The sequence below is a fragment of the Bactrocera latifrons genome, unplaced genomic scaffold (assembly GCF_001853355.1).
Source record: "Bactrocera latifrons isolate USDA-ARS-PBARC rearing strain unplaced genomic scaffold, ASM185335v1 scaffold_59, whole genome shotgun sequence".
Classification (NCBI taxonomy): Eukaryota; Metazoa; Arthropoda; class Insecta; order Diptera; family Tephritidae; genus Bactrocera; species Bactrocera latifrons.
Window position 1 is genome coordinate 568,069 of NW_017537256.1, and position 59,128 is coordinate 627,196.

The window sequence follows — 59,128 nt, forward strand, 5'->3', positions numbered from 1 at the left end:
ATTTATTATATACTTCTTTCACTCGCTAAATAGTTAAAGAAAAACACGCCCGGTTTTATGTGTCACCTTTAAACGTTTGTGCGTCATTAAAGCTGATAACTCAGCGACGACACTCATAAGCTTTTGATATTTATTTTTTTTTTTTACCTTAATATTTATGTTTGTCTGCTCTTTTTTCCTTTTGCTCACTTTTTTATTTTGTATATTTTGCAATGCAATTGGCACTGAAACATTGAAATCGAAAAGGCTTACAAGCAATCAATTATGGTTTAACATAAAGCGGCAATTGCACTCAATTGTTGTTGTAGTATTGTATTGCATTGACGAGCCCAGCTCATAAAAAATTAGCCACCGATTGTCGTAGAGCACTTGGCTTAAAAACAATTAAATATGCAAACAATGAAAGCATTATTGAACACCAACCAAATGTGGCCGATATGTGCCCAGCCTAATACGGCGGTGAAGTATTTGGGCAACATAAATAAAAAAAGTCATTAAAGCCGAAATAATTTTTTTGTTTTTTACTTTATAGTAGCAGAAGTGATTATTTTAAGTACTTTGAAGAAGGTTTGAAAATTTGAATAGTTTAGTGAGGTATTTTTTCCATTCTCTGAGAAACCCTTTCATAGCGAAGTTTTTTACATTAAAAAAGCGATTTCGAAAAAGAAAAGATCTACCGACTTTTTTATAAAATATTTTGGCTTGAGAATTTTTGCTAGAAAATTACGGTTTAGGAAAAAAATAAGCTATCAAAAAGAAGGTTATATTCATTTTTACATAAATTTTGAGGTTATGTGAAGAAGGTTTGTATAAGAAAGTTGTACATGCCTTCCGTACTCACAACTCTGCAATAGAATTTTCTCCATAGAACTTCTAGTTTTGTCCAAAATCGTGATAAACCATTTTTAACCTAAAACTTCAAACGCGTCTCTCTCCTGCTTATTCCCGAACTCAGATTAACCGTAAGTTTGGAAAGAGTTGCCTCCTGCTAAGTGTTTTTTCTTTTTTTCAAATTTCTTACTATTTTCAAAAGCTTATGCACTGGTCCGAAGGCATTCTTTATGAAATTTAAAGTAAAAAGCTTCAAGATAATTTTTTCTTCCTCTTTTTCTTTAAAGTTAAAATATTAAAGACAACTTTTGTCTTCTTCCTCTTTAAAATACAATACATAAATTAAAGATAACTTTTTTCTTCTTCTTCTTCTTTAAATTCCAAATATTAAAGCTTAATTATTTCGTCTTTTTTTTACTACTATTTTCTTGAAAAAATACCACAATTTTATAATTTTAACAAAATTGCCTTTAAATCTATTAGTACCAACGGCTCGTCTAAAAAAAATGTATACTTCATTAATGTTTTATCACTATTCTTTACCACCGTTTACTTTTAAGCGAGCGATAAAAGAACACCCGCTAAAGTAAGAAAATATGTACACTCAAGGCTAAAAATAAGCGCCTTCAAAAACAGTGAACACACAAACAAGTAAATACCACAGAGTTATCAAACGAAATTCTCGAAAATAACAACAAAGCGTACATGGTACAAAATTCTTACAAACATACAAGTGTACCCCCCCTCCCCTAAACTTACCGCTATCAATTACGAAATAATTTTCAAGGGAAACTTGACGCCCGATTTCAGATGAGTCACGAAGTGTCTGAGTAAAATCACAATTGAAAACGAAAGTAGTATGTAGGTGAATACAGACACAAACCATTTGTACTATATATAAACAATATTTATCGCTACCGGCTTCTCTTATCACAACGGAAGTGATAAAAAATACAGTTAGAATATGCAATCTATTTTTTATTTTTTTTATTTTTTTTTTTTGTAGATATGCATCAGCCACACAGTGAGTTAGAGTAATGAAAAATTATTATAAAATGTTATAAATAATAATAAAGTTTGACTGTTAGCAAAAAATAGTAAGGCTTTTTATTTTGAATTTAGCGCGATATTAATTCTATGTTGGCATGACTCTCCGAGATATCTGAGACAGAAATTTCATTAGTATTTAGTACATGCTTCTCTTTCTGAAGTAAATAAAGTGCATTAGGCATTCGATGAGTAAAATTATTCAACAAAGATGTTTCATTAAATTTTGTGGGCGGAATGAAATTTCTGGTGCCGAAACGTTCAGAATGTTGGAAAAGGTTTTCAGTGATAATTGTTTGTCGCGAGCAATGTTTTTGATCGGTACATATTACTCAAAGAGGGTCGAGAACACGTTGACGAAAAACCACATCCATGACAACATCAACATCAACACGCCAATGAAATAAAAGATTTGGTTCTTGAGGATCGACGATTAACAGTTAGAGATCTTACTGGCATCGTTGAAATACCAGAAGGATCAGTGAAAACCATTTTGAAAGATCATTTGCGCCTAAAAAGCGTGATAGTTCGATTGGTTCCGTAATCACTTCGAAAAACAGACAAATATATGTTGATAGTTTTCTTCGATTATCGAGATGTTGTACTCTGTAAGTATCTGGGGTCCCCAAGGTATGATACACTGGATGTGGTCTCGATAGTGAGGCCGAAGACTTTGTGAAAATTGGCGTCAATCGCAGACATCCGAAAGGATGACTGATTTATGCGTAGCTTATTGGCCTACCAAATTAACTTAACCTTTCACATATCAAACAGACATATGGAGGATTTTTTCACCTTCTGAGTGGCGAAATCGTTTATTATTCCCTAATAACTGCTTAAAAAAACGAATACCTCGCAATAGCATTCACAAAGGTTTGCGAAACTTAATCATATTTATGCATATTATTTATCATAAACGATATCACTTACGATCCAAAAAAGTATAAAAGCAATTAAATAAGACTTCAAAAACTTCTCGACGCGAGCATGTCACCCTTCGTTTCTGATTGCCGGCGGTGTCATTAACCAACTCGAGCGTGATTTCTTTGCTCGCAACTGTCTACAATCTACAATTCGCACACACATTAGTTTTGATTGTCATATATAGTAGATATATATATATATGCATACGTATATTGCAGACATTAATAAAACCAGCAGTTAGCACGTAATGCTTGTATGTATTTGCGTATTCACATTTGTAAACGAACATTACATTTTAAATTGCGTGTGTAGGAACAAAGAAGCAACCCTGCAGTGAAATACTGTAAGTGCCTTGGCACTAGTATAATCCAGAAACACAACTGGGGAACCAACAAAATTTTTTTCATGCGACTAAAAATCAAAATTAATAACAGGCATACTAAAATTCCGCTAGGTGACACTAGTGTCGAATATCATTAGCTTCATTCATATTTATTGAATGTCATCCATTTTATGTCAAAGCTATATTGCGTTTAAAAATATTAAACTTTTATACACATGTCCCTGAAGTACGATTAAAATTTCAACCGTATTCATTAGAGGATGGCGCGATGTGTAGAACATTACGCAAGCGAGGAAAGTTCTCTGAGTTCTGATCTTTTGAGAGTGACCAGAAACGATTATTTTACATATGGCTCAAGTAGCTCACGACTTCCGGTCTTAGACCAAATATCCTCTGGGTAGCTCACAAAACTGATTGGACCCTATCAGTGTGCCTTCAGGGCTGGAAAATCAACTTCTGTCCAGATATTCACCGACCGCCTAATCTTGGAAAAGTCCAGTGAAAAGAGTATCGACACACACCACTTCTTCGTCGATTTGAAAGCTGCTTTTACGCCGCTATATCTGAATTTGGTATCCCTGCAAAACTAATACGGTTCCGTCAGGATCGGAAAGTACCTCTCCAAGCCCTACGATACCAAACGAGATTTCAGACAAAAGCTGTAAATTTGAATAGAGAAGGTACAATCTTGGCTCCGACGTCAGTGTTAGGCGTCATAACTTCGAGACCGTAGATGATTTCGTCCATCTTGAAAGTGTTAGCAACAATAATAACGTCAGCCTCGAAATCCAACGCAGAATAACTCTTGCCAACATGTGCAACTTCGGACTGAATAGCAATTGAGAAGTAAATTCCTCTCTCGATGTACAAAGAGCAAATTCTATAAGTCACTCGTCATCTCCGTTTTGCTGTATGGTGCAGAGGCATGGGCAATGATAACATCTGGTGACTCGGCGTTGCGAGTTTTCAAGAGAAGTTGCCAAGTGGTATTTTTGTGACCAGTTCGATTGTGAGCAGGAATCTCTACATAGAAGCTGGTGTTTTCCTTTGCTAGCTCAATACATGGCTGCGAAAAAGTTACAGCTACATACAAAAATAAGTATGTAGTTATCACGTGATAATGTAAATGAAATTCCATAGCAATTACAAATATTGACGCCAAGGATATTGCCATCTCCCCGGTTTTACAAAAAAATCTCCATATTTTACCATTTCATAAAGCCGTACGGGCTTTGTGCTTTTGCCTATAAGAAAGACAATAAAGTCAGCGATTCCCTTTGTAGTATTTCTTAATTTTTAATATAGTGAGCAGTATATGTATGAGAAAATGGTGTCAAGGGTCTTCAAAGGCAATATAAAAAACATGAATTACAGGCACGTAGATCGAAACTGATACATAAATATACAATTATATCGTAAATGATGTAGACTTATTGTCTTATATATAAATCTTACTTGGTAATCCCAGTTTAAACCTTGAAGTATTAAGATAGCTTACAGATGGTAAAATTTCTATAAAAATTTCGTTAGGCACCATATAACGAATCATACCAGATTTCCACCTCAAAACTCTCAAGTCATCTACTGTGAAAGACATACGAGTATGCTTACTTTGCCGCGAATCCGAAATTTCTTGAAGCAACTGTGAAATGCTCAACTTCTGGTAGCGAATAACGGTATCATCTTTGTTGCTGCTGATATTGCTATTTTCATCGTTGCCGCTGATTTCCATTGCTCTCGGCGATGTTGCTGTAAATTGTGTTGTAAGCAGACAACTCGACAGACAGTAACGCCGACAAGTAGACGCACACACACACGTACTTATACGAATACTTGCTCAACGTGTGCTTTGCATACGAATTCCCGTGCACCGCAGCATAATCACGTGCGCGAAATTGTCGGAAACTTGAAGAAAAGCAATGCGAAACGCGTTGAAAAGTCAGCGCCTCATCAAATTACATTTACACACACATATGCAAATATTTTGTGTATACAACGCACACATACATGCATACATACGTCTTCATGTAGGTTGAATAAAATTAAGTAAAAATGGCAAAATATGGCGAATTTGCCGTAACCGCATGCGGTGTAATTTAAGGTGTAAAAAAGAGAAAAGTTGTGTTAAGCTAGCTCAACTAACTGAGAAGACATGAACATTTAAATTATTGCATTTAAAAATTTAAGAAACAGAAAGGGGCCTGTGCAGCCTTCCGTAGTAAAATTGTGTCCTCTAGCAATGTAAAAAAATTAGTTGAATGTGGCCTACATTTTGGCTCATTTAAAATTGTAAATAATACTTCGCTTTGGTATTTGTAATTTCTTTAGAAAAGTAAAGTATTTGGAAACTAAATTCTTCCTTTTATTTTTTGTATAATGAAAAAGCATATTACAAGGTAATCGAAACTTAAAAAACTCAGGACTGCCAATATTTAAAACTATTTCTCCTTCAAGGGAGCTTACCAACCTGTCCTGTACGCCAATCGTTACTAAATTTTGTTAGTTTTTAGAGAATAAAGAATTTCACACCTTTTTATATTACTGATTAAAATTCGCCTAATTGTAGGCAAAGAATATGTATGAGTTGAATATGCTCTACACTTAGGCTGATTTGAAATTTTAAATAACATTTATATTTGATAATTGTTAATTTGAAAAATATTCTTATGTTATTGATTACAAGTGCACTTTATTCAAGGCAATATAGAAAAATCAATGAAATGTGGCCTACATTTGGGCTGATTTTTTATTTTATACTATACTTTCCTACGATATTTGTAAATTCTATATAGAAGTAAAGTATACCAAAACTAAATTCTTCGCTTTAGTTTTTTACAATGAAAAAAGATAATAATAGTTATATATTTTGAGAAAATATTGATTTCTGTTTCAAGAAGGATTAGTGCAGATGACAAATGCAAAGATGACAAAAAATGGGCAGGGACGGAAGTATACTTCCAGGATATTGTTATCTTCGTCTCCATCTGTTTATCAAACTCAGCTAGCATCTTAAAAGCGGAAGTATACGTACTAGGCATATAGAATACTTGTTGAGTTCAACTGGATAACTGCGGGAGGATACAGATAGCTACCATATACACAGATTTCCAGATAGTAATGTTAGCCTTGTCGTCGCTAAATATAAACTCCAGCATGGTCAAAAAATGTAGAAAGGTTTCACCTCACTAAAGCTCCACTTATCTATAAATCGGGTTCCCGGTCCAGGAGCCTGTTTAGACTAGAGTCTAAGACGGAGATAACATCGTGCGCGCTAGGAATGATAAAGAGGCATATAATTGCGCAAATTGAACAAATAGCTCGAAGCAGATGAAAATGCAAGATAGCGCAACAGATATGGCGAAAATATGACAAGACAAGAACAAACGACTTATTAAATAGGTCCATGCAAAGCATATACCGCTACTATAACGGGGCATAGGCGATTGGAAAATATGCATGAAAATGGGAATGTCTAATAACAATATTTGGCGCAGCTTCAAACTCGAAAGGAGAAAGGAAACGGTTCTGCACTTCCTCTGGTAGTGCGCAGTTTTATCACAACCGGATGTAGAACTCAAGCAATCTATCAGGCTCCAAATCATGCATGTTTTTCAATATTTTTCAATTGCCAATAAGACAAAGGCCGCTTAAAGTAATGACAATATTGCTGCCGTTCAGTCAAGTACTGCTGGAAGCCGCAATTTGTCGTTTCCAAGACGTTCTCAAGAATTGGGACTGTCTAAAACCACAACCTAGTGAATTTTGAGAAAGTATTTGTATTGCATCCATATAACAATTTCATCCTCTGCAGAACTGTAGCCATTGGACCAATATAAACGTTATGAATTTGCTGAGTTTGGTTTGGAACAATTTTAAAAAGATAACGATTTTGTTTTAAGATAATTCTTCTTCTCTGATGAGGTAATCTGTCATCTGAGTGGTGCGATAAATAAACAAAACTGTCGACTTTGGAGCGAAGAAAATCCACAAATTATTCAAGAACCATTACCCCCACCTAAATTGGCAGTTTGGTGTAGTTTTTGGTCTGGTGGAATCATCAGTCTGAAGTCGAATTGCAGCGTCGGTCTTGAAATAAGCGAGTCTCAATGTAAATGTGTATAAAGCTTTATACTACTCGACTAGCAAGGTTATGCATTGGGTTTGGAAACCGCTACAAAGAAACCAGTACCAATGAAAAAGATCCCAGCAAAGCTAATACCGATATATATTCTGACGTTGAAGAACACCAGAAGCTCCACCTGGATCGGGAAAACCTCTCCGAGCCGTTCGAAACCAAACGAGGTCTCAGACAATGTGACTTCTTCAAAATATTGCTGGAGCAAATAATACGAGCTGCAGAGCTAAATATAGAAATACAACCTCCTTCTAACCTCCACTCCGTTGGAGAGATCAGATGGAGAAGGACCTGGCTTCACTTGGTGTCCCGAATTGGCGCCAAATAGTAAACAGGAGCTCGTCTGAAATCGCGTAAACGATGCCTTAGCCAGTAATGATGACAAATACTTACCGGTCCGTAGCTCTTTCGAAATACTAGTGTCACCGTTACTAACAATGAAGAGCAGTATAGGTCGATGGTAAGCAACTTTTTTTGACCGCATTTGAAAGTTGTTGTTCTTGACAACATCTTATTATAAAAAGACGAGGCTACGTGCCACACAACACATGTAGCAATCGATTTATTGCGAGAAAAGTTTGGACATTCGATTATTTCAAGATATTGTGACATTGAATGGCCTCCAAGAATTTGGTTAAGTTACTTCTTGTGGTGTTATTTGAAGGCATTGGTCTTTAACAATAAACTAGGTTCTCTTTAAGCTTAAGAAGTAAATTTTTGAGATGATATTCATGAATACGGCTTGCTTTAGTGGAAAAAGTATACGAAAAATGGGTTCATGGAAATCGTTCCTGCAAAAGCAGACGGGGAGGCCGTTCGAATGATGTTATGTGCAGAGCTAAATTGTATCAATTTGACTTCTTCTTATTCTTCTTCGATTGTACTTCACATACAATAAAAAACATTTAAATTTTCTTAACAATTCGTGTGTGTTTTTTTTCTTTTTGAAAGGAAGATATATAATTCTTTTTGGAAAACCCGTAAGAAACGAACCTACTGTGGTCCACTTGCTGACCGTCAATATGGTTTTTATATATTTCTGGTCTAAATACAGGCAAATATTAACGGCGAATCACATTCCTTACTTGTTGTTATTATTGTTTGGCATTATGCATAAAAATATTTACCTAAAAACCTATAAAACTAACGACGAAACAATTTTAATCTCATTTAAAGTGGCACAAAGTGAAAATTGCAAAAATTATATAGAAATACACACACAGCCACATATGTGCATGTGTATGTGTGCGGAATAACGGAATAGTAGGTTGCGGCAGAAATATCAAAAATAATTAGCTGGTACAAAAGTGCAAATGCCAACAATTAACAGTGGCAACACCATTGTCGACACACTGCCACCAAACGAAAAGAACAAAAAAAACAACAACAACAAAAACTAATTGACCGCAATTACAAACAAGCGTTGGTCAGCGGCACACAGCAGTCATGCGGCATTATTAATGTCACCCAAGAACAACAATAACACCAGCAACCGCAACAAAGGGTATTTCGGTTGGAAAAACAATGCGAAAAGCATACAGAAGAAAACACGAAAAAATTAGACGCCAATGGGGGGATGATAAAAAATTTAAAGAAATCGCAATGAAATGAGTAAAAAACCGAAAATTTGCAGTGGTTGCATGATTGTGTGTGTGTATGTGTGCATTTCGGTTTACTCTGGCAAAGATACGCTTGTGCCACATTAAATTTGCCTGCGGCCACACATTTGTTGCTCGTCTCTCTTACAACGCTTGCCAACGCCTCTGGTTTTTTTCATTTTGTTGCTGTTGTCGTTGTGCCTCATACTTGTTAACACTTGTTACTTGTTGTTTTTGCAGCATGGCATTAAGTCGCCGCACGCGGGCAACACCAAGTTGCAACACCCACGAATGCACTCGCCGCGCTGCTTGAGTTTAGCGCTCTGTCAACCATTACTTTCGCCTATTTTCGGCGCTTTCCTTATGCCTGCTGCTCTTAATAGTGCAATAACGTACAACAACAACTTAACGGGCTTGTTAAACGTTTTAAGCAGCATTTCGACACATTTCAAAACAATTCAGTCGCTTTCCGCTCCCCTCAGCCACAGCTGCGCTGCGTTGCCGCACCGAAGCCAGCAAAGCTCATTATGTTCTAGCTAAAAGATAAGCAAAAAAAGAACTTGGTACAATAAATAATAATGGCTAAGAAAGCATGAAATAAGTGTCTGTGCGAATAGAAAGCGCAAGCGAAAGACAAGAAACTGACAGCAAAAACACACGAAGCGTTATGGCATGAAAACCTCATTAGAAAGTGACCGATCGATGGAGCTGCGAAATGCGGTGTGAGTATTTTTCGTTGTTTTTGTTGTAATGTAGAGTGAAATTTATTTCAGAAGTGTTACTAAAATTAGGTACACCGACATTACAAAGTATTAAAAAGCATACAATAAGACTGCAGGCTCGAAGATCGTCTGATAAACCCCTTATGATCGTGATATTTTTCGGTTATACATATATTATATAAGTTAACTTCGGGTATTACCGAACACTAGAGACTAAAAGCTATCACATTCTCACAACAAAATTTGCCAGGTCAAAAGCTGACAACTTTCCTCAAAACTATTTTTCTAATATTCTCTGCCACAACAACAGACACCCGCTATACCCTAAGCAGACGTTTTTAACCCCCTCAAGGAAAAGTCATAGTTCTTGTACTATATATATACATAAATGAGCAGTGTAAAGAGCTGAGTCATTTTGGGCAAATCCGTCTGTCTTTTTGCCAGCCTGTTTTATATTCGCGAAATTTCCGTCAGGTTTTGAGATACTGCGCTGAAATTTTGCACACATCCTTTTCTCCCAAGAAGCGGCTCGCTTTTGTTGAACCACCCATGTCGGACTACTATAGGTTATAACGGGTAATCCAAGTAGAAACACTTTTTTCAATAGGCCTTTTTTTAATAGATCAAGCGTGAGTCGAGTCAAGCTGTCATGTTATTTTTGGTCAGTATTGTTTGGCATTTCATCATCGGAAGACTTACGCCTGAACAACGTTTACAAATCGTTAAACTTTATTACGGAAATTCACGTTCTGTTAAAAATGCGTTTCACGCGATTCGCACAACTTATGATCAATATAATCAGCGTACTGAGCCGAATAGACCCATAATGAACCCCAGAATTCATTACTGGGTAATATTCGACCGAATAAACTACGTCCAGCGCGCAGTGTAAAAAAAATAGTAGCCATTGCTGAGAGTGTACACGAAGGCCATGAAGAGTCGATGCAGCGACAGTGTGGTTTGTGGGCCGGTGGAATCTTCAGTCGATATTTTTTCAAAAATGATGCAGGTGAGAACGTAACCGTCAATGGTAACCGACTATTTGATGCCTGAAATTGAAGCTCGTGATCATTTATTGATCGGATTTATTGAAGAAACACTACAGTGATCAGATACTTTCACGTATTGGGCCGATCGATTGACCACTAAGATCGTGCGTGTCATACCGTTAGACTTTTTCCTCTGGGGATATATGTATAAAGTCTAAAGTCTATTCGAACAATCCCGCTTCGATTCAGGCCTAGGAGCAAAACATCATGCATGTCATTCGCCAGTTACCTGTCGAAATGCTTGAACGGGTTATCGAAATTGGATGGAGCATCTGAGACGTAGCCGCGGTGATAAGTCAACGGCTTCAATGACAACAACAAAAGCTATATAATATTGCCAACAAACTGAATGATCGAAATCAATTCTTGCAAAGAACCTTTTGTATTTGTGTATCGTGGTACCGCCTCGGAGGGGGTGAAATTGATGTTTTTCCTTCTTTTTTTCAATTTTATGATTTACCATTTACCATTACCATTTTATACTTCAAACTTAGAAAAAAATATAAAAGTATGTACATATGTATATACTAAAATTAAGATATGCCCATTTAAATTGACTAATAAATGTGCTCATAAATGTTTTTTATTTAAATGCTACGAATATAAGCAAATATTTCAGACATATTTGTGGTTTTCCAAGAAATTTAATAATGGTCATTGTCAAAACCAAACTGGAAAATTAGAATCACACACACACAGGCAGATTTAATTGCATTCACAAAATAGTTTTCTAAACAATTTAGTAAACACAGTTCTAAATTAATTTGTATATGTACAGAATAAATAGAAATATATATATATACATATACATATGTATGTATGTAGGTTTAGAAACAGTAATCTATATGCAAGTGAGAAAGACAGAGGCATGTTCACAAGTTTTTATTGGTCCTAAGTGCAATGGGTATACTAATGAATATGGTGAGATAAAGAAAATTGGCAATATTACCATTTTCATCCAAATTTTGTATATAATATTATATAGCAAAGGACTTTATAAGTGCCCTTAAATTATTGACAAAATCCACCTTCCGCTATACATAAATGTTCAAAAACATGATTCTTCGTTTCGGTTGACCTGTCAAATTTATATACGAGTCTTTTGGAGGTTAGGACGAACTAAAAATCATAAGAATTTGAGAATAAAAATTATAAAACTTCAATTCTGGTAACGCCATCTATGTGACGGGCCAAGGTCTTTTCAATTGACCTGCTACTCAATGAAAAAGTTAGCTTAATAGTGTTCGCTAGTGTTAATGAATTTTGATTTATTTCATAATTCGTAACAATATATATAAAATTCGATTGTATTATCAAATACTTCCCCCCCCAACTCTACATGCCTCTGAATTGTGCAAAATCAGAACAAATCGAAGATAATTTTATCTGTAGCCAGAATGCGGAATTTAAAGAGAATTTAACATTCGTTCAAGTATGTATTTGATTAACTGAAATTCTTGCAATTCCACAAATTAAACTCTCCGAAATGCAAACTTCAGTATTAAGTATTTTAATATATTGGTAATTCAAAGGGAAACTATCCGGCAATAATTGGTAATTGTAAAATATTAGCAAATTTCTTATATTACATGCGACTATATGCAAATATGTTTCATGGTGAAAAGGATATAAAAGCTCGTACATACCTGAGATTTCACTGCTGAGCGATCTGTAATGAAAGAAAGCAAACGTATGAATATATCTGTATATATATACATATGTATTAGTAAATAGTATTTTTAATAAGTACGGAAGGGCTAAATTCGCGGTAACCGAACATTTCATATTCTTGCAACTTGCCAGTATCAAAGCTAGAAGATTACCTACAGATGTGTAAAGTTTCTTAGTTATATGAGGTCTAGTGCAAGTTTTCATCTGATCTTATCCATTTCAAGTACAAAGATACACTATTATAAGGAATATTTTCTTCTTAACCGCTTACACGGTTATAATCGAGTTAACAACAGCGCACAAATCGTTCACCCCCTTCGCTGTTTAGCACCAATTGGAGATTCCAGGCCAAGCCAGGTCCTTCTCTACCTGGTCTTTCCAACGAATTAGAGGTCTTCCTCATTGTCTTCTTTTCCCTATAAGAAATATATCCTCTTCAATTTCAATATAAAAAAAACTCCCATATTGGCCAATATATGCAGTATAAAGTCAACTGGAAAATATAAGCCATATAGGGGTGCCCGTAACAGCACCGCTTCATATCATTTTTGACACAACGGTATATTATTATCAAAGAAATATTTTACCACAATTTCGTAACATATCTCACAGATATACCGATATTTTCGGCTTAAAGTCAATCGCAAGCACTATTATGCACACAGCTTGTTATGTTTGAATTGAACAGTTATGGTCCGATTTTGGCACTTTTAAGACTCGCGATGCCAAAGCGCAAAGCCACTATTTGCGAAAAGTTTCAACGGAATATATTTATTGGTACTTGATTTGTGTAGTGGAAATTGAAGGAATCATACCGGAAGTAGGCGTGGTTGTAGACCGATTGCTCATTTTCAGAATTTAATATGGGATCGTAAGGATTTAGTTGAAATGGATCGAGTGGGTCCGGAGATATGTTATTTCACCTAAATGTGGACGTTGCCATGTTCATCGTCCTATTTTGATCTCAGCTCTTGGAAAACACTCTTTTATTATAACGATTGTAAAATTTAAAGTCTTTGGCGCGTTTAATTATTGATTCATCGCGCTTTAGTATTACAGTAAACCTTTTCGAGGGCGGAACGACGCATAAAAACTACTCAGAAACTACTGGGATCTTGTCTGCTAAATTTCAACTATACGAACTTGTCATTCTATATATTTCCCAAGGAATTTTACACAAGTTTTCGCTTGCACGTCTGTGACTAACTTTTTTAAAAAACACAAGCCTATGAATGGTTCAAAATCTTCAAAGACGGTCGAGAGATCTATGAAGACATGCCTCGTTATGGACGACCTTCACCCTTTTCAACTCATAAAAATATTAAACAAGTGAGTGATATAGGGCTTGAAAATCGCCTGCCAACTGTTATAGAGATGGCAAGAAAACCCGACATCTCTTGTGAGACCGTTCGTGTTCTTGCTCAACGCTGAATTTTTTTCAAAAAGCGTGCCGTAAACAGGTCACTTTGGACATACTAGATCTAGCGAATTCCGATCGCGCATTCTTGGAGAACATTATAACTGCCCATGAGACATGTGTTTATGAGTTTGACATGCAAACAAGTCAACAATCATCGGAATGGAGGGGAAAACACGCCGAATCCGCTTAAAAATCAAGGTGGTTCTCATAGTTTTTTCGATAATCGTGATTTGGTGCATCATGAATTTGTTCCGGAGAGACAGACGGTCAATAAGGAGTCCTATTTGGCCGTTTTGCGGCGTTTGCGTGAAAATATGCGTTGAAAAAGGCTGAAGTTTTGGAAGAACAATTCATGGAATTTGCACGATGATAATGCACCATCGCATCGAACCACGATTATGATCAAATTTTAAGCCAAAAACGCAATGAATACGATCGGTCAACCACCGTATTCACCAGATTTAGCTGCTTGTGCTTTTTTCTTGTTCCTCAAATTGAATTTGTCGCTCCATGGAATCCGTTTTCAGTCGATCGACGAGATAAAACGGAATTAGCTGAAGTCTATTCCAAAAACGGCTTATGAAAAGTGTTTTGAGGACTTGAAAAATCGTTAAAATATGTGTATAGCTTCTTGTGTAGATCACTTTGAATATAATAATAATAATAATTAAATATTTTGCCCTTTATTTACAATTTCCTTTCACTTTTTGGTTACAATGTAAACATAAACCGATGTTTTTACTGTGCAACATGTTGCAACTGTTCTGGAAATTGCATTTCTTCAATTTTGCAAATTACCATACAGAGTTATGTGTTTACTAAGCGAATGGATATATGTTTACATAACAATTGTACCATCTATGGCTAAGCACACAGTTATCTACATACTTATCTACTCCTGTCAGGGTAAGCATGCAAAATTGCATTTAATTTATTACAGCAATCAGACAGTTTGTTAACGTAATTCAGTTGCAAATCATAATTATAAATTTCGCTTCAGTTGCTGGCACGTAAAGGTCTACCTACATATTTACCTGAAGCATAATAATATGACTTTGTACCGTTAGAATGACTACTTGTAGGGGAGTCACATGTGTATGTCAGTATATGAATGTTGTTGTTACTGACATCTGATTATCGCTGCTGCACTTTAATAGATAACCTTCCAGCTGTGAGCTCTCCCTAGTCATTTCTATACAAACACATATGGAAGCAGTCAATTTACAGTAATGGAGATTAAAAATAACTGGTAATGTGTTTATTATTGTGAGGAAGTTTGGCTAGTATTGCTAGTAGCATGCAGGAATGAAGGAATACAAGATTTTCCGGATGACTTCTAGTATGCTATAGAAGATACCCAAAAACATTGGGCTGTAGAAAATATTACTATAACATACGTCCAAAGTTCTACAGCCCTCTGTTTTTGGGTATCTTCTAAATCTTGATTTCAAATTATTTCTAAAAGCGAGAGCTATATTTTGTTTTATATCGGCATTAAGCAGATCAAACGTGTACTTTCGAGAGTGTGTGTTGTTTTTTAAGATTTCTACAATATTAAAGTTAGAGCCTAAAGCAAAAGCGGTCATATTAGTCATGATATCGCCTTCAGTTTCAATGCTTTCTCCACCACTGTAAATCTAATTTCAATTAGCCACGCTGTGTTACAAAAATACATATACTATATATGTACATATGTAAGCATTTACCTTACACTCAGACTACGGCGCAAATTGCCTTTATATCGTAAATTGATTGTTCCGCTTCTGTAACCGTACTTTCGTTATACATGCACACATACAAATATACGAGTACACACAAGGTAATGCAAATAAAATGGTAATCTAACCTGTTGAGATCATATCTTTAAGGCAGAGCAGCCGATATATCGCGCAGAGATATAAGTCATTTTAGAAGAGATTGTGTCGAGTCTAATGAAAAAAAATGTGAATTTTATAGTAAAAACTTTTCTTAGCTATGATAATGAAATGAATGAATTTAATTTAAATGGATATGATGGTCGATATATCGTCTTCGTGTACACTCTCAGCTGCGGATGCTATATTTTCTTCACTGCGAATTTGTCTTGTGATGCTCCTGACTTGGCCTTAGCTTATTTGTTGCCGAAATTGGTCTCGAGGACCTAACTTATATGCTAGTTGACCTCATAGTTGACCTTAAAGCATTCCTTAATCTCTTTAATTATTATGGCAAAAATGTTCGTAATTTTCGCATTAAAATTTCTATGAGCAGTTGTTGCATGAAAGAGGTGAGACTTATAGGTGTAAAACCTATAGCATAGTATATCCTTCTGCCTGCTTTTGACAGAAACACCGCCTTGACTCTTTTACATCTTCTTGTAAAGTAAGATATCATATCTAATTTCAACCTAGTACTACATTCAACCTCAGATAATTCGAAAGCGCTCAAAAAGATCAATAAAAAGTATAGACATAAGAGATTCCCACTAAGCTTCCAGTGGAATAACAGTAAGTGCAGCAAATTTTAAAAGCATAGCTAAATATTCTCCATACACACAGTTTGATGCTCGATGTGTAAGCAATTCCCAGACTTTCAAGCGACTAACGCACAATTTTCCAGGAGTCAAACTTATTAAATGCAAACGCTGAGGTGTCAAAGTGAGGATGATCCACGCCGAACCAATGCCAAAGGAATTGAGGACGACGCATGTTAGAAGAAAAAGCGAAAAGAAAACATAAGTATTAAAATGAAGTGAAGTATAAAGGTGGGGAACGCAATGAATTGAAATGGAGAACAGTGCCGGCAAGCACGCTGTAAAAGTGCAACGTTGTAAAGTTAGTGAGCATGAAAATGCAAATTCAATAATGGATGCTGAGCGTCAAACTTAGTTTGCTGCCGAATCGCCAGCAAACAGGTAGTGCAGTGCGGCTACCACAACAACAATTGAGGGTTAGGCACATCGTTATCGTTGTGGCAAGGAAATCGTAAAACTAACCACTGGAAGTCGTGTATTTATACAAATTCAGTATATGGTGTTACTAACGAGCTTTATGTACAGTTATTACATACTAAAGCTGATCAAGTCTACATCCAAGGACATCATTTTGAACAATCAGCTTGTTGTTCAGCTATATCCTATAGTATTCCGATATCGACGCGTCCGATATATAAGCAGCTTCATGGGGAGAAAAGAATGTGGACAAGACTTCTTATCAATAGCTCAAAAATTAAGGAACTAGTGCTCGTATATACCGACAGACGGACTCCAGAACAGTTGGATATGGCTAAATCGAGTCGGCTCGTCACGCCGATCTTTAACACGTCGCTCACGTTTCCTTTTGTGGCAAAGTAATATACCGTGTGTGTGGTATGTTAAATATACTCGAAAGTAATACCTCACCTACACGCTGCAAGAGGGAGCAAAGGTTTCATCCACTCAGTTTACATAGAGCAATTTCTTTTATGACAAACGAGATATGTACTCATATCTCCGGTACATACATTGTCATATATCCCGTACACACATACATCTACGTCATACGTAGACCATTATGGATATATCGACAACAGCGGCTTCCACTGACTACCAGGGTCATCTAAGCAACTGTCTACAACAACCCCGTTATCATTCACTTTTGTATCGTTGACCGGAAAAGTCAATCATCATTCAACGCTGTTACTGGTGTTGTTGCTGCTTCCACTTCCATGCTGCTGTTGACATAACGAATTTGCATGACACGTAGCCGCCGGTGTTGTTGACAAATGAAATCGCACAGCGATAACTCAAGCAGCCAATCAGTATTTTGCAGGTCAATGCTTATCTGTTTGCTTAGCAAAAGGGGATATTTCATTTCATTCCTCTTTCCGCTATCCTCTTTCCGCTTTATTTTTGCTAAGTCAGCAATTTTGATACGGAGGGAAATTATGTAAAGTGCCAATTGAATTGTCTTCATTTTTCTTTACAGCAGCAGTGTGTGTGAAGCGAGAAGATTAAATCTGATTCAAGTCGTCGGAATGTGAGTTGCGAGTTCGAGGATGTGCAAGTATGAATATTAAATGAAAATCTTATTAAATGCATTTTTAAATTAAGTAAGAAAGTCTCTACGGAGATGGACTGTCTTCGGTGGGGCTTGAAACCAACGTCACTAATACTCTTAATGAATTGGATGATCTATTGATCGAGCCGCAGCTGTATCTGAAATAGGGTCTTTACAATTTTCTCTGAACTGCTTACTTATATAACTTATAGAAGTAGTTGGTTTAGCATATCAAAGGATTACAACTTTGATAGGTGCTCCAAAATCTTCAACTTTACTGCATTATTGTAAATGAGACAGTGTCCAGATAGAAAGCCTATCAATGAGACGAAGTGAGCCTTATCATTTCAGAAAGTAATTTCAATGGACCTTTTATGTCCTACTCTGAGCCAGAAGGCTTTAGACAAGACAAGTTTATTGTGGAAGTAGCTTGATGCTACTGCAAGTAAGGTCATGCACTCCTTGACTGCTATCGGAGTGAATATAAGCCTCGCTAAAAGAAGCCGCACTTCGGATAAGTACAGCTGCTGCTACCACGAATGCTGCTACTTCTATTTGAAAGGCACTGCAGTGGTGTCAAATTGAAACAAGAGTTGAGAAGACACCCCCTCCAACCGTCCCCTTGTACTTCGATCTCCTGGGACTACTAGGAGTAGGATCTGCGGAGCACTGGTCCAAATTTTCAGTGATGCAGTTGAAGTTAGATAGAATTTCGGAACCTCTCCTCAACATTGGGTTTCCATGAAAACTTTCTAATAAAGTCTAAGGTGTATTAGGTAAGTTCAGAAATGATAGGCTCATAAGCAAGAATTGTACAGCGTTTTTCGGAGAGTACTCTGATTTTCTTTCGCTATGACTGTACTTCGGAGCATGCGCGCACCGACCGGATTCGGTAGAGGGCGTTCCTAGCCAACGAACGAGGGGCTGGTCGGATGTCTCCGAGCACCTGGAGAGTGAGGACAAACATTTTCGCGGAACGTATTTCTGTGAGTGGTGCAAGTCGAAAATGCAGTGTTAGATAGAGCAGAGGTACGCGATTAAATTCTGGGTGAAACTCGGTAAATCTGCGACAGAGACGATTGATATGTCCAAGCAGGCGTACCCAAATGTTGCTTTAACTTCAACAAACACCGGCAATGTGACTCGTGTGCGCAAAGTTTTGAACTCAGACCGTCGACTAGGAATTTGTTTAATTGCCCAGATGTTAAATTTATCAGCATCCGTGGTACATGCCCTTGAACATGCGCAAGGTGTGCGCAAGTTGGTCCGAAAAGTGCTCACTGACGACCAGAAATTCCGCAGCCGCCCTACAGCCCAGATAATGACCCCGGACTTTTTTGTTTCCTTGCCTAAAAAGGCCGATGAAAGGCAAGCATTTTGAGATGTCAGAAGGGATCCAAGCAGCATGCACCTCGACTTCTAAGGCTGTTCCGTAGAATGCCTTTCGTAATGCTTGGAAATCGCACTGGCAATGCTGCATCGACGCCTTCTTTAAACGTTTTTAAAGTAACGATTGGTTCAATAAATTTGTTTTTAATTAACTCAGTCCTATAACTTTCCGGACAAACACTGTAAGTTCTCAGTACATATTTCTGAATTACTTTTATGGGGTTCATACCTTCCACCTTTCATAATTATATAGTACAAAATTTAATTTCATAAATATCTCATCTGAGCTGCTGAATTATTAGCACTTAAGTTCCCTTGAGTATTTAACTTCAAACGTTGCTTTTTTTTCTCAAATTATAAAATTCACTTACTCAATTGAAGTGTTAAATTTCATTTTCTTTCATCTCTTTCCTTTACTGGTATCATGCTGTCCGTGATAAAAAGATAGAGTATGACGGATGATAAGTAATAAGTAAGTAAGAGCAACTCCAAATAACTCCGTACACACCTCCACAGCAGCACACACCTGAGTGAGGCGAGGATTATATACATATTTAGCTGGATGCGCCTTCGCCGACGTTTCTTATAGAGAGACAATCAGTGAGTCAGTCAAAAATAAGACTGCTACCATTGCGGCAAACCAAACGTCCATAGCAATTCGATTACCCGGCGCGTGTCTGTGGTGTCTAGTACTCGTACAGTAGCTGACGTCTATCGACAGTCTTCGCTTACAATGCAACCGACCGCAGAGCCTGCAACCGCATCTTGACACACACTACAAACAGACTTGCAGTCGTGCGGCTCGCTGTGAGCGCAAAGGTCGGAGAATATACTCAGAAGATGACAGGCGAAATTTTCCACATCATTTCGTTTTCTTTGCTGCAACGGAATTCAGTTAGCCGAGACGCTGGCACAACCAACTATCACTTGGCTGGTGCCTGTTGACTCACGCGCTTACTCAATTTGTTACTCGGCTCCGATTGATTTGCTTTGTCAATTGATTTAGACATATATTTCGTGCATTATAAATGCGACGAGACATTTTTATGACCTTAAAGCACTAAATAATATTTCCCTTATCTTTGTGTATTAAATAGTTGTACTAAGCTCGCAGTAAATAAAATTTATAAAGAGTTTGAAGAAAAATTCATTAATAGAAATCCAGCAGTTTCTTCTATCTGTGCTTAAAATCAAGAAAAAAAGTTAGCTTCGTCTGCACCGATGCTACAATACCCAGAACAGGTTTATATCTTATATCATAAAAGGGTATAAAATGATCTCCATCTTAATTTTGATGGTCAGTTTACATTGCAGCTGTATGCTATAAAAATCCGAACTGAACAATATTTTTGGAGATTTTGGGATCTTGACTTTGTGAAAAATCTGTACCAAATTTCGTGAAAATATCTTTGCAAACAAAGAGGTTTCCTCCACATGAAATTGATACGGTTAATTTGTTTTGCAGCTATACGCTAAAGCTGGCTCTATATTATAAAAGCAGGCGCCGTGCTTGGCCAGTGATTAGGTGACGCTAACGCCGCGAAGTGTTGTGTTTGAAAGTCACGCGAGGACTTCAACGGAAGCTGGCTGCCATCTATCCCTATATAAGAAGAGCAGGCACCGTGCCTAGCCAATGCTTTGGTGACGCTCAAGCCGCGACGTAATCTCGCTGTGATGACGCTGGCTAGCAGCTGGCTCTATATAAGTAAAGTAGGCATCGCGCCTGCCCAGTGCTTTGGTGACGCTCACGCCGCGAAGTCATGTTTTTGAATGTCACGCCGTGACTTCAAAGAAAGTCGGATGAGCAGTGCTTAAGTGACGTGACGCTCACACCGCAATGTGACATTTTTAAACGCAACTGTGAATCGATGGATGCAACTTAGTTCACATAAAGGCAAATGAGATTCGAAAGCGATGCCGTTTAGCTCCAAAATTTTGCTGGAAATGAGAGAGGCACAAAATTCACTGACAACTGTAATTTGGAATCTCCGTCGCACTGCGGGAGGTGTGAACATTTATCACTCAGCTGTCATTTATAAATCCATCACGTAATTGCCCTAACCGAATGCAGAGTAAGTAGAAAAGCTTCAAACTCCAACAAATACATACTAATAATCATTTATAAATTGAGATCCTTGCTGGAAAATCAAAGCAACCGATTTTGCGAAAGCTACTTAGATTACTAATATCTCTTTAGTCGATAAAGTTGATGCCAGTCCGCAGACCGAATGAGCTATTTAAAAGAGCTAAGCTGTTTGCTCCAAAGTGGACAACAACCAAAGTCAGCATATAAACCTCTATGCTGCGTAACCTATTGAAGATTAGCCTCTTTCTCGGTAAAAATTAAATGATTATTAATTATCTTCCACAAAATGTTAGAATAGAACTAAAGCAAATCTCTTAGGTTCAGCCCTTCCTATCTTGACAGGCTATAAATCATGCTAGGTAACCATGTAAAATCATTTTCTATGACAGTGGTCCAAAATTGATTTAGATTTTATAGACCAATACATTCTATTCGTGTTACTCTTATTTCATTTTGCGTTGAAATTTTCCTGGAAGCAACTTATTCGTTATTTATAGTATGCGATTATCATTTCCATTTCGATATGCACATTCACGCACATGTGACAGCCGCATGCCTCAATGACTTACTAACTGACTGACGAAACTCGTCGACCTTTTGCCGCTGTCTATTTGACCCACTTGTTGTTGTCGTGCTACATGCGAATTTTGCTGTGAGAATTTCTTTGAAAATATAACTGTCAAATAGTAAATGGTAAATACCAATCACGTATGCACACAGACATACCTACATATATAATGATATGTGTGTATACTAACACACTTAAAGCTCGTAACGCTCGTAAACGCATAAGCATGCAATCGCACATTACGCATTGACAGTATTGACGATAAATGCTATCAATCTGGCCAAACAAATCCGCTTCAGCTGTCAGTGCGGCGATTGCGTGTGACCACGTACGCTCACGCGCGGGATATTCACGATGCCAAAGCATGTCCTTTCGCGCACAACGCATTTCCGCTGTCAACAGACGATTTAAAGAATTTGATATGTGCTGGCAGGCATTCACACACGGCTACAATTAAGAGCACGCATCCCCAAGCAATGTGGGTGTATATGTGTTTGTGTGCGCAAACTCGTGTGTATGTTGTAAGTATTGGCAGCAAAAATGTTTGACGCAATCAAAGACAATGGAAAACAATGTTGTTTGTAGGTGTATAAGCTCACTCTTTCTTGATTTTCTAATTCTACCACAAATCAAAAATGGTTAAGTTGGCATGCTTGAATTTAAACCTGACAAAATTCGCAGGGAATTTTAAAACTATCTTCTTTGTCTTTATTTAACAAGTAAGGAAGCACTAAGTTCAAAGCAGGGGATGTACCTTCCCGTGTAGAAAAAATTTATGTTAAACCAGACAAATCGTTAAATTCAGCAGCAGGAGGCTCTAATAAATTTTCCAGGGGCAATTCATATAATAAGAAAGGGTATAAAGAGATATACAGGCTTTATCTGGGAAGTAACAGGACTGAATCGATTTAAAAAAATTTATTGAACCAATCGTTGCAATTTTTTAAAAACTTTCAAAATGAGTTCCTTCTGCGTTGATTTCCAGCGCAATTTCCAAGCGTTGAAGACGTCACAGAAGGCATTTTCCGGAATTACCTTGAGAGCCGAGGTGCATGCTGCTTGGATAACCTCTGTCGTCTCAAAATGCTTCGTCCTTTTCAGGCAAGGAAACAAAAGAAGTCCCGTGGGGCCACATCTGGGCTGCCGACCTTGCTTAGGTAGCTGTTCACAAAAAAGGCGGTGTGATCCGAGGCGTTGTCGTGGTGCAACTTCCAATCGACTGCGATGTCTTGTCGAACCCGATTGACCATTGGTTTGAGTCGCTTGAAAAATTCCACGTAAAACTTGACGTTGACGGTTTATCCAGGAGGAACAAATTCATGGTGGCCTATGCCTTTGATGTCAAATAAAAGACAATAAGCATCGTTTGCACTTTGGACGTGCTCATTCTTCCCTTTTTTTGGCGAGGACACGCCGGCGTGGCCTGGTATCACCGAAACACACCACTTCTTGCTAGAACTACATCTAGGTAAGACCACTTGATCATATCAAACGTCTCTATCGCAGATTTACCGAGTTTCACGCAGAATCTAATCGCGTACCTTTGCTATAACGAACGCTGCATTTTCAGCTTTGCACCACTCACAGAAAAATGTCGCACGAAAATTTTTGTCCTGACTCTCCAGGTGCTCAGAGACAATTGACTCGTTCGTTAGCGAGGAACGCCCTCTACCGCATCCAGTCAGTACGCGCACTCTCCGAAGTACAGTCGTGGTGGAAGAAAATCAGTCCTATTACTTTCCTGAACCATATACCTAATTTACATTTATATAAACCATCCTAATTAGTATGCCTTCCAATAATTCCATATTAGCAACCAAAGAGACCTTGGCTTAAAAAACCAAAAAGCCGGTCCAAACCTTCCATTTGACCCCTTATATACATTAAATGATTTCCACTCTCCCTGCTGCCATCAAGATGTGTATGTGTTATCCCTGACAGAGCATTAATTGTGTATGTTATTTCAGGATTAACTAAAGCAAAAGTGTCGTTAACAATGCGAAACCTTGAGATTAATATTGCCTGTGTTTTAATGCATCTGAGGATAAATGTGCATATCGAAATAAATACACACATCGTTGGATTCAAGCCGAAAGCTTAATAATGACCACATAAGCTCTTTCCTCCCTCAGTATCTACATATGTACTATATACAGACAAAAGTATATAAAATAAACAGATATTTGAAGGAGGTTTAGCAAACAGTATGAGTCAGACGTCGTGAAATAGTTGTCAACGTCCAAAAGCACAATTCATTTTCGCCTCTAAATATGACAAATATAAATATATGCGACTACGTATGTGAAACGTCGTACATATACATACTATATGATTTGCGCATATATTTGTACTCATAAAATATGTATGTAAACTAACTACGTGGAGGACGGTTGTATTGAAAATATGTAGCAAAATAAATAGGAGAAACTCCAATATAACGCCGCTCACATCCCAAAACCCACAGCCTACTAGCCACAGCATACCCCACCCTGCACCCGCACCGCTCCATCACGCAGCAGTTCCACAATTCTAATCAACTTCGCTTGCAATGCCCATGGGCTGGGTTCGAGGATTACCAGTGAGTGCTTTAGCGCAAATTTACGTTCATAAATTATTTATAAGCAATAAACATAAAATTTAAATAATCGAATAAAACCGAAGGATACTCCGCTGAGGATATGTGAACGATACTACTTGCAAATTCTAGGTTAACCTATTCGTGCATAGGTATTCAGTCGTGCTAATATGGATGAAGGTTTGTAATGCGACCGTGTATGATGAGATGTGTTCGCATGTTGCATAATCTTAGGCGCTATGTTATTGGCAGGTGAGAAAACTGCTCACTCACTTCTACCATGGGACGGACGTCTAGTAACGGCATTGACACTGGGTAATGCAATATCAGTAATGATAATGGTTATGGTAATGTTGTAAAGGTTCCTACAACACATACATATATACTTTTGTATGAGCGCTTATCACACCGATTATCGTAAAGTGTAGAGCTGTAAGAGCTCTCAGCTGCATGAAATTTGTATAATGAAGTGAGAAAGGACTAAATGCGAGCGCGTAGAGCACCGGATACGGTCGTAGATTGTGGCAGTATGCAGGAAAATATTAAAATGAAAGAAACGTCCGCAAAATTGTGAGTAAACTTTATGGATCTTGTAATATTTCAAGTTGTCTGCAAGAGTTCACCTCTGATATTTAGCTTCGGTTCCTAATTATTGGAAAAAATAATGTACTAGGTGTGTATATTTATTATACCAGTTGACATATAAGGGAGGACATTACACCACAGTTGTTGGCGTTAAGAACTGAAGTTAATAGAAGAATCGCTTGACTAATAGAACACACGGTCTATCTTGAAACCAGTGCTATCTGATATAGGACTAAATCGAAGCTACTAAGCAGATATAAGAAATGAAAGACTACACCATAATTTGGTATACACAAAAGGTTGGCGTGAACTTTTTGAATTCTTTAGATCTTCACTTCGATCAGCCTCCACCCATTTGCGGATGTTTCATCATGGATGCTGAATTGACGAACCTTTGTGCCAAAGCTACCTTCTTTGCCCGATTTAGACATTGGCGCAAGAGCAGTTCTCATAAGTGCGCTCCATGCGCTCATAGAAGGCAACTTTGGTCACATCGTCCTTCTCTTCCTTCGGGGCGTGGGCGCAAATCAGCGATATGTTGAAGAACTTCGCTTTGATACGGATTGTGGCTAAGGTCTCGACGACGGAGTCTATCTCCCACCATGAATCCCACACCGAATTTGCTCTCCTTTATATCGCCACTGTAGTAAATACCACAAGGACCTACTCGCCTCAGTTCTTGTGTCGTCCATCGCATTTTTTGGACGGCGGTGACATCAGCCTTTACTCTAACGAGGACAACAACCAGCTGCTCAATTAAGGAGATCGATATTCCAAGTGCATGCCCTTAAACCTCTGCTATAGTCTCGGTGTCTACGCCAATTAAGAAAAAGAACCACAGCGATTTGAATTATATTATATGAGAGTAACTTCATCTACATAAGTGATCCCTACAGCCTACGAATCGCTCATACGAAGAATGGCTGCCTTTATTTCACCTATTTGTTTGATGTTGAATAGTTAATAAATATTAGTATTCCCCCCCCGCTTAGTTGTACTCGGCAGTGCACATGGTTCTAATCGAATTGAGATGGCCAAATAAGTTATTAAGCTACCCTTGTTGTTATTTTACTAAGCAAATTGAATTTTAATAAATTTATGCGCTGAATTCTCCGGCGGCACTGACATAAATTTCAATCAATTCATACCAGATTACACACTCGAATACACATGTACAGTGCTTGTGCGCTGTTATGTTTTGCGTCTGTGTAAGTGATGTGATGACCTGGAGGGAAATCCAAACTTTTCGGCTACATACACATACAGTTCAGAAGTAAGTATAATTACATGCAAATTCTACAAAAATTTAAAAACATGGCTAGCGGCTTAATGATCTTGAAGAGGCTCTTAAAAGCTTCATATTGCGAGGAATGCAGAATTATAAATCATATTATGTCATACCGTACCGTATGGAAAGGTGAAATTTTGAGCTTCTTTTAACTAAAGAAATTAAATTCGGGGAAGTTGAAAAACTGTTACAGCTGTTCAAAATTGAGTGAAAATAGTAAAGAAATTCGGTATATTTTGAATTTTTTATATAAAAAAGGGAAGACGTGGCCACGCAAGCCACCAATGCAATTTGTTAAGCTCGCGGAAACGATGCTGTATCAGCTTGTATAGCACAACAATGGTTCGCTCGCTTCAAGGCCTTTCCTACAGGGTATGTATGGTGCGCACATACGCAACAAAAATACAGTTACAGTTCATATTTCACATGTACATGTTGGTGGTAAACACAAGTTGGTAGTTGGTATTTAAATAATATTTTTGCGTTTTTGTTTTTGCATTTCTATGCATCAAAGATTTGAGAACACTTGCTAACATAAATGTAAACTTGTTAATTTGCTTTATGATATGCATAAATAATACCTTCGGTACGCATGCTTAAGGCATGTGTTATGCAGTTATATATATATATATATATTTTTTTTTTTGAAAACACAGTTATTCAACGAATTTATCAAGTACAAATTATTCAATGAATAGTTATAAGTGCATTCCAGCTCTTGGAAAACCTTATGGCATAAATCGAAGAACTGTTTGAGGCAGCAATAAGAGATGTATATGGTGCGAAGTGCTGTTCTTAAAGAAGTCATAGATTGGTTTTATTTAACTATACTAGTTCTACAACTTTCTAAAGATATTTTTCTTAAGTTCAGGTCCTTGTCAAGGTTATTTTTCGTAATATTGTATATACAGGGTTTGTCCGGGAAGTAATAGGAGTGAAGCGTGCGCGCACCGACTGGATTCGGTAATCAGTCGGCTGATCAGTTGTATCCGAGCACCTAAAGAGTCAGGACAAATATCAGGACTTCGGCAAACACCTACAATGTGACTCGTGGCTCAAAATATTGAACTTAGACCGTCAACTATGTAAGTGTTCGTTTTACGTGAAAGTCCTCAAGAGACTCAAACGAATGGTCAAACGGGTTCTACAAGACTTCGCAGCCGTTTGGAAATTTCACCACGACAACAGCCTGGCTTCTTTTGAGCACCTACCTAACCAAGACCGGCATCCCAACGCTTCCGCAGCTTCCCTACAGCCTAGATGTGACCCCCGGCCTTTTTTGTTTCCTTGTCTGAAAAGGGCGATGAGGGGATCCAAGTATACACCTCGGCTCTCAAGGCTATTCTTGAGAATGCCATCCATGACACCGTCAATGTTGGGAAATCGCGTTGGCAGCACTGCATTGACGTAGAAAGTTTTTAAAGTATAGTAACGATTGCTTCAATAAGTTTTTTTCAATGGATTCAATCCTACTACTTTCCGGACAAACCATGTACCATAATATCAGAAGGAGTTAGGAGTATTTCAAGATAAGATTTTCAATGTCAGGTAATAACCTTTTATTAAAACAAAGTATTTCAGAAATTCTCTACAATTCCGAGTTACCCAGACATTGAATGTACTTTTATATTTCGGGCTTTGGCAACGCTAATGTTGCGATCTGGAAACTCATCTTTATCGTAAAGTTTGACATTTTTGGTGTTATACATAATCAGAACATTTTGACATACGAGTGCTATTTATGTTATTTACAGTAACTCAAAATATTCATTTCAGCCAAAAAAATGGAATTACTACTGTGGGCAAAAAATAGTAATACTTTTTAATTTAAATTGGAGCCAAGGTGGATTACTTTGAAAGCACGACATAGATTTTGAAAAATAAGTCACAAATTTTAAAACTATGAGCAGTGTTTTACTATTTTTTACTCATAGCTCGACCATTTTCGAGAGATTATATTTTACAACTTTCGACATGGGTTAACTCAGCAACAGTTCATCGATGAACTAAATTAATCAATTTGATGATGAAGCTCCATCAAGAACTAGTATTTATCGATGGTATAGTGAATACAATCGATGCATTAGTGGGACTAGCATACATTCAATATTGCAAAAATAATTGATTGTAGAATATTTTTTTTACGGCATCGTGTCGATTGGTCAAGAAAAATGTTAAACAAATACGTCTATGACAACTATACAGGTTATGAATCGTGGAATTATACGTAAGAACCCAAAAGTCAACAGCAATCGACTAAATGCTTGTTTCAAAATGTGCCGAAGCCAACGAAAGCGTGCCAGTAAGTTATGAACGGTAAACAACCACTTTTTTTTTTTTTTGCCAGTTGTCTTTCAAGTAGTCGAGAAAAGCAACCGTTGAAGACGGGTCACTCTTACCCAAGACAATACGAGCACTCATACTTCGCCAACTGCATTTTTTAGCACATTGATCAACCGTATAGTCTTGACTTAGCACCGAATAACTTCTTTTTATTCCTGTACGTAAAAGATAAACTTAGCGATCAACGTACGATATCTTAAAGAGCGGTTGATGAGGTCAGAACGCATGCTTTGGAGACACCTCAGTGAGAATATTTTGAAAAACAATTAAGCGATTTTCAATTATTAACTATCGGTTTTATTCTGTGCATCCGAAATATAAAAGTTTACCTACGTACATATGTACCGAGATTTTTCTCCGAGGAGGAGTCATATATAACACTATAATTGGTAGAAGTGCAAACATAAACGTATTTATGAATAATTTTTTTGTTTCCAATCTTTTTTTAGTATATGAACTCATACACAAATGCAGGTACAAATTTCTATATTGCAACTCTCCAATATTGAGTGCAATCGGTTAGCACTGGTCGCTCTCTCACACAAAAGGGCTCGACTCTCTAGTGTTTCGCTTACCTATGGCATGGTGTTTAGTCAATGTTACGTTTATAAACATTCAATTAGCTCATTCGCTTTTATAGTCAACCGTTTATGTCAGCGTTCGGTAGCAATGTTGTCAGAGATCGACAAGATCAATCGACTCTCGACGCGTGCTAAAATGCTGGTGCATTTACTCTGCTATAGTGCTGGCGGAGTCAGTTGCGCGACGGCAATCGCTCCGACTGGTTGTGAGCTAGTAACTCCGTAGTACTTTATTTATATTTCCATATGAAACGAATACGAAGCGATATTTGTGCCTATAAAATTAGTTCGCGTTCGTGGATTGCGAATTGAGTACGGCGGGGGACGACGCGACCGCAGCTTCAGTTCAACGGCATTCACAAAAGCAGGCGAATCGCGAGCCAAAGCTATCAACGTCAACATTTACGCGTCGCTGGAAGAGTTTTTAGTTCTGTGTATTCTGCTTAGTAATCGCAGCTAATAAGCTATCTTGTTGACATATTTGCGGATTTCGTAATTGAATATATCGAGTGGGGGTGTGTACTTTGTTTGCTACATCTATTTTTGTCATTTACTAATCCATGAAGTGAAAGTGTTATTTTTGATTTTCCACTTGACTGAGCTCAGCTGCGGAGTAGCTTATTTATTAACAAATTCAGATGCACAACAGATCGGCCATTCGAGACACACTGCGCCTCTCTTGTCTAGTGGCAGTTGTTGTTCTAGTGATATTTATTGTAAATGGTATGTATAGAAATAAAATGGGTAGTGGAAAAGTAGTAAGAGCAAAAAGTAATACTGTTTTTATGAAAACTAAAACAAACGAAACAGTACAAATCCAAATGAAATTAAATAAACTATTCGTTTAAGTAGAAAGAGTGGATTGAAATCCAGAAAAAAATATTTCTTTTACATTTATGTATTACCTAGTCTCTGTTTTTGTTATTGTAGCGACAGAAAACATTCTTATAATAACTTAGAGGAATAGAGTTGACAGTACTTGACCGGGTAAAAAACTGGGTCCATTCCGATTATATAGACCCGATTGACGTGGGAACAGGAACCTAATCTATCAAAATACCTTGCGAAGCTCCAACATAAAACAAGAAAACTTACAAGCATATATATGGTACATATATAGTATGACTTTGCTTGTCCAGGCTGTCAAAAGTTTCTTAGAAGAGCTCTTGGAGTTTTTAAGATTTACTTAAACGCTTTTCAAACAATGCTATCTCAGTTCGTATTTTGAAGGCGCCTAAAGCTGAATTCCCTTACTAAATAATACAATTATTCTCGAAATTTTGTATATTTGGTGCTGTCTGAAAAGTATAAGTTCTGGCAAAAAAATCTGTAAAAGAATACCTTAAATTTAAATTCTATCTACTTATTGATACCAAAACAAAATATAGCCTTTGGAGTAATATTTACTTGAAATTTAACCCTGTTTTTATCAAAATCGTTAAAATGTACCTTCAATTAGAGTTTTGATTTAGAATTTATAATTAAAAACTATATTTATTTATAATAATTTCTCAATTATTGTTTTACATCTCGGCAGTGCCATCAACATGCGGTGCACCGCTAGCTAGCTCATTGCGTGACGTCTGCGGTCACACGCTACGCAGACCGAGCGGTTTTTTCGATTCTGCTTTCCTGAAACGTTTCTTCAAACACTGGATACCATTCACCAGTGCCATGCGCGTCAAAATGCAATTCTATTTATATAAAAGGGATTTTGCAGAGTGTGGACGTGAGATAATAACAGACGATGGCAGCAGCTTAGAAATGTCTGACTTTAATCCAGAGCATCCAACGAGGTTAGTAGAAAGTTTTGTTATTTCGATTTTTTTAGCTTACATTTCTAATAGCTAAATTTCGGTGCTACCAGAGTCATTAGTTTTAAGCGCAAAGTGGGGACTTATCGATGCATTACAATGACGGATTGGAAATAATATGAGTATTCTGCCATATTTCTAGCTACTGAGTAATATTCTTACTAAAATTTTCGATAAAATTTTTCTTATGAAATTTTACATTTCGTCATGTAGTTAATTCTCTTCAAAAATTTGTTAAAAAATTAACCTTCATTTTTTGCTAAGTATGTATGTACGTGCGTTTAAAAACCCGAATAAATAAATTTTTAATTGCGTTAGAGTCACGTAAATTAAATTTTTTTATAAAAATTTTGATTGCCAACACGTTAGTCTACTCGTATAAGCAATTGCAGTATGGTGGGTCTCTATTGAATTTTCCATTTTAATACCCTGAACAAGGTGTATTTTTTGAATAGCTATAATCGCGTAAGCGGTTACTACGCCAGTAAAGGACAGGGTGTATTAAATTTTTCCACGAAGATCCTGAAGGAAATATTAAAGATCCAATAAACTATATATAAATGACCAATGTGACGAGCTGAGTCGATTTAGTCATGTCCGTCTGTCTTTATACTGTACACGTGAACTAGTCCGTAAGTTATCAATATATCGATCTGAAATGTAACACATGTTCTTTACTCCACAAGAAGCTGCTCATTTTCCGAAATCGCTCATATTGGACCACTGTAGCATACTACTGCTATAACAACTGAACGATCGGAGTCATATTCTTGTATGGAAAACTTTTTCGTGTCATACAGTTAATCGATTTGAGTCATGTGCTTGTATGGACAACTCTTTTCTCAAAGCTTTTAGGAGATACCTTTACCAAATTTGGCATGGACCTGCTTTTTGGAATTTTCAGAGATACTGCGACTACGCTGAATCCGAAGTTAGCGTATTTTTTTTTTTTTTTTTTTTTCATTTCCAATGGACTTCAATCTAATGTCGTCTTTCTTTCTATTTTTAAGATTTGAAAGGTAGTCTATTGGAAATATTAAGTATTTTAAATAGTATTCAGAAAAAGTATTTAAAAACGCAGACGAAAAATTATATGAAATATAATATAATAATAATAATAATAATTACACAGAACAAACGCCCACCCTAATATAAGAAATTAACGAAATCAAAGCCAGCAAACTGTAATTACGTAATAAGCACAGATTTTATAATTAACGCATTTGTCACTGCTACTGTGTCATTATGACAAATACACCAATAAACTCGCGCAATACCTATACTTTTAACTAATTAATCGCTAATTGATACTTAGTAATAACTACATACTTGTATATAGTACATACATAGGTATTATTGTTACTTAGTATAATATGCTCAAGCAAGCAAAAAATATACAAATCGCAATGTCCAATGCAAGCGAAATGAAAGCGATTAATTGAAATTTTTTTTTATCAACATTACGGAATTAATCGTGAGCAGGACTGAGAACGTTTTTAATTACCTAAACAAACATGCACGCTTTTAATCTATAACGGTAGTATAAAAACTGCACGCCAGAGTTGATAGCGAGCAAATGGAAATGGGAAATAAGCAGCATCCGCAAATAAAGGTCGATAACTATGAAAATTACAACAACAACATATAGAATAACAAATCACATCTAGGCGAGAAAATACAAGTATTTTTATTATATTGTATGGGCATACCAAGCTCCAGACCAGATATTCACCCTGCGCCAAATCTCGGAAAAGACCCATGAAAAGAGGACCTCCTCGTCGATTTCAAAGCTGCTTTCGACATCACGAAATGCCTTTTTGTCTGAACTTTGTATCCTAGCAAGGTTAAAACAGCGGTGTAAATTGACGTCGAGCAATACCAAAAGCTCCGTCAGGTTCGGGAAGGATCTCCCCGAGCCGTTCGATACGAAACGAGGTCTCAGATCATTATCGTGCGGCTTCTTCAACCAATTGCTGAAAATAATTCGAGCTGCAGAGCTTAGTCGAGAAGTACAATCTTCTATAAGAGTGTACAGTTGCTGGCGTACGCAGATGATATTGATATCTCCTCACCTTACGACGTCAAAAACTGCGCCATTATAGCAGAAGCAGTGGAGTACATAGAATCGTTACCCGTGTCAGCTGATACGACACATCTTATGGGCGCGCAATGTACATAAGTGCACAGTAAAAAACGCTACTCCCTTCTCTCTTTGACGTAGGATGACGTGAGAATTCACGGCATTTGGATTTTTGCCGTAGAAACGTGTCAGCTGATTGCTCTCTCACAACGCAGGGTTGCCAATATCTTTATACTGTAGTAATTATCAACTTTTATAATTCAATCTGTTCAATATGTTTTAAATTTTCTTTAAATAACTCAAATCAGAGTCGAATGCTATTATTTATAAATATATAAACTATTTTTAATAGTTTGTTTTCAGTTTTGATATTTTATATTATAAAAAATTGTAATTGAAAACATAAATGTGTACAAAACTATATATGCGTATTGAGCAATGGCAACATTGTTCAAATTAAAACAAACAAAGATGGCTGATTTCTGCGTTTTTGGCACGTTCTTAATTGTTCACACATTTTGCTCGCTCTGGATAAGGAAGCGAAGCATATGGCTCTAGATACCAGGTCCCGTACATTGACCAATATGATTTAACTAAATCGCAGAAACGATTTTTATATTCTTTCAATATGTTGGTACAGAGTATAATAGTTTTATTCACCCAACGCCAGTTTGAATCACCTAAAACTAGTCGAGGAAGATATCGTGTTATATATCTACATATAAATGATCAGGATGACGAGGCAAGCTTAATTCCAAAATCATACAAGTTTTCCTTGATTCCAAATGGCATCGATATTGAATCAGACTGAGCATTTTTTATAGATTTTAGAGCTCCAAAGAAGAGTTCCACCATATTGTGAGGACTTAAAATCAATTCTTACGTGATTCACATTCATGAAAATAAAAATTGTAGTAAATAATCTGATAAGCGATTGACTTCTTTGAATTTCGCATTTGGTTTTGAGGTCAAAACTTTCTCATGGAGACCACAAAAGCAACAATTATGCGTCGGCATGTGTGTATATAGTATATCATATATGGTAGTATATATGCAGATATAAATAACAAATTGTGTGCACAGCTGCAGACACCGGTTTTAACAACTTTTGTGACTCAGTGAGAAATTAGCACTTTTTATTCCGAGTATTTTTTCGTGAAAGCCTTTCTTGAACGCACTTCATGATTAAGCATACACACTTGTATAACATGGTTACATAGTATATACCGAAAATTGGCACACAAACTTACAATTTTACATTATAATTCACAAAAATGCAAAGATACATATTAAAAATCACAAATCACAAATATTTCTCTCTCCCTCTGTTGCAGAATAATCATACATGGTTGGATGAGTCAGAGCAAAGGCGCCTTGAATCGCGCCGTCAAAAATGCTTATCTAAGTCTAGTCAAACGCGGGACACAGTCAGCCGTTTCCACCGAAGATGCCACCGAAGATGCCACCGTCGATGCCACCGACGTCACCAGTTCACCAATCAAGAGTGTGTACATAAACAACATTGACGATGGTGATCGTGATGACCTCAATGGCACTGTAACGCCGAGCGACTATAACATAATCGTCTGTGATTGGAGTATTATTTCGTCGAATGTGAATTATTATAGTGTCGTCGAAATGGTTGAGGATTTAGGTCGGTTACTTGCCGATTTGGTTGGATTTCTGCACCTGCGCACCGGCCTCAATTATAATGATGTCTATTTGATTGGTCACTCGTTGGGCGCACAAATCGCTGGTAGCGCTGGCAAGCAAGCACATCCCTACCGCTTTAATACGATCTATGCGCTCGATCCTGCCGGCCCGAAGTTTCGCGACGTCAGCGATGACTTTCGCGTCGATCCAAGCGATGCTGAATATGTCGAATCTATACAGACTAGCAGCAGTTTGGGTTTCGAAGAACCAGTCGGTCATGCCACCTTCTATCCGAATTACGGACGCGACCAAAAGAAGTGCTATTTTTATGGTTGCTCTCATCGACGTGCTTACCACTATTTTGCCGAGTCGATTACCAGCAAATTGGGATTTTGGGGTACACTCTGTCGCCGTCAATCGGATAATGTTTGGATATTCTCAGAGACAGGTGTGGAATTTCGTATGGGTGGCGAGCCCTCTACGCCAAAGAGGGGCACATTCTATGTTAAAACTGCTGCTAAGCCGCCATATGCACTGGGTCCAAATATACAACCGCACCGATTGGTCACAGCTGCCATAGATAACGAAACGAATGAACCATTCGAAGAGGAAAAGAATTCGATCAGCGAGTATAAATTTGTATAGTTTTTAAGTGTAGAGTTTGAGTGCATGAACTCAGTGTGGTTAAACAGTCCAATGGTTTTATGTAATATTTATTTTAAAATGACTTTTATTTATTTGACGAAACCTACTGATTATATATACATATGGAATTCAAAAGTTTAGTCACCCACTGATAGAAGATTTAAATATTTTGTAACGTTTTGTTAACTTGAACTGATGCGAAATAATAAAAAGTCGTATTGTTATAATGTGATGTGATATATAATATAAAACGATATTGATTTTAGCAATACTAATTCTATTTTTCTTGGTACTTTTTGTTGGTATGACGATGTGATATCATCTGATGGTGATGGTGATAAAAGTTACAACTATTATATTTCCTGTGTTTTTTGACTATAATGTTGCCAACTACAAAATTCTTTCGCTTACGTGTTTTCGAGAGAAAGATTCTGCGGAAGATTTGTGGTTCTTTGCGCATTGGCAAGGGAAATACCACAGTCGATGGAACGATGAGCTGTACGAGATACGACATTGACATGAATTAATAAACAGCGGCCACGCTGTGCCAAGTAGTAACAGCCAGGGGAAGCAGAGAAAGAAATGCACTCCGTTGGAAATATCAGGTGGAGAAGGACATGGCTACGTTTGGTATCTCCGATTGGCGTTTTTCGTTTTTTCTCCGAGAATCTGCTCATATGCCGTAACTACCGATATCGGACCACTGTAGCCCATAGCTTCCACACGGACTGAACGATAGGTATCAAGTGGTTGTATGGAAAAGTTTTTCATTTGATGAGATATCTTGAAGAAATTTTGCATTAATTGTTACTTAAGCCATTGATGTATTCTTCGAAGAAATTATTTGGATCGGTCCACTATAGCTTATTGCTGCCATACAAATTGAGCGATCGGAATGAAGTTCTTGTATCAAAAACTTTTTTCATTTGACGGGATATGTTCACGAAATATGGTGCAGATTATTATATAAGGCAATGATGCAATCTTGGAAGAAATTTTTCCGATCGGATCACTATAGCACATATAAAAAAAATTGTGATTACAAATTTATTAATTTAAAATACTAGTAATGCAAGCATAAACATGATTTATTCATAAACTGCAGTAATTCGATGCGAAATATTCACCATAAATCATTTAAATGGATAAACCGCCAAACACTTAATTGAAATTTAAAGCTCTTCTATCCACACATGTCGCACGTTTAAATGCTTCCATAACAAAATTGACCCTCAAAAACGTACCGCTGTCGCTCAAGCTTGCACTTCGTGTCATTAAATACGCCACTAAGTGTTTCCTGTCAACTTAAGCAAAAGCAAACGCAAAAGCAAAGACAAATTTATTTAAAAATTTATTAGCTGCACTTAACTGCTAGCCACAACGTGATGTGTATGCACACGTTAGAAGCACCTCAGCACACAGGTGAGCGAGTGGGTAAGAGGGTGAGCGCGTTTTGCCAGGCACAAACAACCTGGTCGCTGGCGGCCCACAAATGTTCACACATACTTTATGGCCACAAACTCCAATGATAACACAGTATTAGTGCATACATTTTTCTATTATGCAAATTTTCCACACACACAACAACGCGCGCGCACACTGGCACAATAACTTTTATACTTGAACACCTATGTTTATACCTATAATGTACATGTCACTATGTATGCAGTATATACATATACATATATGTGTGTGTTTAGGCATGTATGTTTGTATGTGCGCTAATTTCGGCTTATTGCGCCACATTCCACACGTCAACGCTTTGATAAGGGCGCTGAAAATTCGGCCTTCGGAAGCATCAGCAGCATAGAACAGTGTTGTTACGAGTGCACCTCCCCTGCCACTGCGCGCAGTTTGGATTTTGACGTGTTGGTAGCAGCTTTTTAGGCCTTCATCGCATCTCCAATCGATGCGCAAACAAATGCTAATGAGCAAAACCACCAATTAAGGTTAATATGAAACCGTTAACTTTTCAACGACTCGCGTTGATGTACTTGAAACACGTGCTAAGTGTCAATGAGTTTGGCTTCATTAAAAGCGCGCCGAAGTTTGAGTTACATCAATACGCGCTGATTTTCATGTGATAAATTTTAATGACACTTTGCGAAATGCTTAAAACATTGCTTTTCGAAAGGTTATGTGAATTGTTACTTCATTTTCTGCAAGTGATAAATTTCCTAAGGGGGTGAAGAGTTTTATTTAATTTCAATAAAAATTTATACAAAAAGATACAAAAAGATTGACGCCTCGAAAGGTTATGCTGAGTGTTTGATGGGGTTGGAAAAGGATCATCCAATAGCGCTGCTCCAGCCTGCTCGGACGATTGATTCGACTATTTAATATCAACAAGTGATGAGATTGAAGCAAGCAATCAAAAAAAAACGACCACAACTGATCAACAGAAAGAGCTTCGTCTTCCATCAGAACAACCCTAGACCACACACATCTTTGAATATTCGGCAAAAACTGGGAGAGCTTGGCTGGGAAATTTTGATGCATCCACCACATAACCCTGACCTTGCACCATCGGACTTTCATTTGTTTGGGTCAATGCAGAACTCCCTTAATGGAGTAAAGTTGGCATCAAGAGTAGCTTGTGAAAATTACTTGTCTCAGTTTTTCGCCGGGAAACCAGAAATGTTTTACACTGATGGAATAGTGTCTCTAGGGGAAAAATTACAAAAAGTGGTCAACCATTTGGTTCATTAAAGTTCATTATAAATATAAAAAAATAAGTTGAAGTTTGATTAGAATTACGAAGAGACTTTTTCGACTGACCACTCTATATACATAGATATGTATGTATGTCTTAACCGCACTTGCACATTTGTTTTTATTTTAAAAATTTCAAATCTTTCATTATTTTATTTTTTTGCAATAGCACTCAACTTTCTCTATTCTCGCCAATCAACATTATACACCACTTTGCCAGTGCCCACTTTTCTTACTATAAAATTTATAACTTCGTTTTAGTCTTTGGAGACACTTTTGTTTTTCAATTTCCCTTTAGCGTTGCGCGCCTTGAAATCTTAAGTGTTTTTGCAATCTGCTTTGTGAGTAGCAAGAAGATCCATGTTAAAAAAAAAACTCTTCATATACATAAATCTTTTCAGTGAATTTAACGTTTATCTCCGTTATTGCATTTATGACCGCCTTTTATTTTATGCCTGCAGGCTAACTTTGCGAAAGTTTCTGAAAAACATGCACATACACATGTCAGCATATACATATGTATATAGTATTGCGCGTAAGACATTAGAGGTTTTATATTAGCTACTACTTGCCGTGTACTTGTGTTTGTGTGTAAACCTATTTGCCAAAAAAAACTGATTTTACTACTAAGCTTTATAAATGGTGTAATAATATCTCTTGATGGGCATTATTTTAAAAAGTTTAATGTGATAAAAAAAAAGGGCGGCACAACATCTAAAACAATTGCTTTGCCACAAGCTGTAACAACTTTTTGTTTGTACTGTATTAAGTTTTCACCGTATACTTAAATATTTACTTATTTTGCCTTTTGATCACACTTTTTATAAACACTTCAAAAGTTGTTGTTCCTGCTGTCAAACTAAAATTCAAATTCCCAAAATTTAAAAATAAATTGTGTAGTAAAATTAGAAAATAATACAATTACTTTTGGCCAGCTATCACAAAAAACCATTAAACAAATATATTATTATAATATATACACACATATAAATGTATAGAGATAATTAACGGCAGCATGCCTTTCTTTGGTGTTGGTTTAACATTATTGGTACTCACCGGCAGCAGCTTTTTCGTTCTCGGCGCCTATTATCAACACCATGATTTCTGGCATAAACTGCAACAGCTCATACAAGAGGATCCATACGCGTTCTATATACGCGAAAAGTTATATGACGCGGTTGGTCACCACTTTACACTTATACCCACACACATATTATGTGATATTTGCATATTTATTGCCTATGTTCACAAACACTTTACTTGCAGCTGCCACTTTTTAATCTTAACCGTCGGGAGCAGTCAGTCGGTAACGGTTCGCGTATGTCAGAGATCATGAAGTACGGTTTCCCTGGTCTGGACGATATACGTGTTTATTCTGATTTTGTACTCTCCTATGATCGGCGCAATCGTGTTGCACATTGGGTTTACGAGCATTTACGTGCGCCCTGTGTCCAATCTAATGGTGGTGGGGCAAGTCGGCATGAAGCAAATTATCAAGCCGATATGAGTGTGCCTTCTAACTTTCGAGCTGATGTAACTGATTACAAAAATTCTGGATTCGATCGCGGTCATTTGGCTGCGGCAGGCAATCATAAGTGTCATCAGACACATTGCAATGAAACATTTTATCTGACAAATATTGCGCCACAAGTTGGTAAGGGTTTCAATCGTGATGCATGGAATAATTTGGAAATTTATGTACGCGAGTTAACCGAACGCTACGGATCTGTATATGTTTGTACCGGGCCGCTCTATAAGCCAAAGTGTCAAGTGGCTGGGATTACACAAGGAGAGAATAGCAGAAGGACAGACGGAAGGTGGTGTGTGGAATATGAGGTTATTGGTGAGAATACTGTTGCGGTGCCTACGCATTTTTTCAAAGTAATCACTGTGGAATCAAAATTACCGGGCGGCCAACCATATATGGAGGCATATATAATGCCAAATGCGCCTATTAGTACAAATACGAATATACGAAATTTCCTAGCTGACATCAGAGAGATTGAGCACATTGCCGGTTTGCAATTCTTTAATGGGTTGCGCCGCAGCTTCTTCTTTGGCACTAACTACACTACGACTCCGGAATTATATAATAACTTTCAGTAATTCATCTGTCGTGGAAAGATTTACATTAAATATGATAGATATTTTAGAAAATATGCACATTAACTTACCTGTGTCTGTCTAATGGTCTGAGTTGTCGATATGGGGTGGCTGCGAAATTTAAACACTTATGTATTAATAGCACGCACCTTGAATAAACTTTTTCAGCAATATTAGCCTTAACACTACACTTTTCATATGTTAAATTTCACATAATTTCACCTATTGCTTTCTTAAATTGAATTAGATTTCACAAATTTGGTTAAATATGTTAAATTCCTGCACTCAAAAAAAAGCTTCTACCAACTGTCAAAATAGGCGCGAGGGAAGCGGATGAATGCAAAAAGGAAACGCTGAATAACAGAACTGAATAAGAGATAAAGAAACAACTGTCAATTTTAATCTCCATGACAAAACCAACTTTACCTGTTAGCATTATATAAATCAATAAAATAAAAACCAAACGGCCTTTTGTAAATATTAATATTTATTTAAATTAATTGTTTATATTCTAAATTTCTTTTATTTTCAGCCACTTCCTTTTTCCCACTGAACATACGCTAGATTTTTCTCATCACCAGCATTACCACCTTACTTTGATTTTAAAAAAATACTTTCTTGTGTTGTATATTAATAATTTGATTATATTATTAATTGATGAATGTAAATCATTTATAAACAGTTATTTTGAAATGAAATAACAAACGCTCTCATTTTACTTGCTTGTAGAAGTGAGAAAATAAACAAATTAGCATTGAACTGGACATATGTAGCGGACCGGCAACACTGTTTACGTGGCAAACGTCAAAATCCGTATGTAAAGCAAATTGTAACTGCTGCTCTGACGTGGAAGTGACATTTTTTCTCAATTTCTTTATCGGGTTTTTAAAGAAATTTAAACATACTTATTGTTAATTAATAATTAAAAAACCAATTAGTGTGCGTGTTAAATAAGAGTACTTCAGGGTACTTACATTATATCATTATTACCTGGGAAGTTTCGTGACTTAACAGGCTACGAATCAAGATTACATTTACCAACAAAGTGAAGTGATTACAGTGAGAAAGTTCAGTTTTTCTGTAGCAAACAGCAATTCACTATCCATACACTTCCATTACTTCTGCAAGTATAGGTAAAAGTAATTGATATAAATAAGACTCGAAAAAAATAAAAAAAAAAAGCATGAATCCGAACATGTACGGAGCGCCACCGCAGCAGCCACAATATACACCAGGCTGGCCACCAGCTACACAACAGCCAATGCAACCAGGTGGTGCATCACCACAGGTGGGCCCACCAGGCGCTAGTTATCCACCCAACAGTGTGCCACCAACATCAGCAGCATCCACACCTGCTGGGCTACTTGGTGCGTTACCACCACAACAAAACTACGGGCAAGGACAACAACCAGGTTTACTCAACGGCAACTACCAACAACAGGTTTGTACTAGAAGCTTACAATAAAAATGAAATAAGTTTAAAGTTGGTTTAAGTGATAAGAATTACAACAACGTGCAAGTAAAACATACTTTCGGGTCAACGAAATCAAAAGTGATAAGGCCACATAATATTGAAACTAGTCTTTTTGCCACTTCCGCATACTGACTGTCACTGTAATTCATAATTTTATTTATTTATTTATTTTATTTTATTTTTTTTTTTTGTACATGTAGTTAACTAACTCAATGGGTGGTTTATCCATGAATGCAGCAAAGCAGCCAACACCCATACCTCCCCAAACCAATACTCCATTTGCGAACGCTAACATAGCGAATGCTCCATTCCCCACAACAAACCCTCAAGCCGGCGGTCCAGATGCTCCACCTTTATCAAATGGTCCACCAATTAACGCGCAATCCCAACCACAACAGCAAGTATCGAATACTAACAACAACTTTATTTCGGGTCCATATACAAATGGACAGCCAGCTAAAAAATTGCAGACGCAACCACCACAGGCACCCAATTCCATGTATCCACCGGCACCAAATACATCAACGCCTCCAATGCAATCCATACCGGGAGGACCCAATCAGATGACAGTAAACAGCGCAAACATACCAGGATTGCCACATATGCCTCCCAAACCGGTATGTGTAATTAGTAAATTAAATTTTGCGGATTTTAAAATTATATTAATTTCGTATTATTTTCAGAGTGGTATGCCGTTACCCGGGCAACCACCAGTTGCAGCAACACCACCAACGTCGATACCTGGTGGCATGCCACAATATCAACAACCCGGCGCACAACAAATGCCGCCACGGTCAGGTCAAATTCCACCACAACCCATGTCGCAGCCGCTTGGACCACCGGGCCAACAACAACAACAAACGATGTTGCCTGGTCATCCCGGCATGCCGCCTACATCCGCAGCTGCAACATTGCCAGCACAACCGGGCATGCCGCCAATGCCAGGCTATCCACCACAACCGCAACAGCAAGGATATCCACCACATACACAAATGCAGCCAAACCAACAACAACAACCTGGTTTTCCTCCGCAACCACAGCACCCTGGATATCCATCACAAGCCGCTCAGCCTGGCTATCCGCCACAACCCGGTTATCCGCCTCAACAACCACAACAACCTGGTTACCCTGGTCAAATGATGCCCCCAACACAACCTGGGCAACCACCAATGCCCGGCCGTCCTGGCTATAACGTAAGCTATATTGAACATTATATATTGGTGTTGTCTAGGGGTAATGTTGAAATCTTCTTTTGCAGCAACCACCAGCTCCAGGCAGCATGTACCAACAACCACAACAGTATCCACAGGCCCAACGCCGTCTCGACCCCGATCAGATGCCAAACCCAATTAGTGTTATTATCGAAAATCAACGTAATGCTGGTGGCGCTTTTGTCACCAATCAGCCGGGTCTGCTGCCGCCATTGGTAACCACCAAATATGTTGTGCAGGATCAAGGAAACTCCTCGCCACGTTATGTTAGGTAAGCAAAAACTAAAAAATTTCATATTTGTGTGTTTGCTTAATATGTCCTACCTTTTCAAACACAGATCATCTTTGTATTGCATACCAGCAACCGCTGATTTGTTAAAAACAACTGCTTTGCCCCTAACCCTTATCGTCTCACCAATGGCCCGTACCGTAGAGGGTGAATATGAGCCGCCAATTGTGAACTTTGGTGAATTGGGACCCATTAGGTGTAATCGTTGCAAAGCATATATGTCGCCAAACATGCAGTTCGTGGATGCCGGCCGGCGTTTCCAATGTTTGATGTGCAAAGTAACCACGGAAGGTAATATATTATTGACGCTACAAGCCTTCTTATCACTGAAATTTCACTTGTTTCTGCAGTGCCAACTGAATACTTTCAACATTTAGACCACACTGGTCAGCGTGTCGACAAATATGAGCGTCCCGAATTGGTTTTGGGCACATATGAATTTTTGGCCACGAAGGACTATTGTCGCGTAAGTAAGGTCGTAGCTCATTAGCAACAAAATATGATACACAATTTTTTTTTTTAGAATAATACACCCCCTGAGATACCAGCATTTATATTCATACTTGACGTTTCTTACAATACCATCAAGTCGGGTTTGGTACATCTACTGTGCTCTCAAATGAAGCAGGTATTGAAGCATCTGCCTGTGGATCAGGGTCAAGACAAATCGAAAGTGCTTGTTGGTTTTATAACCTACAACAGTACTGTGCATTTCTATAATATAAAAAGTAGTTTGGCACAACCGCAAATGATGGTCGTCGGCGATGTGCAGGTGAGTTGCATGGAATTTTAACAATTAAAACGATTTACTTTCAAATCCACTGCCCAGGACATGTTTATGCCGCTGCTCGATGGCTTCCTTTGTCATCCCGAAGAGTCGGAGGCTCTGATTGACGCCTTGATGGAACAAATACCGAAAATGTTTGTGGATACAAAGGAGACGGAGACCGTACTCTATCCAGCCATACAAGCTGGACTCGAAGCACTGAAAGCTTCCAATTGTGCTGGCAAATTGTTAATATTCAATTCCACATTACCGATTGCTGAAGGACGTGGCAAGTTGAAAAATCGTGATGATCGTAAATTGCTCGGTACTGAGAAAGAGAAAACAGTGCTCACACCACAATGTGTTTCGTACAATACGTTGGGACAGGATTGTGTACAGAATGGTGTATCGGTCGATTTATTCTTATTTAATAATTCGTACATAGACATTGCAACTCTGGGGCAGGTATCGCGTCTGAGTGGTGGTGAAGTCTACAAATATACATACTTCCAAGTAAGTTTTTTTTTTAATTTTTATTGTAAGTTTTAAACATTATTTTTAAATTTCTTATTTTATTTTTATATTATTTTATTTTCTTTATATTTTCATATGTTTTTCCTGGTATATTTTTTACTCATGTAGCTTGTTGCTTTTGTTGTTTTTTCGCCAACTGTGCCATTCACCGTTTTCTCTGTTGTTATTTCGCTTTTTTAGGTCAATGGACAAGAAGTGCGTATGGAGAAGCATCCAACTGTGGTTGGCTTAATAAAAGGTATGTTGTTACTGTTGTTGTTGTGTTTTTTTTTACATATTTATCATTACATTTTTGCCGCTGTACTCAATCTTGACTGTTGCTGTGTGGTGGTGGGTGTGGCAATGCAGCGCAACTCAAGCAAGCAAATCGAGTCAAGTCGCGTCGGGTACTTACACACACACAAACATACATAAATGTTATATGCATATGTGTGTGTGTTGGTATGTTTACCACAAAGTGGATTAAACGAGTATTGTATGCGCTTGTGGTATTCTATTCAGTAATTGCGACAGCGTAAAGTGTCATTTGTGAGTAAGTCAAAAGATTGCCACTTCATTAGGTTCAATGTGTTGGCCGAAGTTCGATAGCTGCTATTTTATGGTTCATACATATGTATAATGTGTGTAGCAGATCCATGTAGAAATGATTTTAAGCGCTTTTTTTTATGAAAAAAAACGAATTTTTTTTCGGAAGAAAGCTTGTTTTATAACAGTTTGTCATAAATAGGTTAGTTTAGGTTAAACTGGTATGCCAGTAAGCCAGTTGGTAGGTCCAAGAGGAGTAGCTATCCTTTCAGATGCCTGCACTTGACACGAATTTTAACAGACTCTGCGGTCTCACTATTGATACCTCCTCCAGCGTATCATACTATGGCGACCCCATATGCTTACAGCGTAGTCTTGTCAGCCAATGAGGGACAAGAGATGCTAGATTGTTTCCCTGGTGCCCTGCTGTAGACATTTCCTGCAGTCTTTTCGATTTGTCAGCCCCATCCTGCGGGCGTGTGTCTCGCTGGCACTCAGTAGAACTGAAGTTGCTTACTTTTGGCAACATGCCTCTTAACATCTCCCATCGTACACCTGCATAGTGAGGAACGTATGCTCCCAGTTAAAGAGCATGCTGAGCTTCTCTACAAACTTTCGCGGAAATCATTCCTGCAGTCAACTGCTTGGAGTGGAACCGCCTGTTGGGAGCAGGTCCTTGTGCTTGGTACTTGCTCGACATAAAACACTACGTCGATCAGACTTCGGACGCAGCAACCATCAGGCATGCACTGACCGCCATACACAGTGCAGCCTTTAACACCTTCACTGACTCCCTCGAAGTGAATGGCGTACCTGGAGTCAAACTACMACCCATTGTAGACGAAGAACTCGAGTTGCCGCGAGAAACTAGAGTGACCCCTGAGCAGTTTCGTTCTGTATACTGTAGCAGGTTAAACTTCTACTTATCCAGAAAAGGTCCTGACATATCAAACATGCATATGTCCAGCGTGCAAYGAGTACCCACATGATACCAGCCTCTTCTTTGSATGCCTTGWCAACACTGCACATCTGACACCCTTCYTCTTTAAACCSTTCCTTCTTATTTCAAAWATATTTTCCTTTTCCGTTTATTTTCTTAAATTTCGTTTTCCTAAATTTATTGCTTTATTTGCGCTTTGCACTTTCCCCACCAATAGAAAATCGATACTCTGCGTTTCCTGCTTTCGAAGCGTCTATATATTTGTACACTTCTACATACATATGTATGTTTCCATCTGCAATACATTAATCGCGACATAAATCATTTTTTACCACTTAAGCTTCCAGCAATCACTCATCCTGCAAACGACCCAGCAGCCAAGCAACCAATCTTCCTGCAGTTGCAACTTGAATGGAGACACATTCCTCTATGCTGTCTGTGTGTACAATGTTAAATGCCAGTCGTCCAGTTGAGTGACCCACCACGTCTGCCGTCTGCTCGTCGAATCGTCCGCTTGTCCGCTCGTTTCATGCCGTTCCGTTTGTTTGTCTCGGATGCGTGTCGCAATCTTTCCGTACAAATATGAGCCGGAATATATAGTACATATGTATGTTCATGCGAGTTTGTATGTGTGTGTGTGTGTTTTTTTTTTTTTTTGCTATCGCCGCTTTACTACTTTCATATCACCGCTCGCTGTCCGACTGTCCGTCTGCGTGCTTTTATGCCTTTGATWGGGCCGGCGCGACAGCATGCAAATCGGCCACTCCACATAAAGTCGGGTGTTGTGCAAAATATCNTTTTATATTGTTTTTAAATTGTATTTTTTATTATTTTTTTAATTTTATTTATTAACCTTGTTTTTTAATTTTTTATTTTTATTACCACACTTCAACAATACATCAATCTCTTTTTCAGGCTGACCTTGATGGTAATCGCTTGATTGAGGACATCATTAAGAACGTATCGCGCCCAATTGCTTTCGATGCTGTGATGCGCGTGCGCACTTCGGCCGGCATACGCCCAACCGATTTCTACGGTCACTTCTTCATGACGAACACAACCGATGTGGAACTGGCTAGCATAGGTGCGTTCATTTCGAAATTTTACTGAAGACATAAAATATTTTTAAATTGTATTTTTTTTACCGTTACTCGCCAACAGACTGCAATAAGTCCGTTGCTATTGAAATTAAGCACGATGACAAGTTGCCACCTGAAGAAAATATATACTTACAAATAGCTCTACTCTACACATCGGTTAGCGGTCAACGACGTTTACGTGTTTTGAATTTGGCACTTCGTGCCACAACAACAATCGCAGATGTGTTCAAATGCTGCGACTTGGATGCCATGATGTTGTTCTTTGCCAAACAGGCTTGCGCCAAATTGTTGGAGCACACACCGAAACAGGTCAAGGACAATCTGATAAATCGTTCGGCACAGATATTGGCATGCTATCGTAAGCATTGCACTTCGCCAACATCGGCTGGCCAACTTATACTGCCCGAATGTCTGAAATTGTTGCCACTCTATGTTTCGTGTTTGCTGAAAAACGACGCCATCTCTGGCGGTTCCGATATGACACTGGACGATCGCTCGTACGTAATGCAATTCGTGCAGACCATGGATTTGAATATGTCTGTCAGCTATTTGTATCCACGATTCATTCCAATACACAATGTCGATGTTGATGACAACGAATTGCCCATGTCCATACGTTGCACACACGAAAAAATGAGCGAAGACGGCGCCTACATACTCGAGAACGGTGTACATCTGTTCGTCTGGTTGGGTCAATCGTTGCCGCAAACCTTCATCCAGCCACTGTTCGGTGTACAGTGCACACAACAGGTGAATGCTGAACGATTTGCCATTATTGGCGAAACACCGTTGGCGGAACGCGTGCGCAATATTATCGATACGATCATGAAGGAACGAACCAGAAATATGCGTGTAAGTAGTCACATGTCAGCTTGTGTGTTTTCGCGCAGCGTTACTTATTTTCTTATATTACCATTTGTTTCATTTGGAAATAGGTAACATGCGTGCGACAAAACGACAAACTGGAATCAGTTTTCCGTCACTTCTTGATCGAGGATCGCGGCACAGATGGCTCAGCCAGCTATGTGGACTTCTTGTGTCATATGCATAAGGAGATTAAGGATTTGCTAAGTTAGCTTGTGGGTTGTGGTAAAAGTAGCAGCTGCAACATGTCGCAAAGTGGGAATGCTGCCAGACAAACAAACACAATGTATAACACAACCAGCCAGCTAATGTGCCGTAGCTATTCCCAGAATCGTGCACGGTTGCATCGGCTCTCTCGTAAACGTTGGTAGTTGATTGTGTATGAATACATATACACATACATACAAACAAATATACTTGAACGCATACGCATACAATAGACAGTTCCATATACTTATTGCAATTTCCACATCTACCCACATGCATACACATATAATTATATTATATTATATAACCGCAAACTAATTTAGTGTATTTTTTGTCATTTTGAATGCTTAAATAACATTTTGATTTGGTATTTGCCTTAACGCTTCCTTCCCCCTCTTTTTTTTTTTTTATTTTGCATTGTCTAAACTTTTGCTTGTGGTCTATTATTTTCCGCGTAATTTAGGTATATATATACATACATAATATTGTGCAAATTTTTAATATTATTATTTTAAAAATGTTAAGAAAGAGAGAAGATTATCATATTTGCAAAATATATACGAAACTACGAAAATATTCAATTAAGTATGTAATTTTATTGTATTATTAAAACTGGTATAGTGGCATACGTTAGTTATATTTGAAATTAAGCGAAATTTTCCCATTGCTTACACATCTATGTTAGTTTTATGTGCGTAAATAAGAAATGTTTCCAATTTGGCGTTGCTCAATTTAAGTAAAAACGTTGAAATTGTCAATGACGGCCGGTATTGGTAAATTGGTATAATGTCAAAAGTACTAAAATTGTATTTGCTTCCGTAGTTAATTAGACTATAAAGTTGGAAACAGCAATTTTCCATTTAAATTTTGAACGTTGTGGCACTGTCACCCTTAAAAGAGACATACATTTCATAAAATAATCAATAAATATTAAATTAAAATTTAACACTACTCGAATTATTTTTTCATAGCAATAATGGATTTCTAAATGATTGCTTTACGTCCAATTTAGTTGCGATTTGTCTTGCTTAATCGCCAGTGACAAGGTATATAAAACTAGTTTCGATTATAATGCTTCTCTTTCGCAAGAATTTCACTCCGTTGACCTGAGCGGTTAATTAAGCAGTCTTGATTGCATTCACGCTGATGTTAGAAAACTCTACGGCACGGGAGTGATTTTCAGTAGCAATCCAACATAGAAATATATACCCTTGACTTAATATGGATGAAGCTAAAAGCTTAACAACTTGTAAATTACCAGTTAAAATCGTTCTTAATGTAAACTTCCGAAGTTGTGCTGTTAATATTGTTGTTACATAAAAGCATTATCCAATTACATTGTTGTACACTTCCAAAGTGATGTTGTTATTATTGTTACAACATAGAGTATTCTACAAATGTATTGGTGTATGTTGCGCAGGTCAGGTAAAGTAATGGCCCCTATTAGCGATGTACTGGCTGCTGATCATACTTTTAGAAGTTATGTCACGATTTTTTTCTTCAAGAATGTACTAGCTTATATTATTTTATTATATGTATATCTTTTAATTATGATCTACTGCACATGTCTGCTCTCCAATACACGTTGATATGGCTTGCCTAGTGCATTCATAATTGTAGCAGTTAGCCATCTTTGGAGACAACCTTTAAACTTTACCACTAACCGTAGTCAGAGTAAGGAGCAACAAAGAGAACCACACGTTTAGTTGCAAAAACTCTTAAACTAATATCAGAGTAAGAGCGTTACAAAGTGTTAGCACGCCATATCTGACTTTATTTTTCTAATTCAGTTATTCATTATACCCTAAGCAGTATATATCAAGTTTTTCGCAAACTCCCAGTTGGTCAAATACCCTATACACTTATACTTTCCAAGGGAGCTGCATATAGCTGTCATACCAACTGACCGCTCGCAATCAACTCTTGTATGGAAAATTTGTTTATTTGATGGAATATCTTCACAAAACTTTGCACATGTTATGTTCCGGGGAAGCGCTTCAATCTCTGAAGTAATTGTCCAGATCGAACCACTATAGCATGTAGCTGCATACCAACTAAGCGATCAAAATCAAGTTTTTGTATGGATAACTTTTTTATTAGACGAAGTATCCACGAAATTTAATATGCATTATTTACAAAGACAACGATACAATATTCTAACAACTTATTTAGATCGAATCACTATAGCATATAGCTGTCATACGAACCGATCGAACGAAATAATTTTATGGAAATTTTTGTACATGTGTAGGGTATTAGAATACTTCACAACCTATTAATTGGAGTTGAAACACTTGTATAAACATTTCAATTGGGAGCAATGAACGCTGAAGCAAAAAATTTTTCAGTTTTAAACTAAATTTAACTATTTCATTATAAATAAAAGTCAGCCACTGCAGCTGATTAAACAATAAATTAATATATTTTTATGTACAAACATACATATATGTAGGTATGCCATACATATATACAATAAAATTTTACAACAGTCGGATCTACTTAACTGGAAGGGACCCAGATTTTTTATTCGACCAAGTAATGTCAACTCGTCAAAATTCTGCCAATACAACAAAAATAACAATAAAATGTTGCGCAAATCAATTGGTTAACCAAATAGCCTACCTAAAACGATTACCGTTACGCTTTAAGCGCTGCAAAGGAAACTGCAGCAAAATAAAAATATCAATATTTTATATACACTGTGCTTTATATGTATGTAGACCATGTAAATGAAATTTTATTATTTTAAATTAAATTATTTGCCTTCATAACACTTCGATAATGCTGAGACAAGACAAGTTTATTGCTCTATTTATGTTTTCATCTCAATGGTTATATCATTTGTTGCTGCATTTGTGAATGCATTGAGTGGCTGCAACTGCATTACACAGCATATGAACTTATATGTATGTAGGAGTATACATATGTACATGTACATAAAGTTATATATGTATGTAGCTATATAAACAAGTTTTCAAAGCAACTGCGTGCCTGCGTTGCAAGTTTCTGCCATTGATTTGGAGTGTGTAGTGGTGTGATTTGCTATTGTTGTAGTATACGTGACTTTTACAAACTTGTATGCTTGCAAGAATATAAATGAATATATACTATTTTCAATTATTTTGCATTAACCCATAAAAGTACGCAATATTATTTACATAGTATATTTCAAGATAAAATATGAATTTATTTAGAAAATAAATTGTATATATGCTTAAATTTAATTAGTTTGGGAAATGGAACAATTTTGTTTGTTGTCTCTTTAAGAAAGAAGTGCTCAATCAATTAAAAAAATTATCTTCAGTTAATTTGAAGCGGCATTAAATGAATTATAACAGCAAAATGGTCAAAAATAATATAAATAAAAAATGGCGTGTTATATAAAAGGACCCGTTCAGTGGCTACAACAAAAACTTTAAACAGCTATATTTCAATTGAAGTTTTCATAAACAGCAAATTATTATTCAGTGCTTGTCTTACTAATACATTGCAGTTGTCGTTATTCGTTTGTTACATAATAAACTCAATTGTTTTCGTATTTGTTTCTTTAATTTTCTTATATTCACATTGCAATAACTATTCTTAACATGTTTGTGGCTTACTACACAGAGACATTGAGATAAAATGCACAGACGTTTAGAGTTCCTCACAATCGTGTCTTCTATTTCAAATATTACGTCTGCAGCTTTGGAACAAATTTAGCAAGGAATTTGTACAAAATTAAAAAGCACATGATATTGAGCTTGGCTCTCCGAATCTTTCGACTTTAGTGATGTCTTTGTGAAACTCAAACTCATTTTGCTTTATATATGTAATATTATCTATATAAAATGCCTATTGTTTTGTGTTGTTATCTATGATTTTATTACTCTTGCATTTATCGTCTGATTTTGGTTTTTTGTCAAATATATGTGTCCTTTATTACCAATGCTAATATTATTTACTCTGTTTTTAAATACTATTTATTATGCAATAATACCTCTCTAATTTTATATATTTCCATTATTTCAAAATTGTTTTAATTTTTTCTTTATGTGTCTATATGTATGCTGTATATTTTTATTATTTATATTTAAATTTTTTATCTTTCACAACAATTGTAAATAATGGAAAAGTATATGTATGTAGTGGCATTCCGCAAGAAAAAATTAAATACATCATATTTATAATATAAATTTATGATAGTAATTATTCTCATATGTTAGAAAAATCCATTTGTTGGTTTTTGTTTTTTTCTACTAGATTTTTGTAAACTATGTATATTGTGTATGTATGCATGTAAATATATAAAAGTGGCATTGGCAGATAGCGTGATTGCTCATCATTCAATCCCATAATAATTAACAGGATCTTATTTACTGAAAGCCATAAACACTGCCCAAAGTATTTCGTTTGCGTTCGGTTTGGCCGCCTCCGTTTCAAAATCCAAGTCCAACAATTCACGCACACGCTTCATGGCCAATTCATAGTCGTCGTCATTTAGCGGCGCAAATGCATTCTCGATTACGTCACTAGCATGCGCCAAAAATATTAAGGCCAAAATACGTCTATCCATGCGTTGTGGATCATTGATCCATTTGGAAAGTACGGCGTCTTGTATCTGTGGTGCATACGAAATAAACATATACAAATATAATGTTATTTAAATGTAATTATTACAAATAGTATGCACCTTTTTCACTAGACGACATTTGACCACATTATCGCTAAGCGGATGTGTCGTCATATCGAAAAGTAAAAAATTTTGTTTCTCTGTTGTCAGCACGCCCTTTTCCACTAAATTCTTTGCCAAACGTTCACGCACGTTTTTCAATTGATACCGCAATTTCAAGGGATTCCATGTTTCGCCTACAATTTAAAGCCAATTGTTAATTATGATTTTTTTCTTTTGGTGAGCGTGTAGTTAGTTACCACTCAAATATTCTATCCAACTTTGCACAGTTTCTGGTGGATCTGTTTCTTTAATATGTTTTAACGCTTCGTCAAGTAACACATCACCGGTCGGCTGATCTGATTTCAATACGAGTTTTCTATAAACAGCAATTATAAATTTAAATATTTGAATTTTTATAGTAATTATTAAATTTTCGTTTAATATTATTGCTTTACCTGGAACACAAGCCGCGGCGACGCATACCCGTTTTCTCCATCATCACACGACCTCGCAAACCGAGTTCAATGAGAATGCAGCCACGTAGACCGCTCGATATGCAATCATTCCAAAAGGATGTGTATCCCTATAAGTTGAACAATCATATATTAAAAGATGAAAAATTGAAAAATGTAAACCACCAAATACATTTCAAATAAAATCAGTTTCAAAACCACAATATATGTAAGCAACATATGTATATACATAAGTATGTATATGGACATAATTACTATGCAGGAATAGATTTTTAAGTGAACGAGCGGCCGGGTAAGGCGGAAGTGAAATTTGGTGATAAGAAATGAAACCACTGTTATTATCACAATCTTGGTTAAAACATAAGGAACTACTTAAAATAATTGAAATGTTTTAGCCTACACAAGAGGTATTAAAATGATGGAAATATATATATTTACATGCGTACATACACATATGTGTAATATATGCACGTTCATATACAATTATTAACATATGTGTTAATCATTTTAATAGTTATTTTAAAAGTAATATATTATTGCTTTAATGAGACCCCTGCTATTTATTATCTGAAAAAGTAAACTGGAAAACCCGTAAGTCGTAGAATATTAATCATAGTTCCAAAAATTTTATATTTGGGAAGCATATCCGTATAGTATTGTTGTTTAGTTTTTTGTGATAACTAGAAATACTTGTTTAATGATAAGAACGAAAGCGATTCAGTCATTTTGCTTGATAAAAGAATTGCTTAGAGCATCAAACATGTATGTGGGTATATTTTGAGAAATTAGTTACTTCTATAATTATCTTAAGGGGTTTTTATTGAGATTGATTTATCCAATTTCAAAATTAAGTAATTGTTAATGGATTTATTTCTATTTTCTTTATGTGTGTCATTGAGGCCAAACGTCGATTAATGAGAAAACTCTTATTTATGCAAAATTTTCAAATCAAAACCCTATAGTATTTAGTATACACTTTACATTAGAACAATAATTGTTCTCTTATAATTACATTAATTTTTATTACCATTAAGTTGAATTAACATTTAATAGAATCCACACAATTGATGTATGTACATAGATACATTCCTTCACAGTGAACTTTATATGAAAAAAATTAAAGGGTGCGAAAATGGAAACAAAGACACAATATGTGCCTACGTTGAATGTTAGCACACTTCGTAAACAGAGAGGCAACTACAAATACAAAAATGTTCCGCCACCGCATCAAATGTTAATGAAGGTAGCAGAAGCTCGTCATTGCCATAACAGTTTGAAAAGTTAAAGGCAGATAGATATAAAGACGTCAATTCTAAGTGAAGAACGTGTTAATTGCACCACATTGATAAATTGAGCTTTGGCTCACTTATTTTCGTTAACTGCCAGTATTTTTCTCTTAACTTCAATACTACAGTATTGTTTTTAACTATAATACCCGCATCTAAATAATTACGGCACTGCAATAATATTAATACAATTCCAGAAAAATTCCGATAACGCTACAGCACAACTATTTACCTCCTTGTCTTTTAGGCCCAACAGCAACACTTCTTCCATAAGTGTTAGACGTGTCTGTTTGGAATCTCCATCATCTATATTGTCCTCTTGATCTTTATTACTATTATTCAAATCGTTATCGTCATCCGGTGTGTTTGCATTTAGGCCAGCAGCACCACCTTCAGCTCCATTATCCCGTGTTTTAACGGCTCGTCTCACCAAACCATCACTCCGGTTCATTTTATTTGTTATATTATTTATTGAAAAGAAAAGCTCAATTTATTATGTCGCTATTTACTTAATTTTTTACCCGTAGAAATATACGCAAATTTTATTTGTCAGCGCATTCGTAAGTAATTGGTGAAGTGGCGCTCCGCTACGTTTTGTTTTACACCTTTTCTTTGTTGCTGTTATTACTGTTCCTTCCGTTTCTATGTTATTTTGTGTCACTTCACTTCACTGTAACAAGTTATAGCTATTTACTTTTATTTAGTTATTATGTGCAATATAAATATTTTAGATTTTTAAAGAATGGTTATAAATTTGCTACACACTTTGCTGAAAAACACAATTTTACGATTTATTACCGATATTTACGATTGGATAGAGGAAAAAATAATTTTCGTCGTAAATTTTCTCCTCCTCTAAATTCTGACATTTCCTTCCACGACAGATATCTTTTTGACAGCCAGTATTGCCAATAATAACAAATACCTGACTGAAACAGCTGTGCTGGTTAGACAATTTTAACACCTACATTGTATTGATTCAGCAGGTGTATAGTGAATACGTGTGATAATCGAAAATTCAATTAATTTCGAAGTACATATAGTATTGCAAAAACCTACAATACATTGCTAAACGTACAATAATATAAGTAAAGTACTATAAGTATAAAGCAATAGTACTATTTTCATAAGAATAATTATCAATAATAATAATCTTTTTATGGCACCACTGCATCTGCCAGGGTTTCTTCACTTTCCCTACTTTTTTGCCGCTAGCTGTCGCTGCAATACAAGTAATCTGAAATCAACATAAATGTTTGAAATTGAAATTTAGTTGGTGTTCCTGCTGCATAAAATTGTATTTTCTTAAAGGCCACACTTAAATAATCTCGAGAAATGTATTTAATATCAACGGGGAAGACTACTGTGCTTTCGGATTTTATTAATTTAGATACAAAATCTATTTATCAGCATGCAAATGGAGAAACAACGGATTTTCAGTTTTACGCCCGACAGCGTATTTTCCTGGAGGTGAACAAAAAGTCAGGTCTGGAAATTATGCGAATTAAGGATAAAGGCAATAACAGTAAGCATACCATGTAGCATATAAAAGTTTGTTATCTTGCAAAAAGTAATGTTTTTATATAAAGATTTAAATATTCAACGAGTACGCAAACTAAATATCGGAAATGTCTACAGTGCCGCTTGCGCAAAACAATCGATGGAAGAAATGGCTTTTGGTGGAGTAAATGGGCAAGTTAGCATATACAATTATAAAAACTCTGAGCTGATACATCGGTTTAAAGCCGGTTAGTATGCAACATATTTTGATAATCGTATATACGTTTATTAATGTTTTATTATTTATATAGATAATAATCGTAATAGCGTTTTGTATTTGGATTACAATGGTACGGATGAGTATATATCTTCTGTGTTTGAAAATGGCCAAATCAATATATACGGAACCAAAACAAAGACTAAAATCGATAGCGTAAACATAGATGGCAAGTAAGTAAACACAAGTCTTGATTTAACTCAATTCTAACATTTTCTTCTTAGCTCTACTTTGGCTCGCTTTCACCCTACCAAACGTTTCCAATTTTCTATAGCATCATTTAAGGGCGCTGTAACAGTTTATGATTTGCAAACTAAACGCAAAATATTTAATTTAAATGATGCACACGCTTCGCCCTGTCGCGATTTATGCATGTCCGCTGCAACACCTGATTCTCTAATAAGCGTCGGCTACGATTGTATTGTTAATGTGTTCGACACGCGACGTAGAACACCACAAATGAAACTAAATCATCCTCATCCCCTGTCAACGGTGGCAATGAGTGGTTGTGGCACATACTTTTGTGTGGGAAATTTAAAGGGTGAATTGATTTCATATGATATACGGAGTGTTAAAAAATGCTTAGCAACCAAAAAAGTGCATGATTGTTCTGTTACAAGGCTGTCATTTGTGCCGCTATCTGAAGATGACGGAAGTACTACTTCAAGTTTCAGCGGTATAATAGCTAACAATACTGACAGTCCAACGGAATATCTTGGCGAACAACAAAAATCAACCGCAACAATGCGACAACGCGACTCCTTTTGTGATTTCCTAGATTTTCAGTCGAATAAATTAGATCGCATGTCGGCTCGTTTCACGATGCGACGTGACAGTTTTGATTGGGATACACTTGGACGGAAACCAAAAACCGAGGATACCACCCCAACCTCAGCGAAACTTAATGGGAGCAGTGAAAACCTTAATGAATCTGCTGAAAAATCGACTGAAAATATTTCCAATGGAAAATTAAATATGAGTTTCGATTATGTTAATACACGGCGTAAGAACTTGGAGGACGGTAAAAAACAATTTACGAGTAAGTTCACATTATGAATGAAAATTGCTTTCGTGATTTTATTGTTTACAAATTCTGATCTTTTATTAACACCCACAGCTCCATTACGCGACCGGAATAGTATATCGAAACTGGTTACTAATTTGAAACAAATTGAAGAAGAGGAATCCTCTCACATACTACATCAAAACAATGTTAGCAATAATAGTGACAAAGAGAATCCATCAAATGCGGAAATGCATTTCGACACCCACGGTCAACTGGATAAACCGTTAAATGCGTACAGTAGCACTCCGATAGATAGCATAAAAGTTAAGAAAGTAGATCAAATAAAATCAGAGGTAATCAACGAAAATAATAATGTGGAAGCTGTAAATACTACAGAAAATAATCATTTAGAGGAGGTGAATATTACTGCCACACCAGGCGATATTTTAAAGCACATCACAGATTTGCGCTTGGAAATGAATACACGGTTTCAAAAACTAGAATCGGAAATAAAATTTAATGCTGAGCAAAATAAGTGGCAAATCTTTACGCAAATGGCTGACATTTGGGCACGACAAATGAACACTAGTGAAGATATACGTGATGCACTGAGCTATCTGCTGCAAACTGATCCTTTTGTCAACGAATTTTTGCGTTTGAAAGATGAAAACGAATTACTGAAAGCACAGCTCCAGCAAATCATGGAGAAAAAGTAGGTAAATGACTTTGTTATAGGCAACTCTTCGTTTAAAATAATTAATTAAAAATATTTTAAATATAATGTAGTGAATTAAGTAAACGCACTGAGTAGAAACTTATTAAAACGAAATTGTATTTCATTTATTGCATAATTCCACGAAAAAAGACTTTATGCTGCCAAACAGAAATCATACACATAGAAATAAGGATTAACTGAAAAATAATTAAATGATTAACATAATTGTATACTTTATTAGTGCAAATATAAAGTTTTGCCAGTTAATAAATGGAGTTTTAAAAAATTACCTCAAATATTATGCATTTGAAAATGATAAAAAAATATACATACATATATATATAAACCAATTTAATTACGTTCATTGAAGCCGGACTAATCTATAGTTTTCATGTCGACCTGCAAAGAAAACGCAATTAAAACTTGTAGAACACTTTGCATTTGTATGCCACTTTAAATGTACCGATATAGTTGTATTGAAATTGCTATAGTCAACGATATAACGCTCATTGCGTGAGTCGTAGTTGATAATGTTGACAAAGCGCTGTCCCCAGAAAATATCTTCGCATGGCACGTAGGAAGTGCGTGCCTCCGTTACCATAGCAGTTGCGGCAGAGCAACCAACAATCGACACATACAATTCAAATTGTGCTTCATTCAAATCTTTAGCCGACTTCAAATAGTACAAAGGGCTGGTCTCATCTATGAAGTGGCATACGATTTCTGGCCAAACAATAATTTGCTCACCATTGCCATCCAATTTCAGTTCAGTGCGTGTTTGCAAGAACTCGCCCTCGCGTGTGCTAAAAATAAAATAATTAAAATAGGACTTAGTTAATTTAAAATAAGGACTTATTTCAACACTTATCACTGGTAACAGGCCTTACGTTTTCCCCATTATGAGATAAACGCGTATCTTCGACTCTATGACTTGTTGTTTGCGTGGATCGCAAACGCGAAATAAGAGACAGAGTTTGCCATCCCGATGACAAATCTGGAAAGTACATAATTATTAACAAAAAAAAACGGAATGTAATGGCGCATTTTGAGTTGGAAATTCAGAAAAATTCGAAAAATTTAGATTTTAATTTTTTCTTCTGGTTACTATTTTTGGTTTTTTTTATTTTAT

General features: G+C 36.8%; 6 protein-coding genes across 9 annotated transcripts in view; 4 read left to right on the top strand and 2 right to left on the bottom strand.

Moving 5' to 3' along the window:
* Nucleotides 1–29,342: 29,342 nt before the first annotated feature.
* LOC108974763 (probable phospholipase A1 magnifin) lies at nucleotides 29,343–35,634 on the top strand. The gene is made up of 3 exons (XM_018942791.1): nucleotides 29,343–29,894; nucleotides 30,709–30,967; nucleotides 34,400–35,634. The coding sequence occupies exons 1-3, from the start codon at nucleotides 29,810–29,812 to the stop codon at nucleotides 35,361–35,363; spliced, it is 1,308 nt and encodes a 435-aa protein (XP_018798336.1). The 5' UTR covers nucleotides 29,343–29,809; the 3' UTR covers nucleotides 35,364–35,634.
* Nucleotides 35,635–39,005: 3,371 nt separating this feature from the next.
* Nucleotides 39,006–40,536, top strand: LOC108974834 (endonuclease G, mitochondrial-like). Of its 2 annotated transcripts, XM_018942923.1 has the most exons (3): nucleotides 39,006–39,252; nucleotides 39,342–39,918; nucleotides 40,426–40,536. In XM_018942923.1, exons 1-3 carry the CDS (start codon nucleotides 39,091–39,093, stop codon nucleotides 40,494–40,496), a joined length of 810 nt encoding a protein of 269 aa, XP_018798468.1. In that variant the 5' UTR covers nucleotides 39,006–39,090; the 3' UTR covers nucleotides 40,497–40,536. The 2 variants fall into 2 exon arrangements, with proteins under 2 accessions (XP_018798468.1, XP_018798467.1); XM_018942922.1 differs by lacking the exon at nucleotides 40,426–40,536 and having other exon boundaries at nucleotides 39,342–40,417.
* An 825-nt stretch (nucleotides 40,537–41,361) lies between these two features.
* LOC108974835 (protein transport protein Sec24C) lies at nucleotides 41,362–48,624 on the top strand. The gene is made up of 11 exons (XM_018942924.1): nucleotides 41,362–41,619; nucleotides 41,853–42,269; nucleotides 42,336–42,845; nucleotides 42,911–43,134; nucleotides 43,202–43,443; nucleotides 43,503–43,618; nucleotides 43,676–43,924; nucleotides 43,982–44,431; nucleotides 46,833–47,001; nucleotides 47,079–47,869; nucleotides 47,953–48,624. Exons 1-11 carry the CDS (start codon nucleotides 41,362–41,364, stop codon nucleotides 48,091–48,093), a joined length of 3,567 nt encoding a protein of 1,188 aa, XP_018798469.1. The 3' UTR covers nucleotides 48,094–48,624.
* A 3,579-nt stretch (nucleotides 48,625–52,203) lies between these two features.
* On the bottom strand, nucleotides 52,204–55,372 carry LOC108974853 (Golgi phosphoprotein 3 homolog sauron). 2 transcript variants are annotated; one of them, XM_018942944.1, is made up of 6 exons: nucleotides 55,300–55,372; nucleotides 54,734–55,171; nucleotides 53,198–53,325; nucleotides 53,000–53,118; nucleotides 52,761–52,936; nucleotides 52,440–52,688 (listed from the first exon to the last, which is right to left on the bottom strand). In XM_018942944.1, the coding sequence occupies exons 2-6, from the start codon at nucleotides 54,950–54,952 to the stop codon at nucleotides 52,440–52,442; spliced, it is 891 nt and encodes a 296-aa protein (XP_018798489.1). In that variant the 5' UTR covers nucleotides 54,953–55,171; nucleotides 55,300–55,372. The 2 variants fall into 2 exon arrangements, with proteins under 2 accessions (XP_018798490.1, XP_018798489.1); XM_018942945.1 differs by lacking the exon at nucleotides 55,300–55,372 and having other exon boundaries at nucleotides 52,204–52,688; nucleotides 54,734–54,952.
* Nucleotides 55,373–55,735: 363 nt separating this feature from the next.
* On the top strand, nucleotides 55,736–58,295 carry LOC108974844. Of its 2 annotated transcripts, XM_018942934.1 has the most exons (6): nucleotides 55,736–56,026; nucleotides 56,091–56,249; nucleotides 56,313–56,451; nucleotides 56,503–57,317; nucleotides 57,396–57,637; nucleotides 57,696–57,781. In XM_018942934.1, exons 1-6 carry the CDS (start codon nucleotides 55,837–55,839, stop codon nucleotides 57,702–57,704), a joined length of 1,554 nt encoding a protein of 517 aa, XP_018798479.1. In that variant the 5' UTR covers nucleotides 55,736–55,836; the 3' UTR covers nucleotides 57,705–57,781. The 2 variants fall into 2 exon arrangements, with proteins under 2 accessions (XP_018798479.1, XP_018798478.1); XM_018942933.1 differs by having other exon boundaries at nucleotides 55,738–56,026; nucleotides 57,396–58,295.
* Nucleotides 58,208–59,128, bottom strand: part of LOC108974845 (ATP-sensitive inward rectifier potassium channel 15) — a 3,661-nt gene continuing 2,740 nt past the window's right edge. Inside the window, exons 6-8 of the mRNA XM_018942935.1 lie at nucleotides 58,887–58,993; nucleotides 58,463–58,802; nucleotides 58,208–58,398 (exon numbers count right to left, since the gene is read on the bottom strand). Of these exons, the coding sequence (XP_018798480.1) occupies nucleotides 58,375–58,398; nucleotides 58,463–58,802; nucleotides 58,887–58,993 (471 nt within the window). The 3' untranslated portion in view covers nucleotides 58,208–58,374. The remainder of the gene's footprint in view (nucleotides 58,399–58,462; nucleotides 58,803–58,886; nucleotides 58,994–59,128) is intronic.

What these genes read in the sequence shown, in the direction of transcription:
- LOC108974763 (XM_018942791.1), top strand. Translation starts at nt 29,810, where the DNA reads ATGCACAACAGATCGGCCATTCGAGACACACTGCGCCTCTCTTGTCTA. An exon ending in AGTGATATTTATTGTAAATG is followed by an intron (nt 29,895 to 30,708) that starts GTATGTATAGAA and finishes ACATCTCGGCAG; the next exon opens with TGCCATCAACATGCGGTGCA. An exon ending in AATCCAGAGCATCCAACGAG is followed by an intron (nt 30,968 to 34,399) that starts GTTAGTAGAAAG and finishes CCTCTGTTGCAG; the next exon opens with AATAATCATACATGGTTGGA.
- LOC108974834 (XM_018942922.1), top strand. Translation starts at nt 39,091, where the DNA reads ATGCCTTTCTTTGGTGTTGGTTTAACATTATTGGTACTCACCGGCAGC. An exon ending in GCGAAAAGTTATATGACGCG is followed by an intron (nt 39,253 to 39,341) that starts GTTGGTCACCAC and finishes CTTTACTTGCAG; the next exon opens with CTGCCACTTTTTAATCTTAA.
- LOC108974835 (XM_018942924.1), top strand. Translation starts at nt 41,362, where the DNA reads ATGAATCCGAACATGTACGGAGCGCCACCGCAGCAGCCACAATATACA. An exon ending in CCACGAAGGACTATTGTCGC is followed by an intron (nt 43,619 to 43,675) that starts GTAAGTAAGGTC and finishes TTTTTTTTTTAG; the next exon opens with AATAATACACCCCCTGAGAT. An exon ending in AACGAACCAGAAATATGCGT is followed by an intron (nt 47,870 to 47,952) that starts GTAAGTAGTCAC and finishes ATTTGGAAATAG; the next exon opens with GTAACATGCGTGCGACAAAA.
- LOC108974853 (XM_018942945.1), bottom strand. Translation starts at nt 54,952, where the DNA reads ATGAACCGGAGTGATGGTTTGGTGAGACGAGCCGTTAAAACACGGGAT. An exon ending in TTGGATAGAATATTTGAGTG is followed by an intron (nt 52,937 to 52,999) that starts GTAACTAACTAC and finishes TTTAAATTGTAG; the next exon opens with GCGAAACATGGAATCCCTTG. An exon ending in AATGTCGTCTAGTGAAAAAG is followed by an intron (nt 52,689 to 52,760) that starts GTGCATACTATT and finishes TATGCACCACAG; the next exon opens with ATACAAGACGCCGTACTTTC.
- LOC108974844 (XM_018942933.1), top strand. Translation starts at nt 55,837, where the DNA reads ATGTATTTAATATCAACGGGGAAGACTACTGTGCTTTCGGATTTTATT. An exon ending in AGCGTAAACATAGATGGCAA is followed by an intron (nt 56,452 to 56,502) that starts GTAAGTAAACAC and finishes TTTTCTTCTTAG; the next exon opens with CTCTACTTTGGCTCGCTTTC. An exon ending in CGGTAAAAAACAATTTACGA is followed by an intron (nt 57,318 to 57,395) that starts GTAAGTTCACAT and finishes TAACACCCACAG; the next exon opens with CTCCATTACGCGACCGGAAT.